Source organism: Gigantopelta aegis, chromosome 4, assembly GCF_016097555.1.
Source record: "Gigantopelta aegis isolate Gae_Host chromosome 4, Gae_host_genome, whole genome shotgun sequence".
In the NCBI taxonomy this organism is placed as follows: domain Eukaryota; kingdom Metazoa; phylum Mollusca; class Gastropoda; order Neomphalida; family Peltospiridae; genus Gigantopelta; species Gigantopelta aegis.
The window spans coordinates 64,862,606-64,934,694 of NC_054702.1; the positions used below are offsets into that span (position 1 = coordinate 64,862,606).

A 72,089-nucleotide genomic window follows, 5' to 3' on the forward strand; every position below is an offset into this window, starting at 1 on the left:
GAGAAGACTGAGGATAATAATTATTCTAAGGTTGGGTGATGTTTAACTGTGAGGGGTAACTATATCCCTAATTGCCAAGTGATTAAGTTTATGTGTGGTGCTCAGCCTAGAGGTGGTGTGCCACTTGTTGCAACAGGCCATGTAAGTGCTGTAACACTTACCTGGTATTATATAATACATATTTGAAACTAAACTTGTGTTGTTGTCTTTCTAGTGGATTCAACGTTGGTTAATAGTGTGTGCGCACACACACACACACACTCTTGTTCCCTCAATACGCCTAGAGCCAAGATACTTGGATAGAAAACTACCCGATACAGGGAGACCTATATGTATATGTTGGGATATTTGGAAAAATACTGTTACACCCATTGTGGGTTTCTGATTCTGTTGCCGGGGGGAACTGAGTGGTGGGAGTAGTTGCCGGTAATGGCGTTAGAAGTTCCGTGACAGAAACATACTTGCAACCACTCTGAAAGGTTTTTGACAAAAGACCTAAAGATCTTTATGATGGTTTTTTGTTTTTTAATTTGTGAGGTATGTGTCGGATGGTGACTAGTTTTTCATTAGGTCAGTGTGCAAAGCTGGAATGAAGAAAACCCTCACATACACTGTAGATATTAGTTTCGTTAAGTTTGGCTGTGTCAGAGAATGCCAATGTGAATGTGGAGCAGGGATGGGGCCTCAAGCACACTGTAGATATTAGTTTTGTTAAGTTTGGCTGTGTCAGAGAATGCCAATGTGAATGTGGCGCAGGGATGGAGCCTGAAGCACACTGTAGATATTAGTTTTGATAAGTTTGGCTGTGTCAGAGAATGCCAATGTGAATGTGGCGCAGGGATGGGGCCTCAAGCACACTGTAGATATTAGTTTTGTTAAGTTTGGCTGTGTCAGAGAATGCCAATGTGAATGTGGCGCAGGGATGGAGCCTGAAGCACACTGTAGATATTAGTTTTGATAAGTTTGGCTGTGTCAGAGAATGCCAATGTGAATGTGGCGCAGGGATGGGGCCTCAAGCACACTGTAGATATTAGTTTTGTTAAGTTTGGCTGTGTCAGAGAATGCCAATGTGAATGTGGCGCAGGGATGGAGCCTGAAGCACACTGTAGATATTAGTTTTGATAAGTTTGGCTGTGTCAGAGAATGCCAATGTGAATGTGGCGCAGGGATGGGGCCTCAAGCACACTGTAGATATTAGTTTTGATAAGTTTGGCTGTGTCAGAGAATGCCAATGTGAATGTGGCGCAGGGATGGAGCCTGAAGCACACTGTAGATATTAGTTTTGTTAAGTTTGGCTGTGTCAGAGAATGCCAATGTGAATGTGGCGCAGGGATGGGGCCTCAAGCACACTGTAGATATTAGTTTTGTTAAGTTTGGCTGTGTCAGAGAATGCCAATGTGAATGTGGCGCAGGGATGGAGCCTGAAGCACACTGTAGATATTAGTTTTGATAAGTTTGGCTGTGTCAGAGAATGCCAATGTGAATGTGGCGCAGGGATGGGGCCTCAAGCACACTGTAGATATTAGTTTTGGTAATTTGTTAAGGAGAATTTTTGACATGCCTATTAGCCAGTTGTACGAACCATGTGACATGGAAAGATATGCTCATGACCACAGATATTTTTGTAAAAGTAATGAGGATTGTTTTCAAATTTTTAGAAAGTGCTTTCATAACTGATATTAGTGATGAACAGATTAGAGAAATTGAGGTTGCTACCAGAAAACAATCTTCATGTAAACGATGGTATAAAGAGAGGTGTAAACGGCTACAGACATCTCGACTTGGACAGATATGCAAAGCAACAGAGCGAACTAACTTTCCAATGTTGGTATGGGCATTGACCAAATCAAGTAAAATAAGTACTGCTTCAATAACACATGGGCAAAAATATGAGTCCGTTGCCATAGCACAATACGAACAGTTAAAAAAGTGCAAAGTTAAACAAAGTGGCATTGTTATTAACAATTGTTATGTTAAAAAAAAGCACAGAACCGCCCTAGAGCTGAATTGATACAGTACACATACAAATCCCAGTTGCCCAAAAACATTGTACTTTGGGTAACTACCTATGATCGCAGGCAACCAAACCTCCATAAATTTTCCAAAGACACAAACATTCTTCATACTAGTGAAAGGATGGCTAAAACTTTAGTGGCCACACCCATCACCATCGCTGAACGTAAAAATGTCACCTTAGCTAACATTTTAAAATGTAACCAACTGTGTCGGATAAAAAATATACCCCAGGCTCGGGGCTGCAGCCCTTGTGGGCGTTCTAAGTGTAAAACTTGTGCTGCTATGCTCACCACAGACTTGATCACCAGTAAAACTAATAAAACTTTTTTTTTTAAAACCACCCTCAACTATGCTTCATCGTATGTCATATACTGCCTTACTTGCAAACTTTGCCAAATACAGTATGTTGGACAGACCATTCAAACATTCAGTAAACGACTTTCTGGTCACAGACATAACATCAAATATAATTTAAAAAACACCCTCAACTGTGCTTCATCGTATGTCATATACTGCCTTACTTGCAAACTTTGCCAAATACAGTATGTTGGACAGACCTTTCAAACATTCAGTAAATGACTTTCTGGTCACAGACATAACATCAAATATAATAAAAAAAGATAAAACTCAACATGTGGCCCCTCACTTCAATTTACAACACTATGATTACAGTTGTGTTCTTTTACAGCAAGTTAACAGAGACCAAGCTAAGTTAGACCTTGCAGAATCCATTTGGATACATAAACTGAATACTGTTCACACCAATGGCCTCAATGAGTACAGACCTACTGGCTTTAACAACTAAGACTTTTTATACCCCTTTGTTCTTTAATTTTATTGTTATGCTATTGGTCAGCTCCTGCCTTGTTACCTAGCTTTGTGTTTTTAACTTCCAAACTGACATTCTCTGTTTTATACCTTACTGGTTATATGCCCAGCACTTTGTTTGTTTATTCTCCTGAGGATGTTGGTTTTTAGACTAACGAAACGTCAAATATTTTAAATATTTTTATGTAATTTAAAATTTTAAGGTGGTTTCAGTGGAAACATATATATATATTTTTTTTTAATTATTAACAAATTGAAACCCTTCTTTTGTTGTTCCCTAGATGGCGTAGATGAAAGGCTGATTGAAATAAAACGCCCCTTTACTGCTAGAAATAAGCCAGTCTGCTCAGCAACAGTGCCTATCTTTATGAGAAAGAAGGCACTCTTGCTTTAAACGACAAGTGCAAGAATAGATGTACTGTACTGGAAAGCAAACGTGTGATTTCTGCATTTTCACACTCTGTGACTTCCAAGGTAATTTCAATTGCTAGGGACAATGTGTTCATTGCAAAAATGCTTGTTCACCCTGTAGTGATATTCTTTTCTGTTATTATCTAAGCATTGGTATAATAATTAAATTTCTGTTACATTCATTACAGTTTAATGTCATCCCAATAGTCCAACTGTAGCAATACGAGGTCATTTATTTCTTGTTTTGATATCATGGTTATTTGGCGAGTTTTAGATAATGGTGTAACAGGAGAGCTTCAGCAATTATATTGTGGATTTTTTATTTCATACCCCATGAATGTAAACGAAATAACAGACAATCCTTAACATTAACTAGAAATTAGTTAAGTTATCAATTTTGGCAAATCCATTGTTTGTGGTCATCCTGGTGTGTGCAAACTGCAATTTATGCAAAACAGAAAAGATACGCACCTCAAAACAACGATCAGTGATTATTGACCAATCAAGAAAAAAATTAAATTTTTTAATATACACTTCCCTAAACATGACAGCATACTACAGCTACTTACAGGGCTCACCCTGCCCATTGCCAAATTAACCAACTGCTAGTTTTCATAAAAAGTGATTACAACATTTAATATTCGGCTAATAAAATCTTGTATAAATTAGCTTTTTTAAAAACCATGTTCAAGAAAATACTCTACATATTGCAAAATTGGCTAAAACTAAATTCTTTCCAGTGTGACATCAGTCTGTGATGTATCAGCTGAAGAACACTAGATGAATAGGGAAGGGAAGGAAAACAGTAGATCCATAGAGAGAAAATCCACTGCTGCCATAAAGGCTACTCCTACCAATAAATCAGTGAAACATTTTTTAACCAGTATCCTGTGATGAACAGGACATACCATGGCCTTTGATAGACTACGGTTGACTTTTCACACATTTCTTTTGGCTTCATACACAACATTCATGCATTTCATTTTAACTTATTTTCATGCTCATATCCAATTAAGGTTCAAACATACTGTCCCGGGCACACATCTCAGCTATCTGGGCTGTCTGTCCAGGACAGTGGGTTAGTTGTTAATTGTTAGTGAGAGAGAAGAGAGTGTAGTGGTCTTAGACCTACCCATTGAGTCAGTAAAACTCACTCTGGCTGGGAGTCGGTACCCAGCTACAAACCCTGTACTTACCAGCCTTATGTCCAATAGCTTAACCACAACACCACAAAAGCCGGTACGCAATATAAAATATCTTACCGTAATTTCACTTAAAATCATAATTTCGTAAATAGTACATTTTAAATTACAATATTTTCTTCAAATGTCAGGTGCATTAGTAATGTTAACAAAAAATATTTCAATAGCATTTTTGAACTGGAATTTTTTCAGCGTTCTTGAAACAGAAACATCATGCACCCAGTTTATTGTTATTGAAAGGAAATGCAAAGTGACATCATTGGAATACTGACGTTATTCAAATTCAAAATTAGCTAAGGTATATTATTAATATTACAACGTGTAACCACATTAATATAAAAACTGGTCTACTTAGCTTCACCCCTGTCAAAAGTGTTGAGAGCAAACAACTCAGTTTACATGTCGGTATGTGTTAATTTTTCATAATTTTAGACAAAATATAAAGTTTTAAAATATGAAAGAAACAAAAAGTACAATTCATCAAATATATCACATAAAACCATTACTTATTGTGTACAAAGTCAAAACAAGGGTGTGTAAAGTGACTAAAAGCGACTGTGGTCGACATTAGTCGCAGTGTGCTTATAAACCAGAGTGCATTGAAGATCCTGAAACCCATCACACCTCAGGTGAACACTCCACCACTAATCTATATATGCCATCCCTAGATCAACAAAAAGTCATCCAGTGGGGATGGATCTTATACCCCATCACTTATCAGGTGAGGACTTATCATAAAGCTTCATCCAACCCTCGAAATCTGCTGTAGCAATCAGCTGTGTCGCCGCTAAAAGCTGATGCAAAACTGATCTGCAGTGGCATTTTTATCTTTATGAGGTATTTACTTCATTTGTACTAATCAATATAACAATGTAAAATATAACACGTAACTTATTTTATATTATACAATATAAATAAAGAATAAGCCAAATAATGAAACGAGAAAACAGAAGAGTCCCTCAGGGCTTGAACTTAAGAATTTTAAAGGTTTTTCCCATAGGTAAAATTCTCACCTACGGCAATTTTTAGACTGCCTTTAGCAATTTTAAACCAGTAACTTTTGCAACAAAAAAAAAAAGAAAAAAAAAAAAGAAACCTAAAAATTATCCATTCAACCAACAGCCATCATTTTTATCCAGCAGAAAAACACTGCCATTGGTAAAGCCCCCGATTATGTGCTGCCATTAAGTTCGAGCCGTGATTCCTTATACTCTAATCACTTGGGCCGCAATATTTGGAGATTGTGAGCCACTGGGTGTTATCACAAGCCTGCAGTACGTTCCACCAACTTGACCCTTGGCTAGGCGACCTGGGTTAACACAGCAACATCCTTTAATATCCTGTTAAGTATAAAAATCAAACAAATTTGTTATTTAAATAACACCCAATGAAAGCTTCCCATCTTCTCTTCTTTTACAAAAATTCACTGAATAATTGTCAATAAACAGATAGCTCATTATATGTGCATTGTTTGTGTATGTGCTAACTACACACTTCATAGAAGCAAAAATTGGTATCTTCCAGATTCTAAATACTTTTATTACAGTATGTGCTCAAATTTGGCACAAACGCCATGAAAATTGCAGTCTTAAACAAGTCCATTTTAAATTTTAATGTATCTACATCTAGTGACTTTACACAAATGCTATTCTGTTTTCCAACATAAAAAAAATATACCTATCCATACAAGCCTCGAAAAAAAATGACAGGGAGAAGGAAGAAAATGTCGCCCAGAATGTGCAATACGCTTTTTATAATTAGTTTCACAACTAATATACATTAATATCATTAGGACAATGAAAATCACATTTGCTATACAGGCACCAATATTCCATACAAGAAAATGCATTCAATATATAACTTTAGTTGTTAAAAAAAGTTCTAATAGTAATAAATATCCTACATGGACAGCAAACTCAGAGATTTCAATAATAAATGTGACAAGCACACAATTGATAAACATTCTGATCTAAATTTACCTTAATAAAATAACGAAGATCTGATGGCACAATGAGAACATGGGGCTTGACCGGTATCCGTCCAGCCTGCTCGAAGTGATCAAAGTCTACACACACTTCCTCTGATGGTGGGTAAAGTGGATAGTAACTGTAAGCAATTCAAATTCAAATCTATAAACCAAATTCTTGACAAAATGATACAATAGTTTTAAAATCAGCAATACTAAATTGGAAGAAACATGACAAGTTTTCTCTTTGGAATGCTCCCTTGTCTGCATGGCAAGTTTTTTTTTTTGTTTAATGACACCACTAGAGCACAATGATTTATTAACCATTGGCTAATGGACGTCAAACAATTGGTAATTTTGACATATAGTCTTAGAGAGGAAACCCACTACATTTTTCCATTAGAAGCATGGGATATTTTATATATGCACTATCCCACAGACAGCATAGCACATACCATGGCCTTTGATAAACCAGTCATGGTACACTGGCTGGAACGATGGGCCCCGACCAGAACAATCGCACATCTGAATGACATTTTTTAAAGTACATACTGTATTTACATGTTTACTGTTTACATGGTTTTTGGAATAATTAACATTCTCTAAGAACACTAATTTACCTATGTTGCATAAGTAGATGGTTTGTCAGTCTCCCTAGTCTATCTGCTGATCCTGGTGGACTACAATATAAAAATTTGAAGAAAACACATGTAAAATGTTTTCTTTATGATATTCTTTCCTTTTTGTGTGTGCATGCAAATGCTTGAGTGCAAATACTATATAAAATTATACATCCAAATGGGATTAGTTATTTAATAAATGACAGATTGTTGATGATTTAAACAAGTTTAGTTTGAAATATATATTTTTTAAATCAGTCAGATAACAAAAGTCAGGCCTCCAAAAATTAAAAAAAGTATGTTCATACTGATAAACCATTTAAGGGTTACACAAAAACAATTACATGTATCACAATTTCTAACTGTATTATGGGCCTATGGCCTTATACTGAATAAAAATTGTCTTGTCTTGTTGTAAAAAACAATTACAGGTAACCAGGGTTTCTGCCAGAGGGTAAAACGGGTATGGCACCATACCCAAATGTTTTTGCAGATTTTTTTTTAACCTTTCAACAAAATTAATTACTCTTTATCATCACTGTATGATTTTCTTAACCCTAACCCTAAATTTAATCTATTTTCTTTCTGGGGGAGGCCCCACATACCTGTGATTGCATTCAATTTTATAGTGCCATACCCAAAAATTTCTTTCTGGCAGAAACATTAATAACCAATTTAATTTTTCATAATCCCTATAAAACCAAATATATGATGTCCTGTATTGATTTATTGTGCAGATGAAACATGGGTTAAGCAAAAATAGACAAGCTTTCTCAACCAAACTATCCTTTTCACAATACTTACAATGACACTTCTTCAGCTCCAAGATGAAACAGAATATCAGTGGATGTAATACTGAACACTGTGTTGTTGATTACAAGGGTGCAGGGGTCGCTGACAAATTGGACATTCTGCAAAATCAAAGAGTTGCTGTTAGATCATACCATAACAGGGATTTTTCCAGTACAAATCCGAACCAAGTAGAATTATATAGTTTAAAAAGGATCCGAATTATAAAGATTACACCATAAATAACCACTTAATATCTATTTTCTTAAGGTACACATGAAAACAAACCCAAATTCCAGAATATTTACATCTGTTCTATGATCTAAACTAGAGGAACTATTTACATCTGTTCTATGATCTAAACTAAACTGGAATAACTACTACCACTAACATTGTCCCACACAATCAATTATGGGTTTTTATAATCGATCAACACATCCTAGAGACAAACCGATCAATTTTTCATTATAATCGATCACTGGAACATCACTATCCATATCCTAAAATGTTCTAACCTATTAAAACCTATTTGTTAATATAAATATTTATTCTAAAAAATCAAAAATACTTAATATTTAACCTTTTCCAAAGGTATATACCTCTATATTCATTAAAACCTATTTGTTAATATAAATATTTATTCTAAAAAATCAAAAATACTTAATATTTAACTTTTTCCAAAGGTATATACCTCTATATTCATTAAAACCTATTTGTTAATATAAATATTTATTCTAAAAATTCAAAAATATTCAATTTTTAACTGTAAAGTTTAACAAAAGCAACACATCTTTTATTCCATAGGTGACTATTTGCAAGAGCTGGTACCCATTTACCTTTGCCTGTAAATTTGGCATATTGAATGGAGGTTGAGGATAGACCGAGTCATGGTGAATGTCACGCTGAGATGGTACCACCACAAGATGACAGTTTATTCTGAAACACACAAGGAAATACACACTGTTCAATCCCTGAATTTCAACAACTGCATAAATAAACTTGGTAAAAAGCAAAGAGATAAGAACAATCCAACAGGCATTGAGAGCGGATACAACATGTTAATAAAGTCAAGAATGATCTGCTCTAAATGGGGAAATGCTTATAAAATTAATTGTTCCTAATTGGTATGTTAGCTTTAGTAGGGCGAAGGGACAGGGCATTTTGTAGAAACAGGAAAAATATTTATGTTACAGGCCCAAAGAACTGGGAACTCCCATTTGAGTACTAAACTTATTTCTTTTTGTCATACTCTATACACAAAGAAAAAAATATGGCTTATTCCCCACCTACTAGATACTGTGCTGCCCCCACCCCATCCCATATGAGATATCATACCCCACCCCCTCCAGATACTGTTCCTATGGAGCTGGTTTAACAAAGGGTCAGGATGCGCAGTCGGTCTAAAATCAATCCCCATCAGTGGGCCCATTGGGCCATTTGTCATCCCAGCCAGTGCACTACGACTGATATATCAAAGGCCGTGGTATGTGCAATCCTGTCTGTGGGATGATGCATATAAAAGATCCCTTGCTACTAATGGGAAAATGTAGCAGGTTTCCTCTCTAAGATTATATGTTTGAATTACCAAATGTCTGACATCCAATAGCTGATGATTAATAAATCAATGTGCTCTAGTGGTGTCGTTAAACAAAACAAACTAACTTTGGTTTAACAACACAGAGATGAAGCATTAAATGGGTACCTGCTGGTCTGTAAGTTTTTGGTAAATGGTGACGAACTGGGTAAAGTTGGTTTTTGTTTAATAACTCCACTAGAGCACATTGATGTATCAGACAGGACAGTACATACCACATTGGGATTACATTATGGTATTTCCCTCTGAAACCACTACTGTACTGCAAAATCTAAATTTCAAGAACTTTACGTGTATCCACGTTAGGCAAAAAAAAAAAAAAAGGTTGGTCTCTGATCAGATCAAAGTTCCAGAATTGATGCATGGATTGCACAGAAAAGTTGGATTAATTTGATACCAAAATAAGGGGCATATTTAAACTGAACTCAGAATGCACGTCCTAGTTCATGCACAATGACATTTTGGCTCCAAATGTGGTTTAACAACATAGCAAGAAATGCGCAGAAAATATCTACATCATTCCATGGGAAAAAAACTAAAATGTTGACATGTGAGGCCAGAAATTTCTTGTTTGAATTTTTTTTAGAAAGAAGACATTTTAAACCCATATGATATCACTCTATTTAAGCTACTGATCCAACTTTGCTTCTTTTACCAGCGTAAAATATCTTCAGTTAAAACATTTTTTAAAAACCCTATCAACTTATACAATCATTACTGACAACTTTCTGATGAAAATATCACTTCACTGGGCTATTTTTTTTATCCAGCCATATGTGATATGTGCTATCCTGTTTGTGGGATGGTGCATATAAAAGATTCCTTGCTATTAATAGAAAAATGTAGTTTCCTTTCTAGGACTATATATCAAAATTACCAAATATTTGACATCCAACATCATATGATTAATAATCAAATCAATGAGCTCTTAGTGTTGTCTTTAAACAAAACAAACTAAATTATCAATTCTATCAAATTCAATGCATTTCTAGACATCCTGGTGTTTGAAGTAGGCCAAAATGCTAAGAATTGTTTACATGAAGTAGAAAGGGTAAGAACCTCTGAAACAAGGGTCAACAGTTGTAACGAATCTTATCTTCCTGTAATCACAAGCTGTGTTCTCACTAACACAAGTTAAACTGGTTTAACTATACTGGTTTATTTAAAACACTTTTGATTGGAAATGACGAGCATTCACACATGTAACAAAGTGTAGTAATCCGCACTTGCACAGGACATCTAAACAACAATGGACTTACCGTTTATTCTGGCTGTGACATCACTGTCACCGTATACTGGTTTAACTAGAACATTTGCATTCACACTTACATTTAAACTTTGGTGGTGTCATGGTTAAGCCATCGGACTACAGGCTGGTAGGTACAGGGTTCGCAGCCCGGTACCGGCTCCCACCCAGAATGAGTTCTTACAGCAACATCAGGTAGGTGTATGGCCATATCGGTATAGTGAAAAGATTGCATTTTAGCTATACCAGTTTAAAGAGTAAGTGTGAACACAGCTATACTCACCGTTCTGTAATGCTGACAATCTGCTGAAGACGAGACTGGAACAAGTCTGTGTAGCTACATGTCAACGAGCACTTCTGTGAAAAACAAAGTAAATTGAAAATATAACATTACTGAAGAGCAGGGATAGAAACCAACGCTCAATCCCTTATGCCCCGTGCAAGTAAAAATTACTGTGGACAAATACAGTTTAAATGATGCTAGTCCCCCATGCCAATAATTTTGAGAAGATTTCACCCAAAAAATAACTTGCTGTCAGGCTATTTCACCATGATACAATAATACAAGTTACATCTGGTATTGTGGGTATCTTAACCACCTGCTGGAACCCACAGAGCTCTCATCTTCTTACAATCTTAGGATGCCCCAATATTAAGAGGACTATTGATATTTCCCAGCGACTAGTAACCTTTTTAGGCCTATACCCCCCAGATCAGTGGAACTATTTGAATTATCTTAATTTCTACCCCTGAAGAGACTGACCTAAATTTACTGTCATTGTTCATTAGGCAAAGACTGAAATTGCATATTAAAATGGCTCGGCCAGTTGGAAGCATGTTACAAAGGCAGTAGTAAGTACAACCTCTTTTAAAGGGACAGTCCTGGCTTTACAACCATTGTAAAATGTTTCCGACCAATAGAGCCTTTTCGATGAACCTACAAATCAAATACATTTTCTTATTTAGAACATCAGTGTCTGTATTTACAAGGTGTTTGTTGTTGTCCTAATGCTTGTAGGAGCCCAAACTGATTTTACCTCTCAATAACTTTGTATGTACGAAAAAATATACATCACAAGTTAAAGTGAAAACTGAGTGTTACAAACATTAGTATATGACAGCAAACACATTCGATATACAGACTGGGCCCATATTTTCGAAGCCATCTTAGCCACGATATGTCGTAAATCTGTCGTAAGTGACTGCGGCAAATGTCGTAGCGTATTTTCGAAATTGTCGTAACTCCAATATATTGTAAATACATCGTAGATTCTACGACAAGTTCCTACCTGTCGTAGACTAGAACCAATATGGCGCCTTACTTCTTATTTCATGACAATGACGAAGATACAGCTTCTCAGTTTTGTAAACTCGAAGTATTTTGCCGTCAAAACTTTAAAACAGTTTATTGCAACCGTGACCTTTGACTGTTACGCTACCTATTTCAGAAAACTTACCAATCGATATAATGGGGCCTGATCGGGGTTGTTGAAGAAGGCACAGACGTGAAATGTGATAGGCACCTAAATAATGTATCGGAAAGCCCAAATAAAAGAAATATTACTCAAGTTAACCCAATTGACAATTTTTTACTATTTACAGCAATACAAAAATAGACATTAAACTTTTCCAAAATTAACATTTGAAATGTTTTAGTGGTACTTAAAAAATGTAAAGATTAAAAAAAGTTTTTAAAATAAAATATTATTTTATTAAATAATATTTATACTGCTTTATTAAGATTCTAAAATATGTTGTGTGAACGTTTGAGGGGGTGGGTGGATGTATGTACAAACGTTATGTAGCGTTACATGGGATGGGTGTATTGAACAACATTACGTAACACACTTTTTTATTACTAAAATATTTTGTTTGTTTTTTAATGGGTTTTCTTTTCTTTTTTTTTACCTTCTCATAAACACTGTCACGGCAACAGTGTTTAACTTAGGTAGTTACAGCTATAGTTCTTCCCACAGGGAACGCCTTTTTCATACTATGGAATTTACTACAAATTTTTAATTTCTAAGCGATTCTTTTCTAAACTGCACACAAAATAGTAAAAAAATATATATATTTCCGAAACAGTTTTACTTTTCTTGTTACAAAAAATTATTTACAAAAAACATTTTTGTAGGTGGATGGGACAAAGTATATATATAGATGTAAACACACAATGATGATTATAAATAGAGTTGAAATGCATGCATATCTGTGCCATTGGCGTAGCCAGGATTTTATATCCTAGCTACGCTAATGGCGCAGATTATACACGTCTTATATATGCAGGTAACCCATATTGGGGATGGGGCAAATCCACACTATGTATGTATGTGTGTATGATTTTATAAAATTTAATAGTTTAAAAAGGTTTGATTGGGGGGTGGCATGACCCCATGCCCCCCCCCCCCCCCCCCCACCACCACCACCACCTCCACCACTGATCAGCGCTTTCCCAAATCGCAAAACAAACCAAATCAAATAAAATCAGTTTATTCATAAGTACATAAACAGCACCTTAAAATTATATTACACCCATAGCATGTCTTGTTTGGAAATGGGAGAGGTCTCCAAACTTTAAATAATTTTTAAAAATTGCGGTTTGTATGGTTTAGCATTACAGGGGGAGGGAGGGTGTCTAATTTTGACACAAATATTTGAACGGCCCCTTAGGCTGTATCCATTTTCGTTCTTGGATTTGTGATTTTTTGTTATTAAAGTATAAAATTAAAGTTTGTTTTGTTTAATGACACCACTAGAGCACATTGATTTATTAATCATCGACTATTGGATGTCAAACATTTGGTAATTTTGACATATAGTCTTAATGAGAAAACTATTTTTTCCATTAGTAGCAGGGGATATGTTATATGCACGACCCATAGACAGGATAACACATACCACGACCAGTCGTGGTGCACTGGCTGGGACGAGAAATAGCCCAATGGACCCACCGACGGGGATCGATCCCAGGCCGACCGCGCATTAAGTGAGTGCTTTACCACTGGTCTAAAATATTCAGGATCAAATAATTTTAAAAACTTATTTATGTGTATTTATAGTACTTTGTATTCTGGGACTAATGTAGCCTAATCACTGTTAACCAGCCAAAGAGAAGAGAAAACTAATGTTGAACATCTGATATTAAAATTTCCACTTCAATGGAACATTAGTTTCCCTTATGAGGCCTTTTTGGGGGGGATTCGGACGCTTGCATAGTATCCATTCTGAAAAGTCAGCTGTACCGAGATGACGTTTAGAGGGAATTTCCTTGATGACGTCACCGAGAAATACCCCATCTTTTCTATCTCCACTTGATGAGAGTTCCCATTTTTGTTTACGATAAATATCGTAAATCATGATACACTAAGATAACTTTACGATACCTTCGAAAATCTGTCGTATCTTAAATCTACGACATTCGTATTTTGCTCGTAAGTAGCTACGATATGTCGTAGCTAAGATGGCTTCGAAAATACAGGCCCAGAACAAGAAAATATATTTAGCAGTGTTCGAGATTAACGGTATCCCGATATCCCGGGGATACCAGAATTTAATTTTGGATACCAGACTTCAAGAACCCAGTATCCCACCGGGATGCCATATAATACTAAATTCTCTGGTGGGATACCAGATTTTGAAATGTTAGTATCCAACTGGGATACTGGCCAAAATATTTAATCTCGAACACTGATTTAGTATGAAATAGTAGTCGATAACAACAAGGCTCTGTTATCGTACCCATCTTACAATAGCTGCAAACTTAGGACATGTTCTTTAAAAGGTATTTATTTGCAATAATGCATATAACTTCATGTATTGTTATCCATATGATTTATCACATGTATGAACTACAAAACTGTTCATTGATTAATTTATTAACTAATTACTTTCAACTCGGTCTACATTTTCATTTATATGTTGATATATCAGATATGTATTTGTCAACACCAGAAGAATTACTTTCACAAAATGACCTGTGCAAAACCTGCATACATAACAGTCAGTGTTTTCAGTAACTAGTATGCACATAATAAAATCTAAATCTAAAAAGCAGACATCTGAGAATAAAGTTAGCGTGACACAAATATGGGTTAAACTAAAAACATTTCAGGTCACCCTTTTCATTTTGCGTAACCCATTACAAATATATCATTATGTGAACAGTGACAAATAATAGTGTAAAATATTTTTAATGTTTTTTGTTGGGTGGGGGGCGAAAATGAAAAGTGGGTTACGCATAACAAGATTTGCATGAAGAAAACAATCGTTTGCGCAATTTTCAGAGGCCTGAAAAGCTAATTGGATAACTTTCTGAACACTGATTTTTAACAATTAACCATTTTAATTGATTTCTGTTACTAATTAAACAGCTTAGATTAATTAAAGAATACCAGATATATATATAATAATTGCATGTACATTAAATTCAATTTACCTCAATTTCTTCATTTTTAATATCAACGAAAGGTCCCAGCTGAAAGAAAATGAAGAAACAACTAAAGAGAATGATTTTTATACACATAAAAAAACATGACTCTTCAAGTTCAGAGGCGTAGCCCAGTGGTAAAGCACTTGCTTGATGCACGGTCAGTCTGGGATCGATCCCCATTGGGCTATTTCACGATCCAGCCAGTGCACCACGACTGGTACATCAAAGCTGGGCTCGAACTTAACAACTGCACCAAAAGCAATTGCAGTGGTTAAGATATAAATTGCCGTAGGTCGGGAGCATCATTTTGTGCACCAACAACAATTGCAGTCGTTAAGATATAAATTGCTGTAGGTCGGGAGCATCATTTTGTGCCATCGGTAAAGCTGCTCAATGATGGCAAAATGTTTACGCCTGGTGTACATACAGCAAAATAACTGTCCAGTCATGGTTATTTACGGCAAAAGTATCTCTTTTTATGGGCAGGATTTAAATTGTTGTCAGTGGGCCGTTTCACACCTGGCACTTTTGTTTCTAAATTACTGTGGGAGACAAATTCTTAAGTTTGAGCCCTGCAAAGGTCGTGGTATGTGCCATCCTGTCTGTGGGAAAATGCATATAAAAGATCCCTTGCTACTAATGGAAAAATGTAGTGGGTTTTCTCTCTAAGACTATATGTCAAAAATTATCAAATGTTTGACATCCAAGAGCCAATACTTAATAAATCAATGTGCTTAGTGGTGTCATTACACAAACTTTAAATCTTAAGTTCATAAAAGACTTTTTAGACCCTGTAGACCGTAAAGAAACATTTGTCTGTGTCAAACTGAAGATCTTTCTGCTTTATTAAACTATAAGAAAAGAAAGCCCACTCACCATGAGGATAAAGGCCCTTTCCATAGTTTTAAAAATATTGGTCCCCAACAAATAATCTTTTCAGACTGTATTTAAGGGGAGCTATCACTCTTGCTCCATCACTCCCCTGAAATTAGTTCAAGGAGAGCAATTTTTGACTCCCCATAGCATGTGAATTTTTTTGGTATCAATATGGTAGTATCTTAAATGACTCCACATAATCTCAATTAGGGGCAAGTAATCCCTCCCCTCAATGTTTTTCACGTTGAGAGCTGATTTTGTTACAATGTCAAAATACAAAAAAAAAATACACACACACCCCCAAACACATATTTTTAAAAACAAAAATTGGATGAAAATCAATCATTTATTTTATTATGACCGTACATATAAATGCTTCTCTTGATTACTTGTAATATTCAGTTCGCTATTCAATATCATCAGACCCATAGATAGCCAATCTGATCACAGATTGGATTATTTTCATCAAAAAGTGGACTACGGTTGTATTTTTAACATTTCTATATGTGATCGATGCCTGAAGAACCTAGCAATTATTAGTTTGCAATGTTTATGGTGCACTTTTGTTTCGACAAATATGAAACAATATTATTTAATCAAAACAAGCCATTTGGTTATATGATTTGGGTTCACCGATTCACTTGATTTCTCACTGGCTATAGGCTTCACCATGGAATATAAAACAAGACATATGTAACTATAAAGATCTAGAAATACTGAAAACTAATTTTTTTAATTGTTTATAATTTACAGAAACATAATGGTTTGCCAAAGACTATATCTAGAGCAAACTTTATAGAAGTTATTTTTCTCTTCTCGATATAAAAACCATGTTATAAACTTACCATTCTAGATTACAATTGTAAATAAAACTGAAATACTCACCAAAATGCACAAGTCCGGCTTGTCACGGTGAATGTATTTAAGGAAGTCGGCTAATGGGTCATAGGTCAGTGTGTCAGAGGTTGTGAATGGTCCTGCAGCCACAACCAAACTTAAAGGCACTGCAACAGATGGTATATGAATGATTGCCAGTTCCAAACACTACACACTATTCTATGTAATGTAAAGAAAACTTAAGATACATGTATTTCTTAATTAAAACTTGTTTTAAAGTATCAAAATGATTAAGGACCTATAGTATTTATTATATACATGCATTAACTACACAAAATACAACAAACTTTGCACCGGACATGTGGTGTAAACAAGCACCTAAAAAGGATGGAACTTGCAGAGATGGTTCATTGTGTGAATGTGGCGCTGAACTGTAAACACTAGAGCCCATTCTACAAGTCTGCCAGCACCTAGAAGAATGGAACTTGCAGAGATGGTTCATTGTGTGAATGTGGCGCTGAACTGTAAACACTAGAGCCCATTCTACAAGTCTGCCAGCACCTAGAAGAATGGAACTTGCAGAGATGGTTCATTGTGTGAATGTGGTGCTGAACTGTAAACACTAGAGCCCATTCTACAAGTCTGCCAGCACCTAGAAGAATGGAACTTGCAGAGATGGTTCATTGTGTGAATGTGGTGCTGAACTGTAAACACTAGAGCCCATTCTACAAGTCTGCCAGCACCTAGAAGAATGGAACTTGCAGAGATGGTTCATTGTGTGAATGTGGTGCTGAACTGTAAACACTAGAGCCCATTCTACAAGTCTGCCAGCACCTAGAAGGATGGAACTTGCAGAGATGGTTCAAAGTGTGAATGTGGTGCTGAACTGTAAACACTAGAGCCCATTCTACAAGTCTGCCAGCACCTAGAAGGATGGAACTTGCAGAGATGGTTCAAAGTGTGAATGTGGTGCTGAACTGTAAACACTAGAGCCCATTCTACAAGTCTGCCAGCACCTAGAAGGATGGAACTTGCAGAGATGGTTCATTGTGTGAATGTGGTGCTGAACTGTAAACACTAGAGCCCATTCTACAAATCTGCCAGCACCTAGAAGGATGGAACTTGCAGAGATGGTTCATTGTGTGAATGTGGTGCTGAACTGTAAACACTAGAGCCCATTCTACAAGTCTGCCAGCACCTAGAAGGATGGAACTTGCAGAGATGGTTCATTGTGTGAATGTGGTGCTGAACTGTAAACACTAGAGCCCATTCTACAAGTCTGCCAGCACCTAGACGGATGGAACTTGCAGAGATGGTTCATTGTGTGAATGTGGTGCTGAACTGTAAACACTAGAGCCCATTCTACAAGTCTGCCAGCACCTAGACGGATGGAACTTGCAGAGATGGTTCATTGTGTGAATGTGGTGCTGAACTGTAAACACTAGAGCCCATTCTACAAGTCTGCCAGCACCTAGAAGGATGGAACTTGCAGAGATGGTTCATTGTGTGAATGTGGTGCTGAACTGTAAACACTAGAGCCCATTCTACAAGTCTGCCAGCACCTAGAAGAAATTTTACAAAGTCTGGACAGAAGACCCCCTATAACATCAAACTTTTGGGACCGGAAAACGACAAACATCATTGCCACATTAGGACTACTGATATGACAGGTTTTTAAAAAAAAAGGACAAAACTAGGTAAATGTTTAACAGCCTCGACTTGAATGTCCAAAATGTGAATACCCTGTGTCAATGGTCTCAATCCTGGAATTAATATTTAAAAAATGTAAATTCAGTTTTTAAAATTAACATAATTTATTTTAATAAATGAAGCACTTTATAAGCACAATTGTTTTTTTAATATGGTCTTGTGAAGATGGTTAACAAAATAAATACCATTTTCAGTCTTCACTGATGTTGCAGGAGGCGGGACACACACATTCTGAAAAGCAAACAATTTCATTAATAGAGGCCTATCTATATCAGCTTTCAAAATAGTTAAAAATAATAAGTTCAACCTGAAACAACTTGTTTCTGTAACTCGGTTACTTCTTTAAAAGTTTGTTTTCGTGTTTGTTTAAAGACACCACTAGAGAACATTGAGTTAATTATCGGCTATTGAATGTCAAACATTTGGTAATTCTGACATATGTCTTAGAGAGGAAACCTAATACATTTTCCCATAAGTACGATTACTTCTGTAAATGAGTAGTTTTACAGTAATATGTCACACTGACAATGTTCCGAGAAATTCTGCCTTCTCGTGCTCGTCTCAAATCTTGTAGATTCCAAATTACTAGAATGTCACAATGCCAGTACTGACCATTTTTTTTTTTATGAAGGCCATCTATTAAAGGTGCATTAAAGGTGAAAAATAAAGGTGAAAATAAATACAAAATTTAGCTAATATATCTAGATAATGTTATAACAGAGCAGCTGAAGTCTGTGATGTTAAAATGGGGAATATCGTCTTCAAATAACTAGAGCGTGTCTTGATAACCATTACTTCTCAGACGAACGTGCGTTTTTAGAATTATGAAAAATGCATTTCGGGGTATTACAAAAACTTGGATAACCAGAACCACTTCACGTGTACGAAAATGAATATTCTAAATATTAAAATGTAAGTACTTTTAATTCAAATGATCACAAACAGCTTTAATGGTGAAAAAAAAACCTGTTGTAGTGTTTAAAAACTAGAGTCTGTCACTTTAAAGGATTCTAGAATTAAGGGCAACCTGAGAAACTGGGAGGGCTTATACCAGAAATAATTTAGTTTTAAATATCTTCGGATATGTAGAATATATTCTTAAAAATTATTAAAAAGTTGCTAATTTAAATAAAATTTTATTAGCCAAATACTAATGTTGTAGCCATTTTAGATATATATAAAAAAAAAGCAATTGACCTATTTGGCTATGGTCTGGGAGAACCCTGTCTGGGGTCACATCCTTGGAGCTGTGTGTGTGTGTGTGTGTGTGTGTGTGTGTGTGTGTATGGTATGGTATGGTATGGTATGGTATGGTATGGGTGTGTGTGTGTGTGTGTGTGTGTGTGTGTGTGTGTGTGTGTGTGTGTGTGTGTGTGTGTGTGTGTGTGTGTGTGTGTGTGTGTGTGTGTGTGTGTGTGTGTGTGTGTGTGTGTGTGTGGTTAAAAGACTGTTCATTGTTTTTAAATATGGCTATTAAAAAAAACCACTTACACCAAAACATTAACACAACTTGACCACAAAAACATTAACACAACTTGACCACAGTTAAACTGAATACGACTCTGTAATGCATCACAACACACAATTCATACCAGAATTAGGGCATCTAGAATTTTTATAAAATCTACCAGCTATGGGATCAATGATTTTAAAAATTTACTAGCCAGAGTTATAAATTCACAAGCCCTACTTTACTTTAAGTTAATACAATTTTACTAAATACTAGTATAAATCAGATATATATCAGAGAGTGAGATAATAGCTGAAAAGCACTAACATTGAGGGGTGGGGGATGGGTTAGGATATTCATATTTACAAAATAGACTCAACTGCAACATCTGACAATTTTGTTTTCACTAGCCGTCGGGCATGGCAATAGTAGTAATTTACTAGCCCAACATTAAAAATCACTAGCCATGGGAGTGGGGTTACCATAATCTAGATGCCCTGTAGAAAGATGCCTGTAAATATACAGACAAAACAAAACAAGTAGCAACCCAAAGAACAATCCTAAACTGAAATGTGATCAAACATGAACTTAAAGCAAACTTTAAACAAAGACTTACTACAGGCAAACACCCAGACAAAAAAAAAAAACTATTCTATGGACTTGCACTGACTGTGTTACATAAATATCAAAAAGAGGAAAATCAGCCATGGATAGTATGTAATACATAACATACCTCAAATATCTTACTGGCAACAAACATGTTTCCTGTACTGTTAACCCCTTCTACTGCAACAATCTGGCCCGGAAATAAGGAATAACTCGGCAGCTGAGAGAGATCAAGAGGAATGGTCTTCCCGGCCGACGTTTCACGAGAACCTTCAAGTAACACAGATTTGGAGTTCAGTTTTCCATTGCTGTCACAACATATACGTCCCACCACACAAACTGGTTCCTGCAATAATAGAGAAAAGGATTGTTTGCTTAGTTGTGAAGAGCGTTTGTTTGGCGAAATAACCTTTGAACACAACTTGTGAACTGGGGTAGGAGTTTCTGTCTGAATTTTCACAACTCCAAACAAATGTAGCATATGACAAATCTGCCGTATGCTGCATTCATTTGGTGCTCGTGAATATACAAGTTCCAAAATGTGAACACAACTTCACCAAGTAGAGAGCGTTCAGGCAATTTACAGACAAGCTTTCGGGCAATTTACAGATAACCTATCTCACATACCCCAACTGATAATTGCACAAATGACTTGTGTTTGTTTTGCCATTTTGTCCACGAGTTGTGAAGATTCAGACAGAAAATCCTACCCCAGTTGTAAACATTATCCATTAAAAACTAATTTTTTTCTCTCCTAGTGAATTGCACTGCTTGTAAAAGGCAGTTTATTTAAAGGCGATGGCAAAAGCTAGGCATTTCACAAAACAATGTAATTAAGCAAGCATAAAACATAACTATGGTCATTCATTGAAACTGCAAAAAATACATGTCAGTTATTAACAATGTCTTACTTGTAAAATGTCATGTACTAAACATACCTGTGTTGGTAGAGCCACATGAGCCAGGTCTACAATATTGTGAGTTTGTTTAAGTTCACTCGACATGTCTTCTATCAAGTCGTTCAGCACTGAAATATATAACAGTGAATGAATAATGTTTTGTGAAAACTTTAGCATAAGCACTAAGCTTATGTCGTAGGATCAAACCACCTCGGTGGATCCAATCAACTGATTGTGTTCTTCCTTGTTCCAACCAGTGCACCACAACTGGTCAAAGGCCGTGGTATGTGCTTTCCTGTCTGTGGGAAAGTGCACATAAAAAAAACTGCATTAGGAAAATGTAGCGGGTTTCTTCTGATGACTACGAGTCAGAATTAGCAAATGTTTGACATCCAATATCTGATGATAATTAATGTGCTCTAATGGTGTCGTTAAACAAAACAAATTTTAACAAGCATAAGCAATGTCTAAAAGTTCATCTGCTAATACACATATCTGCCAAAAATTGGAGGTCAATTTTCAAGCGAGAAAATAATATAAGATTATCTCATCTGCTATTCAATTCATGACTGTTTTACAGTGATAGAATTAAGCAGAATTTTTCATTTGTCCACCGGACAAGTACATCGAGAAATCTACTTGACCAGCAATATTTTCACTTGTCCAAATAAATGTTTTGTTTTATTCAAGTACAAGGACCGTATTTTTTATTTGTCAAAATTAAACTTCATTGAACATTTTTAACTTGTCCACTGGACAACCACTAAGGTACATTTTGCTTGTCCGAGCAGATTTTCACTTGTAAAGACAAATGGACAAGTGCTTATTTCGAACACTGTTTTATATTTTAATTCCATACTGCTCACAAATACATCTCAGCGGTACCAACTGTTTGAAGTGATGTGTGAACAATGAGTACCTCAGAAATATATTTGCTGTTCTATTTCCAGTAGCCCATGTTACTTCGAGCACTGCAAATGTCTTTATAAATACAGAGCTTCTAGAATTGTTATAGAAATCCACTAGTCATGGGATCAGTGATTTAAAACATTTACTAGCCATATTTAAAAATTTACTTAGTCTAGCCCTAACATGAAGCAGTGTGCGATTTTGAGTAGAGTCCGGAAGCCAGAGGCTCGCAAAAATTATATAGGACTCTCTAGCTTGGCTAGCATACGAGCCTGCATGGCTCGTAAAAATAATTTGTACAAATTACACTGATTCTTCGAAATGACACAGTCAACATATATATCTCAAAATCATGGGAAACCAGTCTTGAATAGCGATCTTTTCCATGATTTCATTCAAAACATTTAGTGTGTCTTCTGTTCTACTGGAGACACACAGCAGGGCTCGCTGGGTTGGTGGCAGGCTCTAAAGATTTGCAAACAGGGAGACCTTATGACACTTAAAATTTTAAAACCAAAATCACACACACTGTGAAGTAAATAAAATTTTACTAATTGGAATAATTGGATGTCACCTAAAGACAGAAATAGAGCTTTCTCTTTAAAAAGTTTGGGGGAGGAGGCAGGATATTCATATTCATAAAATAGACTTAAATGCAGCATTTGACAATCTAGAAGCTCTGAAATGAAACAATTACATTAAAAGTCAAGAGTACATACATGTATTTGATCAGACATTCTAGTTCACATACAGTGATCTCCCTTGGTAAAATAAAGAATAGCTAGGGCAACTTTTGGTATATAATTTCTAAAGTTTCTAAAAATTACAACAGCTGCACAAATTTTAGACAAGTTTTAGATAAAGTAAAAATGTTCCTATTTCTATAATATTGTTTAAGGACTTAATGTATAATTTTATGTATAATTTACAATTTAAGTATACTGAAGAGAACTTGAAAATTCTCAGCAGTGAAAACATTTAAACAATTGCAGTTATTTTATTAAAAAAACATAAAGAAGAAAAAACCCAGATACACCCATTTCAAGATGTTTACCATGTACCCCTTTACAATATCCGTTAAAGAAATTTAAGTTTAACTGTATTTGTATGTTATCCTTTGTGAAGTATGACCACGATTTGCAACTTAACATAGTACCACTAACCGAATGCTTTGTCTGTCAGTTTCTGGAACATGTACTTGAAGCGCTCGGGGAGATCTGCACTCGAGTCATAGGAATGGATTGAGCAACCTTGACCCTGACCTGTCCACACAGCATTGTCTGACCCTCCAAAGCTGCACACCACGTCCCCAGCATTTGTCCGAGATGCGTATTTCTGGGATGGAGTGTTCTGGCTAATGAAATGTATCCAAATGATAATATGAATATTTAAAATATTACATGAACATTATGGAAGTTTAGGTTTTTTTCCAATATTGCAATCGACACCATAAATTGGTTACACAAATTTTCAATTCTCGGGACGCCTTTAATATCAGTGGCTAATCAGTTTTCAACTGTCTTAATCAAAATTTTAAAAAATAATAAATTCCCAAAATATAGTTACGTTATTTATTTAAAAGTTATTGGATAACTAAACCATAATATCAATCAAATTGTGAGGGATTCATACATCAAGGCTCGAAACTGACAGGAAGATTGAAGTTTGTTTTGTTTAACGACACCACTAGAGCACATTTATCAATTAATCATCAGCTATTGGATGTGAAACATTTGGCAATTCTGACTCGTAATTATCAGAGGGAACCAGCTACAATTTTCCCAACGTAGAAAGGGATCTTTTATATACACTTTCCCACAGACAGGAAAGCACATACCACAGCCTTTGACTAGTTGTGGTGCACTGGTTGGAACGAGAAAAACCCCAATCAGTCGAATGGATCCACAGAGGTGGTGTGATCCTGCGACGCAAGCACCTCAAACGAGCACTTGACAGACTGAGCGAAATCCTGCCACGAAACTGACAGGAGGCAGGAAACAAAGACCACCCAAAATACACGACATGCTATCTGATAATCAAGTCTCCCAAGCAGTGTTTACACTGTCTCATGTTTTCAGCATTGCTGTTGAAAAAGTTCACAGTAAGTCTAAAAACCTGTCTTAATTTCCAACGTACTTACTAGAAGTGCTTCTTAACTTTTAACATCTGCTTCCAAATTAAAATCGGAAATAAAGATTACTTTCCACTCCACAACCTGAATTTTAAGCCTTGTACACATAAAGGGGCATTCACATTATGCAATTAACAGACTTGTCACAGCATGTGATCAATTGTTAAAGTAAGAACACCTAGATTGGAACAACTTCAGTATTATATCAGGGCTCGCGTTGTCGGTAGCCAAATTAGCCACTGGCTAATTTTTACAAAAAATGGCTAATAAAATTTGCAAGTGGCTAAAATTTTTGCTAAGCCATTTTCTGTCTTCTGATGCCAAAAAATTGTTACATATTCTATCCGACACTCAAACATAATAATAATACCAAATATTCAATTAGCGTAGGCCTAAGAGCGATCTCACGACCAGTAACAAGAAACGATGTCATCCAGAATACAGCATGGGCCTAATGAAGTTTGCTTATTTTAATAATCACGGTTATTAATTTTAACGGCATGCATTCAACATGTATAAAATCAAAGTCTGTAACGTGTTATTTTAACTTTGTAAAGTCTTTGAACCAAAGTAATAAAAACAGACCGACAATGCGTGTCAATTTGAATACACATGCCATTTCAGGACCGAAAGACATGAAGGCTATTCAAAGGGCTGAGTTCAGCCAGACCGAGCGAAAAGAAAACGTTCGCTAGACTGGTTTGTGCGCTTCACGTTAAACCAAATGGACATGACAGACACCAATAAAATAGTTCGCGAACGTTAGGAAGAACGTTCGTTGGCTGAAATGAGGAAAGCTCTCGGCACAAATACGTCAGGTTTCAGAGTCAGCTAACACCCATGTGTCAAGAGACATTGTTGCGGACATTAAACAATACAATTACAAAGGAGTAAATCTTGGATGTAAATTTGTTGAAAAACAATAGTTGTTTGCAGCAATGAATACCTAACTGCAGTTTCGTTATTTCTTTGTCTTTGTTAATTTTGTACCCATGGTCAAGAGCATGCATGCAGATCGCGGGAAATGAACATGCGGTATTTATACAAATTGCAGTTACACGTAAACTGAATAAAATTAGTTTACAATAATCATATTTGTTAGATATAGATTTGTAAGACTGTGAGGTGAAATTTAATACGTTAGCTGGATTTTAAAAAGACCGTAAATTGTTTTTGGTTGGGTTTTTTAATAAATGGAATATATAAGTCAGCATTCTTAGTCTAGGTATTTTACAAGCAGAAATCACAAGCATTTAACACAACGCTGAAATCAACAGCAACAACATGGCGCAAATTATGAAATTGTTAGGGGTGGGGGAATTGATGGGTCACTTAATAAAAAAAATAATAAAAAAAGCAATTCAAACTAACATAAAGATAGCTATTTCAAGAAATAATGAGCTCTATATTTAAAAAAAAAAAAAACTCAATTTTTTTATTTGGGAAAAAAAACGGAAGAAAGAAAAAACAACACCCTCCATAAACATTCACCCACCCACATATTTCTGTATGATTGTTAATTTAATGTTAAAGGCCTTAGAAGTGGGGGCAGGTGTACGGGGTGAACTCCCCCCCCCCCCCCCCCCCCCCCCCCCCCCCCCCCCCCCCCCCCCCGCCCCCCCCCCCCCCCCCCCCCCCCCCCCCCCCCCCCCCCCCCCCCCCCCCCCCCCCCCCCCCCCCCCCCACCCCCCCCCCCCCCCCCCCCCCCCCCCCCCACAGCTGAAAAATCAAAGTAATATATTAACTGCCCCTACCCCCATTGCTGTCTGATTTTGATCAGGTAACACAGTTTTGTTATTCAAGATTTATTTCAGTTTGTACACAATTAGCTGAAAAAGATGCAATTTCATATTCATATATAAATACTCTATACAGTACTAGGTAAAACAATTTTGGCTAAAGCATTTTCAATATGGCTAATAAAAATTCCATTTGGCTAATATTTTGGCTACAGTTATTTTTGATCCAGGGTGAGCCCTGTATATGTTCCTATTTTTGTATGGTCAACAAATTGCATGCAAAAGTCAGTATGACTAATCATAGAATGAGAACACCGCTTGAAGCAGAAACTCACCCTGCAGGGGAGAAGCTAGCTGGAGAGAAAGGGATAACAGGGCTACGAGACGAGCCAGTGAATCGTTTTAGAGGCACATTCTCTGGGGTGAGCTGCCGCTTCTGGCCACCTGTGGTCTGAAATAAATAATTGTGAACTTTATACATTTAATTCAAATGGTCAAGATGACCTATTTAAAATTACGCATTTTACCAAAGTAATCTGAAATCAGAAGAAAATGTGGGAGATTTGTGTTAAGTCTGCATAACCTCCCATTACTAAGCAGTGATTATTCCACATTAAGTTCATGTGATCATATGAAATGTGTTTTAATGTTGTCTTCTAACAATGGTTGTATTCTAACTGAAGCAATATTAAATGTAATGGATACATGTTTTTGGGAGGAACCTAATTAGTTGTTGGGATTTCTTTTCAATATTTAGTAACCTCAGATCTAACATATTGCATAACATACCTTTGCTTTTGGAGTCAGCGTGGAATACGATTCATAAAGAGCCACAGCTTCATCATCATCAACACTAACAAAGAAGAAAAACTGAAATTATTTTACTATTTTAATGCATTATCAACTGTCCAGAACATTCACCACAGAGCAGTTAACAACAAAACAGAACAAGCATTCTGAATACTATTGAAGTAATGCATGTCCTCTACTGGGTTTCACAAATTTCTAAACTCATGGATGAATTTCCATTTTTGACAGAGTTATGGTCCTTGAATAAATTCCCATGAAAGTCGAACTTGATCTGGCCATATAGGTAAATGAATGGAGAAAACCTATAGCCTCCATCCAGTTCAACCAGCAGGGGATTAGTCAATCTAATTAAAATTAGCTCCACTATTACATGTGGATCTAACAGCAGCCAGTTGGAGCTCATGTCCACCAATCAAAACCTTACTTGCAGAATCCTGCCAGTGATTTAAAAATAATTTGAAAACATTCCGCATTATCCTGAGGGTATACGACATGTTTCGTGTGAATTACAAATGCCTTAAAACATGTTTTATTTTATAAAATAAATGATTTGTAATGTAAAACTGAAGAATGATTTAGTTGGGGGTTTTTATAAATAAATAAATAATTTTTAATTTAAAATTGAAGACTGATAACCCACCCCGTACATATTGGTATGGTTTGCTGTACTGCGGCCACTAAAATAGACTCGCCCGATATTTTTAGAATTTGTATGCTCCCAAATAACGTTATAAAAGGCGAAGTGTGATTGGTCAATATTTAAATTATTATTTACAGACGAAATGTTACCTGGACATTGGGGACTACGCAGTGTTGTTAGTTTTAAATCACTGGCAGGATTCTGCAAGTAAGGTTTTGATTGGTGGACATGAGCTCCAACTGGCTGGTGTTAGATCCACATGTAATAGTGGAGCTAACTTTAATTAGATTGGGGATTAGTAATGGGTATCAGAATCACAATGGTTACTCAGTAAATTACAATACAAATTGAAGTGATGACAGCAACAGGCCTATGAAAATTGCAAGAAAAATTGTTTCGTTCACACAAATCTAACATATTTTTGCTGGTGCATTAAATTTAGGATATCAAAAAGAAAAAGGATTACCTGAATTTATTATTGCATAATCCACAAATGGGTTACCCAAATTTTCAATTCTCTGAGGCCAGAGTAAGATGGTTTTTAACTCAGAAGTTTTGTCCGATGTAGAAAATTATTTGTTGAAAGTTACAAATACTAGTACTTCCTACTAGTAACATTTGAGTTTTTTGTTTCATATTTTTAAACTTTTAAAAGATGGGGGTAGTTCTGGTGTCAAAACACTCCTATAATAAACTCCCACTCCCCCAACGAGCATAAACATCAGACAACTTAAAACAAATAATTTTAAAAATTACAACAAAAATGTATTGACAGTCATCAACTTATTCAGTTACATTGATAGCTGCATCCACAGATGCATTTTTAAAAATACAAAAATGTTAAAATTAAAAGCAAAATTTAATGAGCCTGGAGATAAACATTCATAAATACAGCTATAAACCAAATTGTAATGAGATAGACATTTTAGTGTGTGAAAAATGATCCCAAACACAAAAACTAAACACTAAAATGTATGCAGCAATCAGAAAATACCTACATTTTGTCTTCTGTGTCACGGTGAAGCAAAAAGTAAACAAGAATTCTGGTAAATTATGTTTTGGCTACCATAAACATTTCTGTGCACTGTGATGAACATCCATAGGTGCAACTATACACCAAGTTTCAATGACCCAGGACAGGGTTTCTACCAAAGGGTTAAACGGGTATGGCGCAAACCCAAACAAGTTTGCAGATTTATTTGTTTAACTTACACTTTTAACAAAATTAATTACTCTTACAATTACTGTATAATTTTCTTAAGGCCAAACAAAAAAATAGGTGTGTTTCTGATTGCATCCCCCCAAAAAATTAGGATAGGTAGGTAGGTTTTTTTTTTTTGGTTTTTTTTTAAATTGAATACTATCATAATAATAATAATAATAATAATAATAATATTATTATTATTATTTATCATCATTATCATTATTAAATACTTTATGCAAACATTTGAGATGCATTAATAATAAGAGCTGTTGATTTAAGTGAAGACGAGAATCAAGCTGAATTGATACAATTATATTTAATCGAAATAACCTGTACCAAGGCTATGTTCGTACATTCGGTTACTTCCGTGACCGACTAAGCTGTTCGGTGGTAGCTAATCAGGGGACGGAACTCTATTACAAAAGCTTTTCCATAATTTCTCGATGTTTTTCGGAAGGGAATTACATGTGCAAAATGTATTGTATAATAGTACGTAAACAATGTGCAAGGAAGGAAATACTCTTGTTTGGTGATGTTGTCCTCTTTTATTTTTACTTCTTTTTTTCATTTTTTATTTTTTCATTATTTTTTGTTCTTCTTCTTTTTTTTCAGTTTAAGAGAGAAAAAATTCGGGTCGGGGGGGGGGGGGGGGAAAACTAGGGACGGTCAGTCGACCGGAAACACGCCTATTTTTTTGTTTGGCCTAACCATAACCCTAAACGTAACCAATTGTCTTTCTGTTGGGAGGCCCCCTATACTCACCGTTTACTGTGGTTGTATTCAATTCCATAGCGCCATACCAAAAAAACATTCTAGCAGAAACACTGTAGGACTTCCAGTTTGTGAGACACTGATTAATGTAAACATGAAGCTGTAATGCAAAAAGCTGACACTGACCCCATCACCAAAAAAACCCCACCTATATCTTGCCTTTTTCACTTAGTAAAGGTTAGTAAAAAAAAATGAGCTATAAAAAGCTAATGTAAAACATTAAAACATTTCATGCAAGTACCCTTGATCAATGGTGTTGAGATCATAGATGACGGAGGAATTCTTGCTCGTAGATGTCTTTGGTGTCTTTGGGGTTTTCTTAGACAATCTCTGAAAAGAATTTTAAATGTTTGCAAATTAAAACATAATCAAGAAGAGTTGTTGTATAGGATCTAAATACTAGAAATTAAGTAAATCATAATGGTTGTCAGTGTGATAGAATAACTGGCCCATTACGTCTTTCCAGTCTTCAATGAAACAGGGGTGGGAATTGGTGAACTGTAAAAAAGAGGAAAACAGCGGATTCGAGAATTCCCACCCCTGATTAAAAACTGATTTTTGTTAACATCTGTTTGTTCATATTGTAAATTTGCTTTTAAATATGAGTGAAACAGTTCAAACTGTTGAGTCCTAAATTAATTAGTTAATTTTCCCTTCCATAAATATTCAGCAAATTAAAATTATTATTTCTCCATACACTTACTTCTCTCTCAAACATCTCAAGACTGCCAGCACAAAGGCTCTGGATTTTCTTCGACTGTGAAAATGCAACCCATTCTGTAGCAATATCAGATGCATCAAGACGATAGGTTACACACAATTCTTTCACTGAAAAAAATTAATGTTTTTAATATTTATGAAGAAATGATATATTTCTTGCTTTTGTAATTAATGTCAGTGTTAAAAATATGTACTCATTGACATATTAAAACAATTTCACATCATACAAAGCACATGTAAGCCCTGTATTACTAAATATTTATTTGCCTTAATTTACGAATGTAAAACCCCCAAACAATTGCTTCCGGAATGAAGGAAAATTAGAAATGAGTTTATGATATATATTTTTTAAACTTTAACCCTTTACTTTAGATTGATCATCGAAAATTATTGAGTTAATGATTTCACAGTGAATAACATTAATTTTGTTTGTTTGTTGTTGTTTTTGGTTTGTCTGTTTTTGTTGGTGGGTTTTGTTGTTGCTGTTTTTTGGGGGGGTTTTGGGGGGTGGTCAGTCACAACGGACAAGTGTACCAGAGATTTTTTGTTTTTAAATAAAAAAATAACAAAAAAGTATACATGTACCGGTATCCCTCTATTTTTCAGGATTGATTTTACTTGTAGAATGCAGGTCAATGCATTTCAGGACATTTAATTTTCAAAATTATCAGGGAGAGTATACCCTCGTTTTTTCTTTGAAATTCTGGTGTTTGGCGCACTCGATGCGAGTCCGACACACAGACTCAGTCGGAGACTGCTTAGATCCCGATACGCATATTCCTGAAAGGGCACCAATTTACTGTTCTTTAACATTCAGCCAATTAAATGTTAATTGCATGTACATTCAATTTAATTGGGAAACAAATGCAAAACTTTGCAGATGAGACAAACTAATTTTGTAATATGAAACACTACAACGTCAGTGAAAAACCCCTCAGCTCACATAGATAAACTGAAAACTAACTTTACAAAGAGTCTACTTATCCATTTTAGTAATGTGTTGTAAATTAATGTTCGAAACAGCTTTTTCTCGATCCTTTAACGTTTTTGGCAATTTATTTCACGAACCATTATTTACAAATAAAGGCCTATAATTTCTTAAATGTCTTCAAAAAGGAGGTGGGGGCTTATTCAAAGATGCTGGCCTACTTCCAGTCAAATACGGTACTCGATATAATAATCATGGGAAACGAAAGTTTGGTTCCGTGATTTTACCGACACGGTACCGGGTACCGAAAACTATCGTGTCCGTGAAACCCAGGGGTTTAAAACGCACACACACTGTAAATAGGGGATGGATGGAGGGAGGGAGAGAGAGAGGGTTGGGGATGGGGGTGCGGGTCAGTTATCATTTTCTTACTTGCACAACCAATCAAAGTCTGAACGGCCTCAGTCTTGGCCAAGCTTTGAAATGGCGGATGACACTTGTTGCAGACTAGGGAATTAAAAAAATCGCAACTTGTACAAAAGGGATAAAGAGGCAGTTTGTGTTTGGAAATTTTGGTTGGCCGACGGACGACTGAATTGTAAATTTTACTCGTCCGAGCAAATTTTTACATGTCTGAGGCAAGCGGACGAGTACTTTCGGCCAGCCCTGGATATTAATTCAGTTATTTTCTCCATCTATTCTAATTATAGTGGGTTCCTCATAAAAAAAGAAATAAAACTGTTTCTAAGAATCCAAGGGTACCTAAAATGTTTTTTTTGCAAAAAAATAAAATAAAGAACAGACATATATTTGTTTATATGTAGGTTTAAACAAACAAAAAAACAAACTATCCAACTTAAAGGTTCTAGAATATGGTGGCCAGATGCCAGTGTTTTCTGGCTTCGGGCCACTAAAAGTTACTTAGTGGGATCCCAATGGCAAGTGGTCCAAAAAATGTGTGGGTTTTTTTTAATCTACAATCGTACAAAAACAAAAGAAACATCTACAAGTCACTTCTTTCGATTTGCTATCACATGCAATATTTCACAAACAAATAAAAGCCATTTTTGATAATATAAATTTAATTATTTAGAATACTATATTTTTTGTACACCATAAGTGGTTCTAGCCATCTAATTTTTATAATACCCCAAAATCATGAAAATGCATTTTTCATCTTTTAAAAAAATCATGTTCGTCTGAGAAGTAATAGTTATCAGAACAAGGTTTAGATATTTTTTAAGATCGAAAAAATATCCGCCTGGTCCACCCTCACTTCCATCATCAATGTATAGAGGGATTTTTTTGATGGGGTTCATATATGGAATGAATAAGGGGGGGGGGGGGGAACCTGGCAGATATTTTGCCGAGATCTATACTACTATGCAAGCACCATCAAAAGAGAGAAAAAAACGTTCCTGGCCCAAAAAGTGGTAACTGAAAGTTAGTGTCCATTTTTATGAGCTGAAACTATGGTCTGCACCATTAATTAATTTAATTTTTTTTAAATAATAAAAAATTAAATTAATTTTCAGGGATATACCGGACGCACAAAACTTGCGTATAGGACGCACTAAAACTTCACTGGACCCGCAAAAATAGAGATACTGCGTCCCGTGGGACGCATAAAATATCTGATATTTTCAGTAACCCTGTCCACTATCAAAGATCGATCATTCTGTGTAACACACTATTTCTTTTCTACCTATAAACTGCGTATTCAAATGGGGATTCCCCATATGGAAAACAAAAAGTTTTAATCTCTGGGAACACTGCGTCTTTATCCTTTGCTGCGCTTAATCGGGTAAAGTTAGTAATTTCTGGAAAGAGATCGCGGATTTGCGATCATTCGGAACTTCTCGTGAACAGGCCGAACACAATCGGAAATTCCCGGGCGAATAAAACAAATTGGTTAAATGTTCTGATTTGCATTAACAAACAAGTAGCACGATTCATAAACAACGCATGGTATTGTGAGTGTCATTTAGTTTGCAGGAAATGGTTCAAATAATTATACAGATCAAAGTGAAATGTTGATTTTGAAAGAATAAACAATGAATACCGACACTGATTTCCCAAAAGGAAAAACAACAACACAGCTTGTTAAATTTACTTTAATGAAACATATAGTATACACGTGATTTGTTGTCTGCAGCTCTCTGTCGTTTGTGTGGTTTTGGGACCCTTTGTTTTCAGGTTGGGACCCCCAGAAAAGAAAGAGGTGAGTCCAAGGGACCCCCATTTCAGAAAAACAAGGTAAATCCCTGCATTTTTACAAAAATCAAATTAATTTACACAATTTTATGAGTGGGGGCATTATAGTTTTTGTTGTATCATGTATGCCATGTTCAGCATGAAATAGCATGTAAATTTTGCTTAGTTAAACAAATTTTGGTTACTTCATCTTTTTCTTGTCATTTGCAATTCTAACTCTTAAAAACTGGGCTGCAACTTAAAAATTTGCCTCCGACATCATCGGACATGCCGAGATTTTTTCAGATGCAAGTTAGGGCCTACTCAGCTACTGGACCATAATTTCTTTTAAAAATTTACGTAGTAGTGTTTGTGGACAGTGCAAACTTTTATAAAACAATATCTAGTAAATCAATTTACATTTGTCAATGCAATCAGAATTTTCTAATTCGATCCCAAAGACGTCAAATTCGTCAGACAAGTCTTCTTCGCAAACTATCGAGGCCATTTCCTTTTCTGATTTTCGCGCCAATACAGGCAATAGACCTATCCTTTTCCAAATGTTACGCCGTCGTTTATTATATTCAAGGTCTCTTTACACATTTATTTCTCCATTTTCACTAGACCGAATATTTCTGTCGCGACATTCATTGACAGCATAAAGGTAAAAATATATACCAATAAAATAAGAAATGTTGTCTATTTTTATTTATCATTTTATTGTGTGCATTTTTTAATCGACTGTCCTAGTTGTTTTTATTTAATTTTATTCATTTAGGCTATAGTTATTTTTGCACTTATATCCCGCTTCATGTGTCCCAATGCAGCAAGGGATCTTTTTTATGCACTTTCTCACAGACAGGAATGCACATACCACGGCCTTTGACCAATTGTGGTGCACTGGTTGGAACGAGAAAAACCCAGTCATTTGGATCCACCGAGGTGGTTCGATCCTGTGACACAAGGACTTCAAGCGAGCACTCAACAGACTGAGCTAAATCTCGCCCTACACACACACACACACACACACACACACACACACACACACACACACACCTCAGCTATCTGGACTGTCTGTCCAGAACAGCTGGTTAGTGAAAGAGAAGTCAGTGTAGTGGTCTTACCTACCCAATCAGTCGTTAAAAGCAGGCTCAGGGTGGGAGCTGGTACCTGGAGGAGAACCCAGTACAGGTCTACAAGCCTAAAGTCTTAAAGGGAGAGTAAACTCAAACATAAGCCTTATGTTTTGGAAAGATGCATACCCGGACCACCAACATATTATATTGACACTTTAAGAAATGAGAAACGCGTAATTTTAGACTTAATAAAAAACGTGATTATTCCTGCTAACTGGGGCAGCCATTTTCTTTTCTTTTCGATCCGTCCGGTACACTAGCTTGGGGCGAAGTGACGTTAGTTTGACCAACTCCTGTATGCACAGTGTAAACAAAAGCAGTAATTTACGACAAGGCGCTTCTATTTGACCAACCTGACTTGTAGAACAACATAAATGACGTGATTATATAATAAACTATTCAACTAAATATATTTCAGGTTACATTAACGGAACGAAATGGGGTTATAGTATTTTTCTCTGTTAAATAATACAAAGGAGAAATGTACACTATTAGGCCTATTGATATGCTACGTTGGAGCAAAAGAAAAAAACGACAACCAACGATACCCAAGTGGTAATTTTCTTTTCTTTGGGACTACGTAGTTGGTCAGTTCTGTGATTTTAGATGGGAAAGTCTACTTAATCAATAGTTTTACAGAAGTATTTACAGTTAGAAACCATGTCCATTACAATTTTAGGTTTAGCTTAATAACTAGTTTAACGTGTCCATATACCACTAGGGTTTCGAACACGCCTATCCCGAGTCCGGCCTCCGATAGGATCAGAGGTCTGACTCGGGACAGGGATAATCATTTTAGGGGCGACAGGTAGGTTAATATTACACAATATCGGTATGTATTTTTGTGTCTAGTCAGCGATAATTAATTGGCTCGTCTGGTTACCTTTCAAATACACACCTGCCAATCAGGAATCACAGGTAGAGTCAACTAACAGAATATACCAATTAACTAAGAAATCATTCCGTGTATCATTTCAGTACGTAGGTTAATGCATCGACAACACATGGTATAATTATTTTGGACTTGTTGTGTAGTCACTTTGACAATGGTGGTTTACTTTGTATTGAATAATATATACTTATTGCTGACTTATTGGGATGTATATTATCTCAGAACATTGGAATGCATGCCTATTTTATCATCCCGCAAAAACAGGTAGATTTGTTTCTCTAATTCTAAGACTCATTCCTGTCGTTACGCGTTAAGTATTACGTAACCACTAGTTCGCCAGAGGGTGTATTCACTTGGATATGGAACAAAATGGCTGCGCCCGTTATATATAATAGCCGTCACATTTAACCGTTTTATTAATTAAATATAATAATATACTTGTTGATATTATGCAATTATATATCGTTGAATATGCATACCAGTTCAAAAGACTTGCTTAAGCATTCCTTTAACCTATGTGGAAGAAGGCAAAAGGACAACAGTAAATGTAAATAATAAAATAATAAAAGTATACACACATGGATTTTTTTAAATACCCCCCCCCCCCATTAAATTTGTAATTATCAATCAATCAATCTTTATTTCTTTTTCTTACACACCCGTTGATGAGAACACCATGCGTTATTTATGATTACACATACTTGTTAACACATGTACGTGTGTTAACACTTTCAAGACATACGACTGACTGCTCCTAGGTGGTGACCAGGGCCCCGTTCCACGAAGCGATCTTAGCCTTAAGATCACCTTAAGCGCATAGCTACCCTATGCACTTAAGTTGATCTTAGGGCTAAGATCGCTTCGTGGAACGGGGCCCAGGTCACCAATGCAATACGTCCAATAAAACAACCCAGCGCGATGGAAATCGATTAGACTGTGACGTATAATTAATCTGACAATCATGTGTCTATGACGCGTAAATCAGCTACAAGTGCAACGACTGTAAATAACTTTTTGTCGAAAAAGACGTTAAAATTTGCTTTAAAGCTGGCTTTTGAGGACGTGTAAGAAATAGAATAATACATTCGTGTCCGTTAGATACCATTTATCTCACAACTCGTTGTTTAAAAACGTATCAAACTCGCTTCCACTCGTTAGATACGTTTTAAAACAAATCGTTGTGAGATAAATGGTATTTAACGGCCACTCATGTATTATATTACACACACACACACACACACACACACACACACACACACACACACACACACACACACACACACACACACACACACACACACACAATATATATATAATACAAAGAACATGGCACATTTTAAAACATAAGTAAGAATATTTAATTATTATAGTCATGTTTGGATTTTAAGTGAATAATGGCACATACTGTTGTATGTAATTTAGATAGTTTAATAATAATTTAAAAACTATACTGGTTTACTGAGGTAGAGGATCTGGAAAGTTCTGTTTGTCTGTGTAAAAACATATCGTAACATGTCTGCCCAACAATTGGTGATATGTGAGCTGGACAGTTTAGGAGGAAAACATATTTTTCCAAGTCAGTTAGCCTGGTAAAATCTGCACAGTTTATTTCTATTTTTGTGTATTATATATTCCTTAAATTTGAGAGGCATTTTATTAAGAAATGTATTTCGTCTTCTACACCCTGATTACACAGAGGGCATAATCTTTCTTTTCTCTCAACTTTTCTATGTCGTCCTGTTTCTTATTTCTAGTCTGTGAGCACAAATCCTTAATCGTGTAATTGTAATCGTGTCACTGTCAAATATTGTTATTTCATATTCCCCATATGCCTTTGTGTAACGGCCTGGGAGAAATAAAGTTCTGTTCTGTTCTGTTCTGTTCTGTTCTGCCTGTCTAAAATTTGCGTTTTTAAAGAAGCCGCAATTACACATGTTTGTATAGTTGACGTTTTTCCGATTCTTTCAGTTTGGTTGTTAGGTATTTGTTGTAATTATTGTTAATGGTTGTCTTTAAACTGTTAGTATTTGATTTTATACGCTTTAGTGTGTTTTGTATCATTGTCATTTTTATCAAACATGCATTGCACATAGGCATGCCACCCTATGTTGTGTTGCATGTGTAGTGCTTTGCTGCACAGTATTGCATCATAGAGAATAGTTCTTATTAACTGCACATTTTCTAAGTATGCCCAGTATTTATAAATATCTGTATGTATATTATTGATTAGTGGATAGCGTCCAAGTTCGCTTTTACATGCGACATTGACACTGTTGTTTTCCTAACTTGAAGGTTTAGCTTACAGAATTTTGTATGTAGCTTTCCAGTATATCAAAATATTTGTGTTGGTCATGTTGTTTTATTTTGTAGTGCAGTTCAGTACCCCAAACCTCAGAATTATAAAGGATGATAGGTTTAATGAAGGTATCGAATAGCTTGTTGTAAATATGTGTCGGTGGGTTTACTCCACTAAAAGCCATTTGCAGTTTAAAAAGAGCCTTGGACATTTTGTTATGGAGTTCCGTTTTTGTTTCAGTGAAATTTCCTGTTGAGTTTAGATTGCATCCTAGATATGTGTAGCTATTTGTTTGGCACGTTTCGTCTTGATTTAAGAAAAACTTGAAATTTATTGGGCTTTTGCCATTTTGTATTATCATAAAGTTTGATTTTGATGGATTTATTGTCAAATGCCATAATTCACAAAAAGTTACCGATAGTATTTAGGCTTTCCTGAAGTCCTACTGCAGTTTCTGACAATAATAATAGGTCGTCAGCCCATAACAAGTGTGATAATGTTTGGTTTTGTAGTGTAACGGGTGCACATTTGTCTGGTGAAAAGATTAGGTCGTCTATAAATATATTGAATATAGCGGGAATTAAGCTATCGCCCTGTTTTACTCCTATATTGGATTCGAATGGTTCTGTTACAGTCGAAAAAGATATAAAAATTTGATTAAAACCTGGTTTTTGAGTATATGTCAGAAATAGAATAATACATTCGTGTCCGTTAGATACCATTTATCTTCTTACAACTCGTTGTTTAAAAACGTTTAGTTAGATACATTTTAAAACAACTCGTTGTAAATTAAATGGTATCTAACGGCCACTCTATATAACACTAAAACCATATAATCCATTTTCAATACCTGTTATTTTCAAAAAAGTATGAAGGTTATTGTCAAGGTCACAATGACACAAGGAAATAAAAATCTATAATTAGGCCTATAGTAGGTCATTAAAGTGAGAGATCGTAGTTTTTGTCACTATTAGACTTACAGCCGGTTTTAAAAAAAAATAATTTAAGTGTAAACGAAGTGAATTTTTCAGAAGAGCTCTATTCTGTTTTAACTGTCTTCCCCCGTTTCAGCGCTAGGGACCATAGGCCTACGGGTTCCCATTTTTGTAGTAGGGGTAGGGGGAGGCTGGTTTTTTCCCGAATTAAACGAAAATGCCCTAATCTGGATAACAACATTTAATCATATTAACTTACTACCAAACAGCTATATAGTGTTGTAAACGAATCACTACGTATTTTTACATGAATTACAACTAATTTTGAGGGTAGAATGATGGAAATATATGGTTAAAGGGTCTCAGATTAGCACATTTTGCCCGAATTTGAGGTTTTGCTCCAGCACTATGGCAAATGTACTAAAAAATAAATAAGGGTTTGGCTGGATCGGGATGGAGTGAACTTGCTGGTAGTCCAGGGGGCCCCGGCGGGGTCCAGGGGCTAAACCGTGGCGGGGGTTCCAGGGGAAAAAAACCCTGAAATTTCGGCATTCTAGACCTTTTAGAGCCCAATTTGATTGATTTCCGAGGATCTAATTCCTAATTAATAATTCCATAAAGTTGGTAATGTTTTGCCGTTTTTAGGATTTACACCAAAATAGAAAGAGATTTAATATAAGCCATACTCGGTTCAATTGTACATCTGTTTTACGACTGACAACAGGCATCTTATTTTCGCTAACGGAATGGCTTTATTTACATTTTCATGAACAACAACACTTTTTTAAGTAACAATACCCGGTATATTAATTTAAATGTCGGATCAATGGAGACACCAATTGCGTATCACAGCACAAGACAGAGTCCAGGGTATATCAATACAAACCCAAAACGTTTAACGACATGCACTTCAAAAATGTATATAACAACATGTATGTACAGGAGAGGTTATAACTGCATATACATAGTGTTATAACAGCATAGTGTCCTGCATGTAGAGGTGTATTATAAACATATACTATGTGGAGGTGTCAGTACAACATTCTGTCCTGCGTGTGGAGGTACGTTATAACAAAATAATGTCCTTAAATCAATGTGGTATATAACAAGACTGTCTTGTATGTATATGTGTGCCACAACAACATATTATTATTGACCTGTATTCGGAGGTATGTAATAACAACGCTTCCCTGCATCTGGAGGTATGTTGTAACAATATACTTTCCTGTATGTTGAGGTGTCTTTGATGTACAGGATTGTTAAAAAAATCATCTTGCCTTGTATCTGAAAATGTGTTAGAACAACATATTTCCTGTTATTCATTTCATTTCAACTTATTTCGTGCTTATATCCAATTAAGGTTCAATCACGCTGCCCTGGGCACACACACCTCAGCTATCTTGGCTATCTTCCAGAACAGTGGGTTAGTTGTTAGTTGGTTAATGGTTAGTGAGGGAGAAGAGGGTGTAGTGGCCTTACACCTACCCATTGAGCCCTTAACTCGCAATGTTTTGTCACAGCACACCTTCGTATACAGGATAGTAAGTTGTAACACACCTTCACTTACAGGACAGTATGTTATTATTACACCTCCACATATAGGACAACCGTGTGTTGTTACAACACAACTTCACGGTGTGTACTTCTTAAGGTGATCTCAGCGCTAAGATCGCTTTGTGGAACGGGGCCCTGGACAGCGTTGTCATAAAACACCTCCAATAACAGGACGACCGGCCTTGGTGGCGCAGTGGTTAAGCCATCGGACTACAGGCTGAACGGTACAGGGTTCGCAGCTCGGTACCGGCTCCAACCCAGAGCGAGTTCTTAAGGGCTCAGTGGGTAGGTGTAAGGCCACTAGACACTCTTCTCTCTCACTAACCACTAACCAACTAACAACAAACCCACTGTCCTGGACAGACAGCCCAGATGGCTGAGGTGTGTGCCCAGGACGGTGTGTTTGAACCTTAATTGGATATCTGCACGAAAATGACTTGAAATGAAATGTTCCAGGGGTACACCACCATACTGCCCTGTATGTTTAGGTTTGTTATAATAACATACTGTTCTGAACATGAAGGTGTTATAACAATATGCTGTCCTGTATGTGCAGGTGTGTTATAAGAACATACTGCCCTGTAGTTGGATGTGTTGTAATTACATACTGCAATGTATGTTTAGTGGGGTAATAACAACATACTTTCGCATCTGTGGAGGTGTGATATAACAACATATGTTGGGGAGTGATATAACTACATGCTGTTCTATATGTGGAGGTGTCATAATACAATACCGCCCTGTATGTGAAGGTGTGTTATAATAACACACTGTCCTGTATGTGAAGGTGTGCTATAACGCCATACTGTCCTGTGTGTGAAGGAGTGTTATAACAACATACTATTCTGTATGTGGAGATGTATTATAACAAAATACCGACCTGTATCTGGTAGTGTGTTATAAACAACATACGTTTAAGTAAATGGAGGGTGTTATAACAGTGCTGTCCAGTATGCAAAGGAGAGCAATGAGTGCGAGTGCGAATCATTTTTACATGCTCATATACCACTAGAGTTTCGAGCATGTCCGTTCCGGGACCTGTCTTTGGATAGCCAGTGACTTGTCCCGGGAAAAAAAAAAATTAAGCGGACAATTTTGAAATTTACATCCAAAAATTAAATAGTGGGCCTTTAATATTTTGATGCGCATCTCTAATTAATATAATTAATAAAGAAAATTCTACTCAATAAATTTGGTCGCTAGATTAGATCGGGTGGTCAAAAGGAAATTAGATAAGATCGGTGGCCTCCTCGGGATGGGGGGGGGGGGGGGGGGGGGGGGAGGGGGTAGCAATGACAACATACAATCCTCTTTGTAGGGAAGGGGAGGGGACTCTTTTAACCCCGGACTTAGCCTCTGTCATCGCCAGTGACCAATTCCGGGGCAGGAGGGGGGAGTGGGGGAGTTGGAGATTGAGTGGGACAATTTTGAAATTTCGATATTAAGATCTAATATTAATGGGGGTGGGGTGGCAGGGGATTAAATTTTGAAGCGCCATTAACAAGATAATATTAGTTATTAGCTTTAATGTTAAATTTAGTCGGCGCAATTTGCAGTCGGGCTGGTCTAAATTTATTCAAATATTAACAACATTATATTTATATATCTTTACTGTTTATAAGCATTGCAGGCAAAGTGTTCACAGAAGCGGGGCGCGGGGGGGGGGGGGGGGGGGCTTTACGTCCAATTTAGTCAATGAACAACCAACCAGGCGGTCCGGATTTCCATGGGATGGGATGGGGGGGGGGGGGGGGGTGTTGTTATAACAATATTATGTCCTGAATATGAATATGGTGTCCTGTATGTGAAGATGTGTTATAACAACATACTGTCCTGTATGAGGCGTTGTTATAATAACATACTGTCCTGCGTGTGAAGTAGTATTATAATAACATACTCTTCTATTTGTGTAGGTCTTACAACAAAATACTGTCCTGTATGTGAAAGTGAATGTAACAATATAATCTGCTACATATGAAAGTGTGCTATAACACCGTAACTTTCTGTATGTGGAGGTATGTTATAACAACATACTGCCTGCATGCGAAGGGGTGTTATAATAACACACTGTCCTGTACGTGAAAGTGTGTCATAATACCACACTGTTCTGTATGTGAAAGTGTGTCATAATAACACACTGTCCTATATGTTAAAGTGTGTCATAATAACACACTGTCCTATATGTGAAAGTGTCATAATAACACACTGTTCTGTATGTGAAAGTGTCATAATAACACACTGTCCTGTATGTGAAGGTGTGTCATAATAACATACTGTCCTGTAGGTGAAAGTGTGTCATAATAACACTGTCCTGTATGTGAAGGTGTGTCATAATAACATACTGCCTGCACGTGAAGGGGTGTTATAATAACATACTGTCCTGTATGTGAAAGTGTGTCATAATAACATACTTTCCTGTATGTGAAGGTGTGTCATAATAACATACTGCACTGTATGTGAACGTGTGTTATAATAAAATACTCTCCTGTTATAATGACATATAGTCCTGTATGTGAATGTGTTATGACACACTGTCCTGTTGTGGAGGTGATATAATAACATAATGTGCTGTGTGTGGAGCTTTGTTATAGTGTATGCAAAGTTGCTATGACAACTTATTGTTGTGTATGTGAAGGTGTGTTATAAAAACATTCTTTCCTGTATGTTGTTGTATTTTATAATAACATACTGTCCTGTATGTCAAGATGTGTTATAACAACATACTGTCCTGTATAGGGATGCCTTATAATAACATATTATCCAGTATGTTGAGGGGTGTTATAACAACATGCTGTCCTGTTTGCAGAGGTGTGTTATAACAAACTACTGTCCTGTATGTGAAGGTGTGTTATAATAACATATTGTCCAGTATGTTAAGGCATGTTATAACTACATACTTTTCTGCACGAGGAGGTGTTATAATAGCATACTGTCCTGTATGTTGAGGTGTTTTAATAACATATTGTCCTGTATTTGGAGTGGTGATAATGACATACGGTCCTGTATGTGAAGTTGTTATAACATACTGTTCAGTGTGTCAAGGTGTGTTATATCAACTTACTGTCATGTATGTGAAGGTGTGTTATAATAACATACTGCCCTGTATTTGAAGGTGTGTTAGAATACCATGCTGCTCTGTATATGGAGGGATGTTATAACAATAATGTCCTGTATTTGAAGGGGAGTTGCATCAATATAATGTCCCGTATGTGTTTTTGTGTTATAATAACATACTGTCCTGAATATTAACAAGGCATAAAATGTGGCACGAACGATTTTGTCGTTCATCTGTCGGTTATGCAAAACCAATATAAACATAAACGATGGATCGTTCGTGAAAAAGCTGTAATCGCTCGTCAAAAAATCCAAACAAACGCGTGTTGGTTAATATCATTAATGTTTTAGAAAACTGCGTGCAATGGGGAATCCCTGACAAATCCCATATGTGGCGGTGTGTTATAATAACATATGTGGCGGTGTGTTATAACAACATATTGTTGTATATTTCAAGGTGTGTTATAACAACATATGTGGCGGTGTGTTATAACAACATACAGTTCTGTATTTTAAGGTGTATTATAACAACATATGTGGCGGTGTGTTATAACAACATACTGTTCTGTATGTCAAGGTGTGGTACAACATATGTGGCGGTGTGTTCTGTGAGGGCAATACAAAAATCCTGACACGAGTTTCGTAAAATCAGTATGACATACACGCTGGTGTAATAATTTCTTTATTATCCATACTATTATTGTAATGGGTTTTTTTTTTTAAATTTTTTTTATAAATAACAAGGGCCGACTCAAAATGTTCCAACCACATCTAGAAGGAGACGATGAAATGACGTCATATTTTGCATGCACATGCTATGACGTAGCTTCCCAAAGTTACGTCATTACACTTGTTTTTACACGTGTGCTTCGTATGATTATTATTACCCCTGTTGTGTTGAACCATGTGAATGATAAAACAACATATGTGGCGATGTGTTATTATAACATACTGTTCTGTGTTAAGGTGTGATATAACAACATATGTGGTGGTGTGTTATAACAACATACTATTCTGTGTGAATGTGTGATATAACAACATATGTGGCGGTGTGTTATAACAACATACTGTTCTATGTGAATGTGTGATATAACAACATATGTGGCGGTGTGTTATAACAACATACTGTTCTATGTGTCAAGGTGTGATATAACAACATATGTGGCGGTGTGTTATAACAACATACTGTTCTGTATGTCAAGGTGTGATACAACATATGTGGCGGTGTGTTCTGTGAGGGCAATACAAAAATCCTGACACGAGTTTCGTAAAATCAGTATGACATACACGCTGGTGTAATAATTTCTTTATTATCCTTACTATTATTGTAATGTTTTTTGTGGGTTTTTTTATAAATAACAAGGGCCGACTCAAAATGTTCCAACCACATCTAGAAGGAGACGACGAAATCACGTCATATTTTGCATGCACGTGTTATGATGTAGCTTCCCAAAGTTACGTCATTACACTTGTTTTTACATGTGTGCTTCGTATGATTATTATTACCCCTGTTGTGTTGAACCATGTGAATAATAAAACAACATATGTGGCGATGTGTTATTATAACATACTGTTCTGTGTTAAGGTGTGATATAACAACTTATGTGGTGGTGTGTTATAACAACATACTATTCTGTGTGAATGTGTGATATAACAACATATGTGGCGGTGTGTTATAAAAACATACTGTTCTGTATGAATGTGTGATATAACAACATATGTGGCGGTGTGTTATAGCAACATACTGTTCTATGTGTCAAGGTGTGATATAACAACATATGTGGCGGTGTGTTATAACAACATACTGTTCTGTATGTCAAGGTGTGATACAACATATGTGGCGGTGTGTTCTGTGAGGGCAATACAAAAATCCTGACACGAGTTTCGTAAAATCAGTATGACATACACGCTGGTGTAATAATTTCTTTATTATCCTTACTATTATTGTAATGTTTTTTGTGGGGTTTTTTTATAAATAACAAGGGCCGACTCAAAATGTTCCAACCACATCTAGAAGGAGACGACGAAATGACGTCATATTTTGCATGCACATGTTATGATGTAGCTTCCCAAAGTTACGTCATTACACTTGTTTTTACATGTGTGCTTCGTATGATTATTATTACCCCTGTTGTGTTGAACCATGTGAATAATAAAACAACATATGTGGCGATGTGTTATGATAGCATACTGTTCTGTGTGAAGGTGTGATATAACAACATATGTGGCGGTGTTATATAACAACATACTGTTCTGTGTGTCAATGTGTGATACAACAACATATGTGGCGATGTGTTTAACAACATACTGTTCTGTGTGTCAAGGTGTGATACAACAACATATGTGGCGGTGAGTTATAACAGCATACTGTTCTGTGTGTCAAGGTGTGATACAGCAACATATGTGGCGGTGTGTTATAACATACTCTTCTGTGTGTCAAGGTGTGATATAACAACATATGTGGCGGAGGTGTGATATAACAACATACGTGATGGTGTGTTATAACAACATACTGTTCTGTGTGTCAAGGTGTGATATAACAACATATGTGGCACTGTGTGCGCTGACTTATTCCATTTTCGTGCAATGTTTCCTTAGCGAGTTGATTAACTGCTGCTTGTTGTGACTGTTAGTAAGGAAATGTTCTTTGTTCGATTTCAAGGGCAGTTTGGCAGCAACAGATACCCGTGGTTCAGCAGTACCTTTTGACCTTATCAGGTGTGTCACATCTTTAATAGAAGGCACTAGGGTGTATCCATCAAATACTACGACAGCATTTGGATAATGTTTGTTCACATATCTAATATGCATGTCACAGATGTCCTCGTAAGTATCATCTTTCTTCCATGGTAGCCTATGTATTAGGGAGCCACCATTTAAAACGTGATACATTGGTTCATTCATGGATTGCGCTGGCTTGTCTACATTAACTAATACTGACAAGGTATCTGAAACCTGTGCCTTGTTTGCTTCTCTCAAAAGGCAATGCTCATCGAAAAGAGAAATAGGTGAACTTGAAAGCTCAAATTTGAATAAGTTGTTCAGATCACATCAGAGTTGCTCTTTGCTACAATTAAAAGTCGTTGCAAGAGGAGTTGAGGCTCTACAACTATTGACTCGCCACCTGCAGAAACAGCCTTTTGCCCCATCACTTTGGCCTGCTCTATTTTCCTGAAAGAGTAGTTCAAGAAAGAATTGCCGATCCAACTTCAAAAGCTTTCTGTGGATTAGCGGAACTGTCGGCAACCACACCAGTTGCAATGTTACAGAGTGTTTCCACTTCTTGAAATGGATCATGATCTTGCAGAAATTCCAAGACCCTCTTTGTGTCTTTGCAATCACGGACGTTCCTAGAGTCTGCCATTTCTTTATGCTGGTCACTGGTGGAGTATTCCGCCCCTGTCAGATTTTGCATGCATTCATTAATTTCTGCGCATGCGGGCATAGAAAGCAACCACCGAGCCCTCTGTGCTTTTTCCATACTCCGACCATGGGTTAAATCTCCGGTTGCTTTTAGTGTCCTCATAAGCGCTTGTTCTTTGACAAGGTCAGGAGAAAGACCTGACCAAAACCAATCACTTCTGCGAATTACAAAATGTTCATAAACATGTGAATTGTTTTTCTCAAGATCAAGCATGTCCTGAATATAAATGTCAGCTGACCTGGTGTAGTGTGAGTGTCCTGAAGAAGCAAGGTAGGGTAACATATTTTGAAAGGAATTCAAGTGGAGCAGAAAATTACCTGTCATTTCTGCTTTTAGGAATGTGAGGAGTAGATCAACCATGGTCATATATTGAAGCCATAGTTGTGCTGTTTTGGTGTTTGCCATATTTGATTTCTGCCCATCTAACGTTTGTTGTATCTTTCTAAAGATACTGTTGCTACATGCAGTATTCACTGTCAAAACGCTAAGTGCCTCTTTTAAATCTGGATAGAGCTCGACTGCCTTTTTTATTGAATTACATCAGCTTTGCATTCTTCAGCATCTGGCAGTTGCACACTATATGCTTGCATTACACACATTGCATTCAAAGCTGCATTACCCATCGTATGTGCTCACACAGCTCTGGCATAGGCTTTTCCTGTTAATATGTAATTCACAGCATTATCAGCATAAATTAAGTCAAGGACTTCCTTCAGACCAGACGAATTCAACAAATGGCCAGTGCATCCTAGGTAGCTCATCATGGTGTGAAAACTACCACGTTTTAAGATCACACTCTTAAGTTCACTTCCTTCTTGCTCATTCATAACAATCTTCTTTGCTTTAAACCACAGTGGTTGATCAAACGTCAGTATGGGGGTTGTAGAGTGCTTGCGGTTTTGAGAAACAACAAAGAGAACGTTGAATATATGCATGTCAAATCAGTGGGGTCCATGTCTATCATGGGCAGGAAATGAATCGATGCTCACCTGTGCATACTGCCTGCATCAGTCCTGACCACCCTGGCCTTTTAGGACGAAGAGGCCAAAATATTTTCCAGATACGGTCAAGATTGGAGAGTGGGACACTGGCAATAATTTCTGATCGTTTCTGAAAGAGAATCGGAGTGCCTTATTGTAATATCTGATTGCAAGCTTATCTGCAATAACACATTGATCGGCCAATGCAAGTCGGGGAAACAGTGCCCTTCTCCGCACCTCAGATGTGACTGCTACAATAATCCCCATACGATGGAAGGTCCCATGGCCATCTAATGTCCATACATTATGATCTACATTGTCCACAATGTAATGCCCGAAGTGCCCTGAAATCGAAAAGGTATTATCAATAACTGTTGCTGCACATTTAGAAAAATGCAAAACTTTTGGTATGAGAAACACAACTCATAAAGATGGTGTAATTGTACACCCAGTCCAAATGAATCTGGTGATAACAACCCTTGGCCGTGTAGCTTGCACTATGCACTGACCAATGGTTGAGACTTTCAGGTCAATTGCCTTACCACTAAACAGACCAGAGAGTACAAGACGGAGTGAATTGGACAAATAAGCAAGATTTGCTTCCCATGATCCGAGTTTTACAGGGTCGGGGTAAAACGCTTTTGATCTGTCTAGGCTTTTTATATCTGCTTTGATTAGTTCTGTGGCAGTTTTAATGATTCTCATCTTTTCAGCTTCCTCGTCATTCATTTTAGAATGGTTGTCATAAAACATTTGTAGAATGCTTACTGCTGTGGTGCGAAATGTTACAACATTTGCCTTACTATTTATAGTAGTAATCACTACACCATCTACTAAATGTTCAGCTAACTTTTGACGCATATATTTTGGACTATATGGATCCGAACATATCTCAGACATTTGTACACTAAGGTCAGATATCGTTGCCACGCAATTCATGAATAACCTTGAGGAATGCTTCTTCACGTGAAATACTGGAGCGCCGTCCCACTTTAGATGCCCTTTTCCTTCACTGTCATATCGAAAACGCAGTGGAATTGTTTTCCCCGTCCAAAAGTTGACGCTGCAAACCTGTTGGTAGATAGCATCGACTGCTGGTAGGTCAACAGCAAATGCAATACGTCCGCGAATTGTTTTAGCCCACTTGTCATTACCAGTACTTTCATTACATGCTTTGACAACAAATCTTTGGAAATTCCAAGTTCTTACCATGAATACTTCTTCATCTGTATTGTCATGAGTTATTCGCACCCCACAAGGAAACAGTGGTCCGAAAATGTGAATTCAGGCTCGTGAGAGCGAAGAGTTCTGGTCGCTGGTATATCATCTTGAAGTTTTCTTTTCAGTGCAGACTTAATAGTTTTCTTATTGCAGTAATTCAAATGACAACTAACATGCAATGTTTGTCCTGATTGAACACGTATAGACATGTTACCTCGATCTTCACTAGCCTTGTTTACACCAGCAGCTCCTTTATCACCGATTTTCACCGTCTCTGTACCATTTTCAAGTTCTTCCCTGCATATGACACACCTCAGTTGAACATCATCCATGAAGGAAGAGAAAGTTTGACGCGATAATTGGATTTAAAGAGATTTATTTGTGTTATTTTCAAATGCAAGTACATTGTAGTTTGACATCACAAATACGTCATAATGACGTAATAAACCACACGTCGTTTACAAAGCGCCAGAAATAGATAAAAGTGCAATTTTAAGACAAAATAAGCTTGTTTATTGATGATTTTATCAAATTTGCTAAAAACAAACGGCACTATTTATTCTAAAATTGATGAACTGATGACGCAAAATGACAACATATGGGTCATTACGTCATAGATACGTCACTGCGTCTTTTTAAAAAGTTAACTTAGTTCTTAGGTATAATATTTCTATCTACTGATACGCATATATATGGTCTAAAACCAACGGTTAAGAAGATATAAGACCTCAAAGTTGATTTTGGCGGCATATTGGATTTATGCATATTAGCCCACTTCCGGATGTCCGATTTTGTCCTATAATATTCATTGAGGTGACATCTACAATATAAAACAAAAAAACCTTCTGTTGCAATTTGTCCGAGGTCAAACCATAAATTTACTGCACTGTATATAGCTCAATGTTCCTATAATATATAATAGCCGTCGTGTATATATAGCCCAATGTTGCAGTAATATATAATGGCCGCCGGGTATATATATAGCCCAATGTTCCAGTAATATATAATAGCCGACGGGTATATATATAGCCCAATGTTCCAGTAAAATATAACGGCCGTCGTGTATATACAGCCCAATGTTTCAGTAATATGTAATGGCCGCCACTTCTATATTTAAGTAACAATGATGGCGACCGCCATTACTGTTGTATATATGGAATTCATCTGTGTAAGCAATATTTAAAACGATGTGTGTACAGTAGACAGAGTCGAAAGGATGTTAGGCAAAGTCGTGATTACTTTCATGATTCACTACCATGTACTCATCATGAGGAGGACTGCCACTCCCCTAGGGAATCCGTAACAGGAAGTTTCATCCTTCCTGCACTGCCCGTGGGATGACTGCGACTCCCAAGAGTAGCTTAGAAAACCCATACATACACAGGACAGCTCAATGGAATATATACAGCTGTGATGGCATGCACTCATGACTCACTGTAAAAAAAAAAATCTTCAAAGCCAGTATGAATTCCTGGAAACATATGGAATATAATACATTGTAATACATGAGGTGTCTTCAACAGGTTTTACAGTGATGATCCAAAGTTGCGCAGGAGAGCTTGATTTTCTTTATTTTTCATTTATAGTAATTTTGACCATGACCAGAAAGATGAAGGTTACAATCGGATCTAGTTACCACGTGTACTATAGTGTGTTGCACCACCCCTGTAATTGCCCGCGGCAATCGACAATGCCGTAGAGATTGCTGCGGAGGTTTTCATTCTCTGCGACATTTTGATTTGCCGTGGACTTTATTGGAATTTTGTTTTCAAGATGTATTTTATCCTTATTGTTAAAAATAAAATATACTTTGTGAACTGAAAACAAATTAAAAGTAAATATTAAAACAGTAACTGCACCTTTATTACCAAGTATCTGAATCTCAGAACTATCTGGCATAATCAAAAATACATTAACTTACCAGCATTAAGCGAGTTCCAACTAGGTCATTGAACTGTTGACTGTTCATAGCACGTGCATTGCACTGGACCATTGGATTGCAGGGTCGGGGGGTGGGGGGGGGGGGGTGGGCGACTACTGACATTAATGGTGCCAAACTGCGAGTCTGTAGTGAACGGGATGTGTTTGGTTAAACCTGGTGATACACTGCAGTGATGGGACTTTCTTTCCTATCAAAAGATTTGTACAGAAGCTAATAAGACAGAAAAACGTCCATGCTAAAATGTGATATTAACAAAAGAACAGTGGAAAAACCAGGCTCTCATCACAGGGACTGTCTCGAAAAACGCTGCAAGCACGCTAGTTAACTAGCCTTAATCCAGTTCTACCATTCCCTTGCCAGTCACCCCACCCTCCCCCACCCCTCATGTTGGTCTTAGCTGTAGACTGATCAATGGAAAATATAGTGTCATTCGCTACATTGCTTAGCACGCCCATAAACCCTAATTGAATGCAGACGATAATACAGATGTTGACAGTTCGGCATCAGGATATGATCTTTCAGAAACCGTTTACAGCGACGATAAATGCAGTTCGACTTTGGAAGACAAAAGTCGTTAATAACCAAAAATGTATTACGAACCGTTGTTCATTAAATTTACAGTCCCAAAGGAAATAAAATTATTTTGAAATATATTGCGTTTTCCTGTGTTTGAATAAAGCTGTCATATAGATTGTAAGGTCAATACAAATTCAAATTGCAAAAATTACCCAAAGAAATGAGTTTGAAGGGGTCCAGCATGTTCCAATTTTCAATACGATGAAAAACGGTCCACTTGGATTTAAAGATTTAGAATACCTCAAGTTGCTAAAATAAATCCAGAAGAAAGATTGGGAATTCTCTTTTTAGTGCAAATAAGACACCTTGTTTATGATTTACCCCAATTATTTCAAGCGATCTGTCCGATCTCAACCACCAGCCTTGCCAGAGACTGGACATGAGATAGACGTGCCTGAACCGTGTGTGGATAGAGGCACGTTAAAAAATTTACTCAATTCAACTTAAGAGATATGGTGTTTTCTAAACGCTAGTATGGTTGACAACGGCCATCTTGGCCAAGATGACCTATAATTGAAGCAACTAGAAGCTTAAGACATATTAATCATTCTAACATACATATTAAGTCATTCTAACTTACATATTAAGTGAGATACGGCGATTTCCGATTTTTAGTATGGCCACCAGTGCCATCATGGATTTGGTTCTCTGGTGGAATTAGCCAGAATTTTTTCTAAAGGTCGCAAAGACTTATAATCCACCCTTAAACGTTGGTCTATCCCAAGCACCCTACCCGCCCCCCCCCCCCCCCCCCCCCCAAAAAGAAAAAAAGAAAAGAAAAAGAACAAAAGAACAAAAAAGACCCACGTCACGTGGCAATTGAATATGACCCACATATATACAGTAACCACAAACAAATATTGGAAATGGTATACTTTTATAAAGCAAGAAAAACAATTAATGTAACAACATCCTTCTGCTGAATATTTGAGATGGGTACAACTAAAAAGTATTTTAAATATAACATTCACCTCTAATTAATGCAGATAAAAAAGAAGAGGAAAACAAACAGAACACAATCATTTCCAACAATTATTGTTGTTTAGTTGGCTTATCCCAGCTAAAATAATGTAATAAACTAAAATACTATCTAAATGATGATGATTGTAAATGCGATATCACAATATGTATTATTGAACGAGTGACTGACAGAGTGGAGAGAGAGAGAGAGAGAGAGAGAGAGAGAGAGAGAGAGAGAGAGAGAGAGAGAGAGGGGGGGGGGAGGGTATATTATAAAAAAGAATAAGAGAAGGCTGTTTCTCTAAGTAGAAACATAATTATATAGAACGAGTGTAATATTTATTTTGTGTATACCAATAATCAAAACTAAACAAATGCTACAACCATTAGCATTCCTCACCCGAGAAAGGTCCAAAGGACGAACGTTATTAACCTTCATTATTAAATAATTAAATTCTAAGTAAAAATGAAATGCTCGAGGAGACTTAGTAAATATTTAAATTTCCTACGTACTTTGCCGTAAAACTATTAGCATGTCTACATTTTTAACATTAGAAATATAATCTAATAAAAAACAACCATTAATGCATATATTTTTTAATTGCTAACCTGTTAATAAAGACATTAAACGTTTATTGAATGGCATGTCAAAAGTGCAAAATTAATTCTGATGAAAGTAATAAAATGCTGTAAATCTGATATTAAAATAATCAATCTCATCGTGTTTGAAATCTGGATTACAATCAATTTCTTCGATTTCTAACAGGGTTTTCTGCCGTCGAAGCTGGGTATGGACGTCAAAGGAACCACTCCAGCCGTTACATTCTCTTTAAATATAGCGAGAATACACGTGAGGAAAGTAACTTGCATCCTCCTGTCTCCAATATCTATCACATTTCTGTGCACATAATCCCCACTTCCCACTCATTCCTAAGCTACTGGTTTCAGACTACTTTTCATTTTAAATTTAAACTAGATAGTTTAACTGTAATAACAATGTACCAGATTTTACAATAAAATAAATATGTATTTTATATATTTTAACTGACTAAAACGAAGCAGCCGGACACATTCTAGGTCGGACCATACTGATCTGAATGAATTAAAATGAATGACTGAATGTTTAACGACACCCCAGCACAAAATGCAGATTGGTGTCAAAGAAAGTTAACGATATCAATATGATTATTTGCATTAAAAATACAAATACTCATCTAATCTCTGGGGTAGAAAAAAGATAAGAACGATAAAAGTTGCACTTTTGGATTAATGTTTCGAAAAACAAGTAAAGTCAATGTTTAAAATGCGTATACCGAGTGCTCAGGAGTTCTGCTATTAGCTTATCCCTGTATATGATCACTAAAATAACATGATGTCAAAACGCAAACAAACAAAATCCAATTAACATAGGAAAAGGAAAATACGTTTTACTATTTTTCAGAGTCTCATAATACTCCAGTAACCCTGATAGATTAATTACAACGATACTGTGCAGCAACAGCTCAAAAAGTCGACAATTATATATTATATGTTGAGAAATTTCTTTCTCTTTAGATCCTCTATCATCTGCTCTTTCTCGCGCAGAATTTCTTTCAATCGTTGTATCCTACTTTGACTAGATCCCATCACATCAGTTTCGTTAGTTTTCAATAGTTTGAAAGGTGGTTGCTTTTCCGTTATGGGTGTATTTAAACGGTCATCTGCCGCAGTATTTGGACGATTATACGCCACAATGTTTAGCGACCCTGTACTGGGAGTAATGCTTTGAATTCCAATTAAAGATGTTGATGGATGCTTGGACGCAGGTTTCTGGGAAGGAACTCTAGTTGTAACAACGTTATCATCGGCAGTATTGTCCACAATACTGGACTTCTTCGTAACATCTTCATCCCCATATCCTTCAGTGACAGGTTCACTTTTGATTTCATAATTCCATGGCAGTTTCCACGGTTCGATTCGTTTTTCTTTAGTATTCAACTCTTTCCAGACACTATCGCCAGCTGTCTTTGCTGTACTCGTGGAGTCCCGTGATTCAGCGTGTCCTGGTGTTATGTGAGCTGAGTCAGTATCCTGGTAAACACAACTTAACTGCGATACGTGGACTGTAGGTTTATATCCTTGGTCACAAACCTTTGACGAAGACGAATAATTTGCAGTTAAAGGTAAAGAAGGACGTTTTGTAAGTTCAGTAGATGGGTGAATTCCATTATCTGACGGCTCGGCGAAAGATACTGAAACATTATCACAGACGACAGAGGGTGCAGAAATGGGAGGCTGTGTTCCTGGTACTTTGGCCACCGATGCAGTGATATCTGAATTGGGAATTTTGAGTGAATTTGCTTGTTGTGATGTCGTAGGAGTAATCATCAAAGGTATACTGCTAACATTAGTATTCTGTCGTAGCACCGGAGTTATAACACCCGAAGGCTTCCAAACTAATGGTTCTTGAGGACTGCTATTTATCACAGGCACAGAATTTAAGTTCTGGTCATTAGTTTTGCCAACTGATTTTGAACTGGCAGAAAGGTTTGGCACTGGAATTAGATATAATTTGTTATTCATGAGCACCAGCTGCAACTGAACGGCCCCTGACTTGTTGGGTTTTGCAGTTGTCTTTGTCTTATTCCCAACAACAGGTAATGGCTCCTTTTGGAGAACAAACGAAGACTTCTTGGACAGATCTGTATTCGAAGCAGAAGGGGAAATACTAGTACTTTTTCCAGTGGATGTTTTTCTTTCACAGGAAGGCTGATCTTGTGCGTTCGTCTCATTGTTTTCTTCTGTGAGTATTTCATCCTTTCGTTTTTCAGTTACATTATCTGATTTTGCATTCTTACATTCATTAGTGAGTTTTTCGTTGTGGCACTCCAGCATGCCTAGACCACATAGGAATTTCAACGTCCGTTTTCTACAATATGGAGAACATTTCCTTTCGGGAATCTGAACTTCTCTCTTCCTTATCTTTCGTATTTTTTTAAAACGACTTTCCATGGTCGGGAACTTTAAACGATCTATATGTTCTTTAGAAAGTGTCTCCAGAACAGTATAGCATGGTGCAAGGCTATCGGTTGTGGTTGTGGTTGTGCTCTTGCTGGTAAAAGAATCAGCAAAAACTTCATCATCAGCCGTCTGCACAAAGGACGCTGGAAGAGTCACAACACCTTCACTAATTCTACTGCTGTCCACGCCGTTGGGTTTCTTCTCACTTGAGTCTACCACGTCGGACGTCTCATCGAGATTTGCAAGTGAATATACAGAATCTATTTTTAGTTTGAGTGGACTGTTGTTGATTTCGGGGCTAAGTCTAGTTGTTGTAATCTCTTGGTTTACTGTAGGTTGTGAACCGACACTTGTTGGAATACTTCCAGAAACTGATTTGTTTGAAAGAAGTAAGCAATCTTCATTCTGACCATTGGCAGTAAGTTCATCTAAGTTAGGGCATGGAACAATATTCCCAACAGTCGGAGGTACAACCAATGGCATTTGGTTTGTAACCTTATTTGGAACATAATTCGTATTTGTATGCTTTCCATTGAGAGTAGATTGAATCCCTGAACTTGCAGGAGGCACGGGAAGAGTGATGGTTACGGTAGACGGAAGATCATTTTGGCACGAGTCTGTACCTGGCAGCATGCACATAACGACTGAATTTCCGCCACTAGACTGTGTTATATTACCGCCACTCTTTGCTGAACTTTGCTGAGTAGAAGAAGGACGATTAGGTGTACCACTAAGCGTGTTATTAACAATACATACTCTTTCAGGCGAGACTTTTGATTTCCTTTCTTGCTTTCTTGAGGTGGTAACCGTTTGCGGTATAGTGGTATGCATAACACTGGAAATGGTCTGGGAAGATACAGTAGATGGCATGGTCAATGTCATACATGTTCTCGGCACCATTTTTGCAGCATCGGTATGTGAAAACACCTTTGATGGAATAACATCCGTAGCCATAGGTTCTGAGCTCACAGAGAATGTTTGTTTTGTATTAGTCGAAAAGGTGCCGTAGCTAGTCTCTACCATCACAGGATATAAGATCTTTATGGTTTGTGCTGAATTTTGTTCACTTGAAGAATCTGGACATGTTTGGTCTACATTCCCCACATGCATGGCGTCAACACCAACTGTCACTGTTTTAAGCACGTGTTTCGTGTTTGGAGTTGAGCGGGAGAACATTGGCTTAGCAATATTAGCAGATGTATTCATTTGTTTTAGCAATGATGTCAAAACACTCGAAGAGACCGACCGTTTTGGCATGCTGGTTGAGGTACCAGCTCTCACTTGGCTAGATTGTTCATCAGACTTGAGCACGTTTTTGGATGAATGGCAGGATACGGGATTATTAGCAGACTTGTTCTTTTGTTTTAGTGCCAGTGTCAGTTTATCGGATAAGACGCCCAGTGCTGATTTACTGATAACAGTACCAAATGTCACTTTTCTACATTTTCCATCAGACTGTAGCATGTTTACTGAAGAACGACAAGATACTAGATTATTAGCAGATTTGTTCACTTGTTTCAGTGCTAGTCTTAAAGTGCTTGGTAAAGTTGCTTGCGTCGACTTACTGCATATGTCACCAACTGTCTTTGTTCCAAATGATTTAGTAGTCAGCAACACATTAGCGTCTGAATGGCTGGCCACTGACTTAACACTAGCATTAGATGGATTAGTCTCTGCTTTTAAAGCAATCAAAGAAACTGGCTCTTTTGTTACAGCACTGGATGTTACTGTTTCGGAGTTTCCCATAGAGTGTGACAATTTTGCTATTGGTTGACGGGATACCGACTGAACACTATTAAGGGATAGTTTAGTTTTATCTAATGCTGCTTTTACGGCAACCAAAGAAGCTAAATTAGCGTCTTTATTGTAAGGCATTAAGACCATTGGTTTAACAGAAGAGGCTTTAAGTGTCTGAGTATTAGATAGTAAATTAGTGCATGGTGACAGCTTAGCTGGAGTGTAAGTAACATTAGGAGAACAGCCCAATGAGGCCGCACTACTTCTAACAGATGTAAGTATAGAACCTGCTACTGTCATTCTGGTAATCTTAGTTTGTGAAGCTGATGAAACTTTGGTATCGGATGCTAAACTAGCATCTTTGGTAGCAGATATTGGAGCACACACGTTGGCAGAAGACAATGCACGAAAAACTTTGGCAGCAGGCTTTGAATTAGAATCTTTTGCAGAAGACACTCTGTCAACAGTCACTGAAATCGATTCAGTGACAGCAGTCACTGAAGGCGAATATTTCAAATGTGTGTTCTTTAATCCTGAAGTTGAACCCGGATTAGCTTCAGTCACTACGGCGTTCTGTTTTAAATGCATCACACCACCAGTGTATACTAGAGCCGTTTTGCCTCCACCAATTAATCTGACAGGAGTTTCCAACTTATCTTTCTGTAAAGATTTTCCATCACGTGGTGGATTTATAAGCAGCACGTAATTCCCGTCACCACGCGTCACAAGTTTCCCGCACATGGGAGATCTGAAAAACACATCAAAACATAATAAAACACAATATTAATAAGATATATTTGTAAATTGAAATAATTACCTCAATCAAAAATCGCATCACTGCACAAGGTGGTGTCAGTGGGACGTTTTGACATGGTCATGACTATGACCATAGATCACTGTCATGTGCCTTGTAAAAACAGAAAAATAAGTTCCCCTACCGCCCCTCCCCCCGCTCCGCCCCGCAAAAGAAACCCAAAAACACAAACAAAACAAAAAAATAAATAAATAAAATAAAAATAATAAAAGCTTAAACAACAAATTAATTAGATATAATTAAACAAGCATTCTGAGACTACTGCTAAAACAATACATGACCCCTACCGGACCCAACAAATTTTCATATCTCCTAATTTCAAGGGTCATAACTCTGTGAAAAATAGGTAATTCGTCATGAAAGTTAACCTTCATCTGTAACAGTACATTTTAAAGCAAAACTAAATTTCATCTCAATATCTTCTAGCATTTAATTTAAAAAAAATAAAAATCCAGAAAACAAATTTTCATATCTCCTAATTTCAAGGGCCATGACTCCGGTTAACTGGTAAATTGCCATGGAAGTCAAAGTTCATCTATAACAGAACATGATAAAGTTATACACACAATTTCAGGTCGATAACTTGAGATATTGCAACAACAAAAAGAGTCCGGAAAACATGTTCCTATGTGAAAAATGGGTAAATCGCCATGAAAGTCAAATTTGATCTGTAACAGTACATGAGAAAACAAAGTACGGTTGTTTAGCTCAATATCTCAAGGCATTGTTAAAGAACTTATCCGGAAAACTGTATGTGGCACAGACCGACAGACAGACAGAAGCACGGAGATGAAACCTATAGCTCTCCCGGTTAGACCAGTAGGGGATTAATAAAAACCACACACACCGAAACAACCACTTCAAAAGGGTTCACATTCTTAGTGGTTAAGCGTTCGCTTGATACGCGGTCGGTCTAGGATCGATCCCGGTCAGTGGGGCCCATTGGGCTATTTTTGTTCCAGCCAGTTCTCAACAACTGGTGTAACAAAGGCAGTGGTATGTACTATCCTGTCTGGGGGATGGTGCATATAAAAGATCCCTTTCTGCTAATCGAAAAGAGTAGCCCATGAAATGGCGACAGCGAGTTTCCTCTCTCAATATCTGTGTGGTCCTTAACCATATGTCCGACGCCATATAACCGTAAATAAAATGTGTTGAGTGCGTCGTTAAATAAAACATTTCCTTCCTTCCATATAACTGTAAATAAAATATGATGAGTGCGTCGTTAAATAAAACATTTCCGGCCAAAGGACGGCCGCCAAACAGTGTGTGTGATATTCCATCGGGAAGAAAGTGTTCAGCGATCAATACCCCAAGATCACCAGGCTGTTAACGAAACTACAGATCCACTACAGTCAGACTTAAAAACTTTCGGCCGTCACTTTTGTTGTTGGCAGTCCGTCTAAATTACTGTAACCACCTTCAAATGTTGGATGGGCAGTCTTTTTTTTCTTTTTTTCTTTTTGTTTTTCTTCTTCTTTTTTTTTGGGGGGGGGGGGGGGGGGGGGGGGGGGGGGGGGGGGGGGGGGGGGGGGGGTGGTGGGGGGGGGGGGGGGGTGGGGGGGGGGGTGGGGGTCAAATTTGACCAGACATGGTTATTCTCAACTCTACTAAATTTTTCCAAATTTCAGCCCACCTCAAACTGACCCCTCCCCCACTCCTGTCCTGTGTGTGTGTGTGTGTGTTTGTCTTTCTGCCTGTCTGTCTGTCAGTTATAGGACACCGCATGTCGGCACACTAGGAAAGAAAAGGAATATTTACATCTTGACACATTTATAACTATATATCAGTTAAAGTATTGTTTAACAACACCACTAGAGCTCATTGATTTATTAATCATCGGCTATTGGATGTCAAACTTTAGTAGCAAAGGATGTTTTATATGCACCACCCAACAAACAAGATAGCACATATCACGGCCTTTGGTATACCAGTCGTGGTGCATGGCTAGAGTAAGAAACAGCCCAATGGGTCCACCGACGGCGAGTCCTTTACCACTGGGCTGCGTTCCACCCTACTATATATCAGCCGCGGGACACTGACTGGGATTGATTCATTGGACCTCACAACGAGCTTTCTCCCACGTAGAACCATCGAATCAAGTCATGTCAAGCCATCATTCTAACCTCTACTGTTCGGTGGACCAGAGTCAGTATATTCTGAATAAAGCCTCTAATTAATTAAATTAAGAATAACGTTAAAGGGACATTCCCGAGTTTGCTGCATTGTAAGATGTTTCCGACTAATAAAATATTCCTACGAGTAAACTTACATCTTAAATGTATTTTCTTGTTTAGAATATCAGTGTCTGTATATTCAATATGTTTCTGGTCGTCTTAATATTTGTAAGAAGCCTAAACTGGATTCTCTGTTCAAATAATTTCGTACGTACAAAAAAATTTTTTTTTAGGAAATAAAATGAAATTTAACCTATTACAAATATTAGAACGACCAGAAACACGTTTAATATACAGCTACTAATATTTTATGCAGAAAAATATATTTGATATGTAATTACAATCGTTAAAAATTCTCTGTTAGTCAATAACATCTTAAAAAGTGCAGCAAACTCAGGAATGTCCCTTTAAAAATCCAAAACTTTGCGGTCACACGCTAATAACGATCGCATTTAAAGGAACCACCTTAAGTCCATTCCTTCACATGAACACAAAATAACAATATGGATCAGGAGTTCCAGGTTATTCTTAAAACAATGAAACGAATATAATATTTACTTTTTTTGTTTTAAATGGATGAGCAAATACTGTCGAGAATGTAGATGGAAAACTTAAGTACGAAACTACTGAAGCATACAATAATAAATGAATAACATCCCAGCACACAAATACACATCGGCTATTGGGTAAGTATATGGAAATATTATTTATACAATTATGTAAAAACACAGTATAAAGACTGTGTGGAAAAGTACAATACAATACAAATATCAAGATAAGTATATTTTAAAATTTTGTATAGAAACCAGTGTTTTAAAAACTTAAAAATTAATTCAGGATGACAATGTTCACACTGAGGAGGAGGGTCCTTCTTTAAAATAAATGAATGCGTCAAATATGTATGGCCGATACCAATCTGATTAAAATTAGCTCTACTGCTCTGCCAGTAGATCTAACAGCATTGCGTGGACTCCCATGTCCAGGTGACATCTCATCTATAAATAACAATTTAAATATCGACCAATTACACTTCGCCTTTCATAGCGTTATTCGGGAACATACAAATTCTAAAAATATCTGGCGAGACTATTTGTGCAATCGACGAACTTGTTGGTCTATTTCAACATTAAAAACGGGGGGAAAGTGTAGTAATAAACTCTGGATTGTATACTAGTATAAACAGATTTTATGGCTATACCATCACGGGTTCCCCCACCCCCCTAGAAACGAATTTTATATAAAATATTATATTGAAATTAGTTTCCGGCTTACTTCGTAATTCACCCGAATCATTTCGTATACATTCGGCATAATCCCGAATGTTTTGAAATTCTTTTCAAATCACTGGCATGATTTTGCAAGTAAGTTTTGATTAGTCGAATGAAAGGTCAACTGGACATGAGCTCCAACGGGGTGCTGTGAGATCCACAAGTAATAGTAATTAACCAGTGGAGCTAATTTTAATTAGATTGGGCCGATACGGGCACGGCACAAGACTACTTCATCCTTCCTGCACAACCTGTAGGAAGACTGCCACTCTCTCAGAACCGTATTAACAGATTGAAGCTTGTTCGCGACCGCACAGTACCAATCATCTCGCCAAGTCGAAAACATATACTGGATAATATGATATTTAAAATCACTGTAGGGAACACCAACACCAACATGGCGCTAATTCAAAGCAGACTTGGAGGCAACATCTGCCTTTTCATTGCCCTTAATGCCAACATGGCTGGGTACCCAACACAATATAACATCTTTATTGGCAATTGATAAAAAGATACACTTTCGTATCACCATCCCAACTAAGGGATGCTCTAATTTCATGTGCTGTAAAGCTTGAAAACACGAAAGTGAGTCTGTAAAAATAATATAATTGGAAGAAGCATACAATAACTTGCCTTTCTTGGGGTTTCATCTCTCGCAGTCGATCGCCATCCACAGGATACTACTGCAATAGGAAATCAAAAATAAATGCAGCAATGAGAAATAAACATACATTACCAATCTATCTGTCAAAAACTTCGAAGGAAGGAAGGAAATGTTTTAATTAACGACGCACTCAACACATTTTATTTACGGTTATATGGCGTCGGACATATGGTTAAGGACCACACAGATATTGAGAGAGGAAACCCGCTCTCGCCACTTCATGGGCTACTTTTTTCGATTAGCAGCAAGGGATCTTTTATATGCATCATCCCACAGACAGGATAACCCATACCACGGCCTTTGATATACCAGTCGTGGTGCACTGGCTGGAGTGAAACAACTTCGAAGATGAACGACTAAAAATAAAAGTTTCCTTTAACGACACCACATTGATTAATTAATCATCGGCTATTGGATGTCAAACATATGGTAATTCGGACACCCAGTCATCAGAGGAACTCGCTGCATTTTTCCTAATGTAGCAAGGGATCTTTTATATGCACGTTCCCACAGACAGGAAAGTACATACCATGGCCTTTGACCAGTTGAGGTGCACTGGTTGGAACGAGAAAAACTCCCAATCAGCTGAATGGATCCACCGAGGTGGTTCAATCCTGTGACGCAAGCACCTCAAGCGAACACTCAACCGACTGAGCTGAATCCCGCCCTTGACTGAAATTTAATGCAATATATATAACAATAATATTAAGGTTCAAGCACGCTGTCGTGGGCACTCACCTCAGCTATCTGGGCTGTCTGTCCAGGACAATGGGTTAGTTGTTAGTTGGTTAGTGAGAGAGAAGGGGTCTAGTGACCTTACACCTACCCATTGAGCCCTTAAGAACTCGCTCTGGGTTTAAGCCGGTACCGGTACCTACCAGCCTGTATGTAGTCCGATGGCTTAACCACTACGCCACCGATGCCAGTTAGTTGTTAACTGACAAAGAAGGCAACGATCTCGGTGCTTATTCGGTGATGCCACTATTTCCGCTATGTAACTGGCCTAGGTGGCGTCGTGGTTAAGCCATCGGGCATATGGCTGGTAGGTATAGGGTTCGCAGCCCGGTACCGGCTCCGAGCCAGAGCGAGTTTTAACGACTCAGTGGGTAGGTGTAAGGCCACTACACCCTCTTCTCTCTCACTAACCACTAACTCACTGTCCTGGACAGACAACCCAGATAGCTGATGTGTGTGCCGAGGACAACATGCTTGAACCTTATTTCTAGTTTAAGTTCCGCTATGCTGACTTTCTTATGGCAACTGAGTAAAAAGATTCGGGTATGAGGAATATGCATGTGCCGAGCGCTTTACTACCTAGGCACCCATGTCATACGACAGCATAGTTAAAGAGGTGTTAACTGCCCGTTGCCCTGAGAGAGAGAGAGAGAGAGAGAGAGAGAGAGAGAGAGAGAGAGAGAGAGAGAGAGAGAGAGAGAGAGAGAGAGAGAGAGAGAGAGAGAGAGAGAGAGAATGAGAGTGTCGTTAAAACTCGCTATGGGTGGAAGCTGCGAACCCTGTACCTACCAGCCTTATGTCCGATGGCTTAACCACGACACCACCGAGGCTGGTCAATATATACATATCAGGGCTGTGCCTGATCTAAATTAACTAAGACGGCAATAAAAGCAAAATCATGAAAACGGAGTGAAAAAAAGTTTTTAAAAAAACACGTGCCAAGTTATACATAAAGACGATCGGCTCGCCATGACCGTAGACAGAAACTGTGTATAAGTAGTTATAACCGTGTCATGCTCATAGCTGCGCACTCAAGTCAGTGTAGGCAATGAACCAATAACAAATTTGCTTGAGCAGGGAGGTCGACCCCGGAAACCCTCACCTGCCTATAACTAGCTGTGAAACAGTCGCATTCATGAAAGACACAATGACGCATATTACATGAGCGGCCGTTAGATACCGTTTAAAAACGTATCGGACGAGCGAAGGCGAGTTGGATACGTTTTTAATCAACGAGTTCAAAGATAAATGGTATCTAACGGACACGAATTGTCTTACTTATCTTCAAAAAACAGTTTTAAAATGAATTTAAACGCCTTTTCCAACTAAAACCTATGCAGGTCTCCCAGCCACTTGTACATATTAAAATATAGGAAATATAGGAATTTGCATACCACATTATAGGAGTTTTATAGGAATTTTGACCGATTATCATGATTATAGGCATTTTACACGGATTTCTAAAGACATTTACATTACTAATGGTATGTTCTTACCTTTGAGTATGTACACAAGATACCATCTACTACCGTAACAATTATATACCAAGGCTTGTCAGCAGTGACTGCTGTCCATGTGACTGAGTCCATGCCGATATCCAGGATACTTTGAACGTTGGTGCATCTTGTATCAGTAATGCATCCTCCTCACCTCATCAGGTGAGCAGGATCTTGATTGGCACTTGATACAGATCTCCCACATTCAAATCATCTTTTGAATTTCTGACAGCCTTTCACTGTGAATAACATATTTTATTCATCGGCATTTTGGCAAAGCAACTGAGTCAAATATAGGAAATAAATCTCAATATAGGAGTTTTACAGGATCCTATAAAAAGAAATATAGGAAATATAGGTCTGGGAAGCCTGCCTATGTACAGCCCTAGTGTTTATAGTTAACGTGTGTGTCAATTTCAAGTTAACTTGTACGTCACATCTAGTGATCGATTTCTACCGTGCTTTTCCATTGGATGATGGTATGGCATTGGTGACATGGTCATCATCTAGGTGCAGACAGTCCTGTCCGTAAAATGTTATCGTACGTATATGTGTTGACAAGTATGTGTTATCAAAAATAACGGATAATGTTCTCACCAACGATTTTTAAATCGTAAAACAGGTGTCCAGGGAAGATACAAACAAAACAGTCCGCTTGGTTCATATTCGACCCCCCCCCCCCCCCCCCCCCCCACCTTTTTACAGGTACAGACAACCGTACGCCACTTTAATCGTCATCGATTAGCGTTAGGCTTACTTGCATGCCTTAACATTCAACATACAGTCAGGGGTTCGAATTCGGAATTTAAATATATATATATATATACACACACACACACACACGTATTTGGAATACTAGTATTTCTCTAATGGACATACAAATTCCATAATGATGGGTAGTTAGACAGAATTTTTAAGTAGTCACTCAACAAGTATGCAAACTGTGACATTAAAAAAAAATATCCACTACCCCCATGCAACATCACAAGCAAAGTGTCCATGCCAGATCTTCGCTGCGTCACGCCTAAACTTGGGTTTATTTTTATAAAAGTAAGAGATTGTAAAGGTAACCTTGAAATTATAATCAAAGTATTTTATTTAAAATTTGGACACACATGTGACAACTTTTCTGTTTGGTCATGCCATTCCTGTAATTATCCGACTTCCGGTAGTAGTTTCTAAACGATAGTTTCTATAGCGATTTTGACTAAAACATAATACATTTAATAACTTGATACAAAATAAAAAAAAGGTTACAGGCACGGCGGAGTACGGGGGGTAGTGGCTTTAGACAAAATAGATAGGGTTGTAAATCTAAGGCAGAGATTAATTTTACTTGCAGAATGCAGGAATTTACATTTCAGGACATCTAGTTTTCAAAATTGTAGGGGGGAACATACCCCTGAACCCCTAAGCCTAATTTTGCACGTAAACTAAACGTAAAGCTACGACTAAACCACAATTCTTATTACTCCAAACAGTACAACTAATATATAGTTTGAAGTACACATATTTCATTTTATTATATAACATTTAGTGAAATATTTTAAAATATCAGTGAAATAAAAGTGTTATTAGTCACTCAGTGACGATAACACATTTTAGAGTGAAAATTTCACTATTTCACTCTAAAATGTGTTATCTTTACTGTAAGAAAGCCTGAACTATTTTGCTGCTGGCATTTTAAAAATAAAGATAAATTACCAAAAGTTATATAATAAATAGAAAATGTCATGTTTTTTTGTCAAATATGATCTCGTGAACCAGGCCACTGGCTCTGCAGGGCCGCCCGAAACCTTATTGGTATATAGGGGCCTGTATGTTAAAAGGGTACTGTCTGTCTGTACTGTACTGTACTTACTGTCTGTCTGTCTCTCTGTCTGTCTCTCTCTCCTCTCTCTCTGTCTCTCTCTCTCGTGAAGTTTGCAATCACATCACACTCGTCGCGCAAGCGCGACATATGATTACAAACTTCACTCGATGAGATATAAATCATATTTGACAAAAAAACATGAAATATTCTCTATTACTTTTGTCCTTAAAATGCACCATGTTCCTCATTGACCGGTATAACCGTAACTCGCACACGTAGTAAAGTTACGATGTTTTGTGAAATGGGCCCCTGACATATAATTTCCTGCGTTATACAAGTATGATTTATTAAGGATAAATGCCAATAATCAAGGCTTACCTTGTCCATTGCCAATGAAATATTCCTTAAATAGCCACATGTTAATAATTTTCAAGAAAACATATGTTCCAGTGTGAGTCCTGATAATACTGTTTTGATTCACTCCCACACCCTCCTCCGCCGTACCAGACGCACGCGCACACACAAACGTTAGTTGGGAAATATAATCATAACCTACAACATTACTAAAAGGTTACGCTGTCTTCAGTTTATTTTACGATCTGGGGCAAATAAATGTTAACAACGAAACAAAAAAGCGTGATTTTAGAAACCCCTCTAAAGCAGCAAAACCAAACAAACACCATACACGCAACGATAGCGCTAATGAGTAGACCGAATATTTCTGTCTCCGTAAATTTTTATTTTATGTTTTATATTTATTTGTTTAATGATTTGTCTATTTTATATGCATATGTTATGTTCAATGGCTTTTTTTTTTTTTTAAATCGGTCTACGTAATGAGGGGTCAATAACCAAAATATTCTAGGGAGGACACGGACTTCGCCGTTCGCCTCGTCGGACCAAGACCTCCACACGAGTTCCGTCTGATTCAAAGTTGACCCCCCACCCCCACCCACTTGACACGCTGGTTACTAGCTCGAGTCACTTTCAGCCCTACCCCTTATTGATATTGGTATGTGGGGTAAGGCTAGAGGAAAGTCTACGTAATGCTTTGGCAATTGTTGCAAGCTACTGTATCTAAAATACATTTTTTGTTCCTACATCTGATGCCACAGAACTTTTAGTTTAGTTATTCTCAAGTTCAGTCATGATATTAAACTTACATGTTGTTAACCAGAACCAACGCTACACGGCGTCGGGTTTCTTCGTGTCTCAAGCTCTGTGGCATCACATGTAGAAACAAATGTGTATTTTAAACACAGTAGCATGTAACTATTTGGTTGTCGACAATTGCCAAAGCATTACATACTTTCCTCTAGCCTTACCCCACATATCACTATCAATAAGGGGTAGGACTGGAGGTGACTCGAGCTAGCTGGTTACGCACCTGAACTTGTATTTTAAAAAAGGCCGAGGTATGTACTATCCTGTCTGTGGGGGTAATGTATATAAAAGATCCTTTGCTGCCAATGGCAATTATAAGAAAAATGGTTGCCCATAGAGAGGCAGCAGTTGGTTTCCTCTCCAGTTACGGTCCTTAAAGGTTTTATTGTGCTGTTTTCGCATTTATTTGTAATAAATAACTACAAATTAATCGATTCCACGGATAGTCTTTCCATAATTAACCCAATAATAATAATGTTGAAGTCTTGTACTGGACTACAAGAGGGGATTCCCCAATAATTTGTGACTAAATAGAGCACGGTCAACATCTTTGTTTCTTTTTTTTAGTTGTCTGCAAATAATTATGGTAAAAAACTTGGTGTGTTGAATTTGTACACATAAAACAATGACGTCACTAGTTAATGCGTGTGACACATTCAAGACTACACACAATATACAAATGTTTCTACTAGTAAATGGAATTACTTGGTTGTAATTTTTATAGGCATATAACTGAAGCCATAAAGCAAAAAATGAAAACCGCAATTCGACATAGCACCTTTAATTAACCATATGTCCGACGCCAGATAACTAACTTGGCTACAATGTGTGGATTGCATCGTTAAATAAAACACTTTTCTTTCTAAAGCATCCCGCTGGTTACGAAGACGACGTTGAAACACCAAGTGCACAATTTCAGTGTTTCATTTGAAATGAACTAGAATTAGTATTATTGTTTTTAATCCGTAGGCTAATCTCCAGAGGGTAGGACCTCCCTGTTACCTCATTAAATCCGCACCCTGCAATGACATCATTAATAACTGAGTTGGCAGTGTTGCCATATTTCTTTTTCAAATGTATTGTTCTTATAACAATACATTTCATTTATTTTAACCTTGTTAACAGCTTGTAAAATGCAATTGCTAACTACTGTAGTGGAACCGAAATCTACTGTCTTTCTAAATTCGGTTGAAAAAGAAAGAAAGAGATGTTTTATTTAACGACGCACTCAACACATTTTAATTACGGTTATATGGCGTCAGACATATGGTTAAGGACCACACAGATATTGAGAGAGGAAACCCGCTGTCGCCACTTCATGGGCTACTCTTTCCGATTAGCAGCAAGGGATCTTTTATATGCACCATCCCACAGACAGGATAGCACATACCACGGCCTTTAATATACCAGTCGCGGTGCACTGGCTGTAACGAGAAATAGCCCAATGGGCCCACCGACGGGGATCGATCCCAGACCGACCGCGCATCGAGCGAGCGCTGTACCACTGGGCTACGTCCTGGCCCTAAATTCGGTTGAGTGCTCACGTCGCAGGATCGAACCAGCTCGGTGGATTCATTCAACTGATTGGTTTTTTTCTCGTTCCGATCAGTGCACCACAACAGGTCAAAGGCCGTGGTATGTGCCTTCCTGTCTGTGGGAAAGTGCATATAAAAGATTCCTTACTGCATAAGGAAAAAAAAGTAGCGGGTTTCCTCCGATGACTGCGTGTCAGAATATCAAATGTTTGACATCCAATGATTAATTAATCAATGTCACATTATGTGCACCCCTGCGCGTGTTGTAGCCTCGCCGTGGTGCAGGGGTGTAACATTCTCTTTGAGAATGGCCAATACAGCAAAAATTTAAATTTAGAGTAAAAGTCAGTATCTATCTGTGATATTTGTGTTTTTGCACAATTCTTTACACTGTTTTTATTTAAATCTTGGGTTTTTATATTGATGTTGATCATCACCTTATTTGTTTGCATTGCCGTGGTTTGACACCCAATAGCCAATGTATTTTTCGTGCTGGGGTGTCGTCAAACATTCATTCATTCATTAATCAATGTGCACATAGTGGTGTCGTTAAACAAAACAATCTTTAACTTTCTAAATTCACATGGTGACGTCAGCTAAACAGCGTATGACGTCACGTATCTTGATGACTGTATTAGTACTATTATGTTTTCTTGTCTGCAAAATGGGACCTATATTTTTTACGCGTATGAGTTTGTTGACGCTGTAGGCCCTATAAAATTTTAAGAATGAGTCAAGCATATTAGAATGCTTTCGTATACTTTTTTTTCCTTTGTAATCTATTACTTTTTACCGATTTTAATTTTTAATTTTATTTATTTATTTTTTAATCAGTGTGCTTTAGTGGTATGGGGCATAAAATCCCGTCAAATTAAAAAAAAAAATGCTAATAATAAAATAATATTAATTAATAAATGGAAAGTGTACCGCCCGTTCCCCCCATTAGTTATCGATCTAAAGAGGGATTTTTTGATGGGGTATATATAGAAAAGTGGGGCATGGGGCCCTAACCCTAACTCTATCCCTAACCCTAACTATCCCTAAACCTAACCCTAAACTATTATAAATGATGGGGGGAACGGGTGGAGCTCTTGCCATATATATATATATATATATATATATAATCATTGATATAGCGTGTGAAACGACTAGTAGTAATATTAGTATCCCAAATAATAAAAAAATCTGTTACCAGCGAATCATATCTGAATTTCAGACTGAAAAAAACCCCAGGTTAGAAATGACAATTCTGATTTTTTTAAAATATATCAGTCTAAATTCGAGCAACAAGTCTGTTGACAGAATATGCACTTACCGACATAGCTTTTTTCGCCTTCTTTTAATCTTTCTTCTTAAAACATGTATATAATAATAATAATACCGATAATGATACAGGTAAAACGGTCACCAAAAGTTTACAAATGGTGGATTACATATCCCAGAATTCCATAGTGTGAAACGCCCTCTAACGGATAATAAAGGGAAATTATTTTATCGCGTAGTATTATGCGCGAAAGAGTCCTATCGATATTTATAATAATGTAGGAAATACTATTTTAGGTCTTAGTGTTTTAAAAACACAATAAAAGTAGAAGTCTAATGAAACATTGTGTTAAAAATATTTAGCAAGTTACTTCGTCCGATTTAAAACTCGGCGATCTACACTCAACATGTGCGTGATGCGGCTGTAACGGAAAATCAGGTCATTCACCTAATATGTTTATGCGCTAAAAATAGCATCGATCTGGAGTTATCACGTGATGAACGAGACCTCACGTTGACAGGATCTCGGGCCTTGTTCTCGGCAGTAAACGCCGGCAAATAATGCCGTTTTTTCAGTAGCTAATATAAACATTGTATAATAATTTACTGAACATTTTTTGTACACAATCGATTAACAAATAATAAACACTACGTATTTTGTTCTATATTTATTTAGTTAACCTTTCAGAGAGACAAGTCCCTGCCCTGCCTACGTGGTTACAAAGAAGACCCGGAAGTAAACACTCGCTGGTCACTTGACTTCGTAAAACAAAAACTAGCTCCCAACTAAAACGATTCATTCATTCATTCATTCCTTTCTATTGATTATCCAGTTACGGTTAAACGCATTGTCCTTGGCGCACACGACAGTCATTACACGTTTTACACATGTATTAAAACTGCCTGTGGCTGTAACGTGGTATTTTGACTGCCATAGGATAATGACCGGGGGCCAGATTTGTTTGGTGATTTTTTGTTTGTTTTTTCTTCTTTTTTGTTTGTTTGTTTGGTTGGTTTTTCTTTTTTCTTTTTTTGGATATTTTTTGTTTGTGTGTGCGGATTTTTTTTTTTTTTTTTTTTTTTTTATTATTTTTATTATTATTATTATTATTATTTATTTATTTATTTATTATTATTATTATTATTATTATTATTTATTTATTTATTATTATTATTATTATTTATTTATTTATTTATTTATTTATTTATTTATTTATTTATTATTATTATTATTTTGTTTTTGGTTGGGTGGGTCCGAAAATAAAATTCTCATGGAAAAAAGGACCTTCACCGCTGAATTGTGATTGCCTATAGGGTCAGTTTTCTACATTACACCAGTTTATAGCATTATTAAAGTGCTGTTTGACCATTGTGGCTGGGGGTGGGGTTTTTTTTTTTTGGGGGGGGGGGGGTTTAAGTATGTTTCTATTTACCATATATTCATTTATTTAACAAAAATCAACCTCCACTGAAGGGATTCGAACCACGGACTCTCAAAATGAGAGTCCAGTGCTGTACCAACTGAGCCAATAGGGAAATACCCACTAGCTGCTGCCAGTAGGAACATTTTATACCAACACTACTTCTATACACCCCCTACCCCATGTGTGAGTTTCATAGATGCCACTCACCCCCACCCCATTCATACATATACATACACGTATATCGATCCTGCAGTTTAAAAAGTACACTGGATGAAAGTTTGTTTTGTTTAACGACACTACTGGAGCACATTGATTAATTAATTATCGGCTATTGGATGTCAAATATTGGTAATTCTGACTCGTAGTCATCAGAGGAAACTTACTACAATGCACCATGACTGATATATCAAAGGCCGTGGTATGTGCTATTCTGTCTGTGGGATGGTACACGTGAAAGATCCCTGGCTACTAATGGAAACATGTAGCGGGTTTCCTGTCTAAGACT

The 72,089-nt window shown here is 37.1% G+C and overlaps 1 protein-coding gene across 1 annotated transcript; it reads right to left on the reverse strand.

Moving 5' to 3' along the window:
* Positions 1 to 2,649: 2,649 nt before the first annotated feature.
* Positions 2,650 to 34,044, reverse strand: LOC121370931 (DNA polymerase alpha subunit B-like). The gene is made up of 17 exons (XM_041496476.1): positions 33,945 to 34,044; positions 30,387 to 30,511; positions 29,925 to 30,013; positions 27,048 to 27,111; positions 26,594 to 26,709; positions 23,552 to 23,742; positions 21,519 to 21,607; positions 20,708 to 20,926; positions 18,710 to 18,755; positions 16,863 to 16,981; positions 15,108 to 15,146; positions 10,956 to 11,029; positions 8,669 to 8,768; positions 7,848 to 7,954; positions 7,044 to 7,103; positions 6,437 to 6,563; positions 2,650 to 5,797 (listed from the first exon to the last, which is right to left on the reverse strand). The coding sequence occupies exons 1-17, from the start codon at positions 34,030 to 34,032 to the stop codon at positions 5,663 to 5,665; spliced, it is 1,788 nt and encodes a 595-aa protein (XP_041352410.1). The 5' UTR covers positions 34,033 to 34,044; the 3' UTR covers positions 2,650 to 5,662.
* Positions 34,045 to 72,089: the final 38,045 nt, after the last annotated feature.

What these genes read in the sequence shown, in the direction of transcription:
- LOC121370931 (XM_041496476.1), bottom strand. Translation starts at nt 34,032, where the DNA reads ATGGCCTCGATAGTTTGCGAAGAAGACTTGTCTGACGAATTTGACGTC. An exon ending in CTCAACACCATTGATCAAGG is followed by an intron (nt 27,112 to 29,924) that starts GTACTTGCATGA and finishes CTTCTTTGTTAG; the next exon opens with TGTTGATGATGATGAAGCTG. An exon ending in GGAGCTGAAGAAGTGTCATT is followed by an intron (nt 7,104 to 7,847) that starts GTAAGTATTGTG and finishes TTTATATTGTAG; the next exon opens with TCCACCAGGATCAGCAGATA.